The 72,089-nt window shown below is 44.7% G+C and overlaps 3 protein-coding genes across 3 annotated transcripts; all 3 read left to right on the forward strand.

The window, feature by feature from the left end:
* Positions 1 to 11,905: 11,905 nt before the first annotated feature.
* Positions 11,906 to 12,841, forward strand: LOC142251755 (olfactory receptor 5B12-like). The gene has a single exon (XM_075324805.1). The coding sequence runs from the start codon at positions 11,906 to 11,908 to the stop codon at positions 12,839 to 12,841; it is 936 nt and encodes a 311-aa protein (XP_075180920.1).
* A 19,416-nt stretch (positions 12,842 to 32,257) lies between these two features.
* Positions 32,258 to 33,193, forward strand: LOC142251756 (olfactory receptor 5B12-like). Its single transcript, XM_075324807.1, has one exon. It carries the CDS (start codon positions 32,258 to 32,260, stop codon positions 33,191 to 33,193), a length of 936 nt encoding a protein of 311 aa, XP_075180922.1.
* Positions 33,194 to 49,854: 16,661 nt separating this feature from the next.
* Positions 49,855 to 50,796, forward strand: LOC142251757 (olfactory receptor 6C74-like). The gene has a single exon (XM_075324808.1). It carries the CDS (start codon positions 49,855 to 49,857, stop codon positions 50,794 to 50,796), a length of 942 nt encoding a protein of 313 aa, XP_075180923.1.
* The last annotated feature ends 21,293 nt before the right edge of the window (positions 50,797 to 72,089 follow it).

Here is a 72,089-nt window from a genome sequence, read left to right on the forward strand (position 1 = left end):
TGGAGTCAAACCCCTTGTTGTAAGCCAACTACTGCCTCCAAAAATGATTTATTTTGTACACCTAAAAAAACATTGAGCAATGCCCCAGGGGAGCATGGTGGCTCTACTACCTAAACGAGTAAATGTATATTAAGGAAGAGATATCTCATTACATTTATTTGTTTGTTGTAAAGGGAAATATAGAATAAAGTAATACAGTAATATACAGACTTTCCAAAGCTCTGGTTTGATTGTGGTTTTTCAGAATTGTGAAACCACTGCATTTCCTCAATCACAAAACAACTACTGCTCAAAATAAAAGCATGAGGTCATCTAAAATCTGTTTCTTTTTTTTCTAGGCACCTTCAATATAAGGATATGAAAGGCCTAAAAAAGTACTAGATTAGGTGGTGTGGACCTCATAATTATGGAACTAAGGTGAGTACTTGGCTTAACGGTATGTGCACATGGCGCTTTCTTTACTTCGGCCAGCTCCAAAAAACACCTTGAAAAATCACTAAAAAAACCTCTTGAAAGACAATTAGAATTAATTTAGTTTGTAAGAAATGAATATGCTGTTCATATCTTGAGGGTTCCTTATAGCTTTCTTACATGTTTCTGGTTTGGAAAACGTCTGATGAGAAAAAAGAAAGTGCATCTCACGTCTTTGAAGAGGCTGCTGATTAGAGATGAGGGAATCTTTGGAAGTTCGGTCCGGTTATTTATTATTTAGTTTGGTTTTTGACCTTGACTTGATTCGAACCTCAATGGAAGTCAGAAATTGGTCAATTCATGGCTCCTCCCCACATGAACACTTCCGGGGGAGGGTGGGAAGGTTTTTTCAAAAAAGTTTTGTGTGCACATCTGATCACCCTGATTTTACCCCCAGTGTGAGTCGTTCAAACACTGCAAGCGGCTCGCACAGGGCTGAACATCACTCATACCCAAGCATAGCGCGGCACGCATCAGTGGTTTGCACCTGTAACTCACTTGAACGTCAAATCCAACCTTTGTTCTTTTGGAAGTCGGTTTCCAAACGCGAACTCTGAACATTGAGTTGGCTCATCTCTACTAATGAGAGAATCGTCAAAAACAAAAGTGTATGGGGGGGAGAGGTGAAAGATGATAACCCATAGACAATCCATACTTCTGGTACAGTTCAAGTGTATAGCACCAGCACAGCAGAAACTAAGCAATGTTTCTACATGTAAGGTTAGGTCATGAGTTGAACTTGATGGACTTAAGTCTACAGGGTGCTTTACACGCTGCGACATCGCTAACGATATATCGTCGGGGTCACGTCATTAGTGACACACATCCGGCACCGTTAGCGACATCGCAGCGTGTGACACCAAGGAGCGACGATCAACGAGCTAGAAAAAGTGAAAAATCATTTCTCGTTGACACGTCTCTCCTTTTCAAAATATCGTTGCTGCTGCAGGTATGATGTTGTTCGTCGTTCCTGCGGCAGCACACATCGCTATGTGTGACACCACAGGAATGACGAACATCTCCTTACCTGGGTCTACCGGCAATGAGGAAGTAAGGAGGTGGGTGGGATATTCCGCCTGCTCATCTCCGCCCCTCCTCTGCTATTGGACAGCTGCCATGTGACGTTGCTGTGACGCCGCACGAGCCGCCCCCTTAGAAAGGAGGCGGTTTGCCGGCCAGAGCGACGTTGCAGGGAAGGTAACTTAGGTAAGTCCGTGTGACAGGTGTTGGCGATGTTGTGCTCCACGGGCAGCGATTTGCCCGTGACGCACAACTGACGGGGGCGGGTACGCTCGCTAGCAATATCAATACCAATATTGCAGCGTGTAAAGTACCCTTACCTTCAGCCTTAAACACTATGAAACTATACACAGTGCCCGTTCCAAGCCATTCAATGTCTTTGTAATGCAGATCTGAACAGTTCCAGAGTGAGAAACCCTCATGATAGCTGCTTTCCACATTGGCCAAAATATGAAGATACCCCTCTAATAATTTAGAATCATGATGTATAAAATGTTTTTTCTAAACTGGCCAACCTATACTATTTAAGCTAAATAAAGGCATGGGACTGTAAAAGGATCTGGATAAGAATTCACCATATGGTCTGTCTTACAGGTTGCTGAATGTGCCCACACAACTGAACTCAACTCATACGACTGTCAAATATTTCATTATTAAAGGTATAACACATGCACCCGAGATGCAGGTGCCGATCTTCCTACTGGTATTTGCCATTTATCTTATCACTCTTGGTGGTAATCTGACCATTCTCCTCTTGATATGCCTGGACCGTCATCTCCACAATCCCATGTACTTCTTTCTGGGTAACTTATCGGTAGTGGATATCTCCTGCTCGACCATCACTCTACATAGAATTCTTCTAAGCTTCCTTACTGGAGATAAAACCATCTCTGTTACCGAGTGCATGATACAGACGTATATGTTTGGTTCCTTAGCAGGTCATGAATTATTCATATTAACAGTCATGAGCTATGACCGCTATATCGCAGTCTGTAAGCCATTGAACTACCACATGGTCATGAACCGAAGGACATGTGGTCTCTTGGCTTCTTTTTGCTGGGTGTTGGGTTTTGCTCAAACTATTTCACTAGTTGGGATATTCTCTACTTATGTATGTTACGCCTCCATTGAAATCGACCACTTCTTCTGTGACATCATCCCTATGATGAACATGACTTGTAGTGACACCACAGTTTTGGAAACATTATTCTTCTACCAAGGTCTCTTTCTTATAACCATTGCTCCATTTGTCCTTACCTTCATACCTTATGTCTTCATCATTGCTGCCATTGTGAAGATTCATACCAACTCTGGCCGACGTAAAGCCTTCTACACATGTTCCTCACATCTGACAGTGGTTGTGTTATTGTACACCACGCTAGGAAGTCAGTATCTTACTCCAAAATCCATTAGTAGCTCCAAAAAGCTTTTTGCCTTGTTCAACACAGCCATTGTCCCTATGCTCAATCCACTGATCTACAGCTTAAAGAACAAAGATGTCAAGGAGTCGATGAAAAGAAAGTTTTCCTGCTTCAATCTCAAAAACTACATCTCAAAGAAGCATTAAATCTCAGAGACTATGTCCACCTTCGCCATCAACTTTTTCTGTAACCCACTGAATTTACATTAGCATAATATTAAGAACAGTGGCTGTAGTACAGGCTGCTTCGATGGTCTCTACTAAATGGCAAGTGATGATGTCCCATTCGTCAGTAGCCTAATGACTAATGCAAGTAGTTGGCTGCAACAGTGATTGGAATGGGACATTATTCGATTTTCATTGGATAATGTCCTGATACAATCCTCTCCCTGTTGCAGCTAATCGCAGTCCTCATTGGTCAGGTGACTAAAGATCAGGACACCATCATTTTGTGTCCTGTAGAAACCACCAGTGAAACCTAAGTAGGTGCCACGGGGGTTAGAGCCAGTGGTTTTACCTTCTTTTATTATTTTGGAAATTTCTCTACCTTTTCCAAAAAATTGTTGGGGAAAATTGGACATCATCTTTAATTTTTTTGCTACAAACTATCGACATAGCTGAATTTGTGTTAAGTTTAAGTAAAGCCTGTATATTATTAATAATAAAAAAAAAATCTTTAAATGCGCCCTCAAAATATAAAGAGGACTCAAAAGTAGTAATGGGCACACCCGCAGATACTAGGGATCAGAAGTTCCAACTGGATTTAAACAAAAACTTGGTTAGGGCCTAGTATTGATCCCGGATATCTGCCTGGACCCTGGTCCCCATATAAGTCTATGGGAACCTGAATCAGGCGCTTAAAAATGGTGGTAGAAGGGATAGGGGAATTGCAGAAAGCGCTTTATACTTACCGATCTCCACGCGGCCATACACTGCTTCTGGGTGCCACTCACTCTACTCCCGGGGCCGCTCATTATCTTCATGCACATGCACTGCTTCCCCCACACACTGGCAGTCCCTGTGTCTCAGATTGGTTGCAGTCAGACAGCACCCCAGCCTGCGTGACAGGGTGCCTGACTGCTTTCAATCCCTGTCTATCTCTGTATTGGTGTAAAAATAAGTAAATAAATAAAAAGATTGGTGTAGGGTCCCCCCATATTATGATACCCAACACAGATAAATGTGCTTATTATGGCTGTGTATGAAAATTAGAGGAACCATATGTGGCTTTTTGTTATAATTATATTAAAAAATAATTTTAAAAACCAGCCTGCTGTCCCATACCAAATTTGATACCCAGTCATGATAAAGCTGACAGCTGGGAGCTGGTATTTTCCGGCTGCGAAGATCCATGCTTATTGGGTCCCCCAACCTAAAATCGCAGCCTGCAGCCACCCAGGATTGTCGCATCCATTAGGTTCAACAATCCCAGCACTTTACCTTGCTCATCCCACTTGTCCTGGTGCAATGGCAATCGGGGTAATATGGGGTTAATGACAGCTAACAGCCGTAACTAAGCCCTAGATTATTAATGATAGGCGTCTATTAGACCCCCACCCATTACAAATATGTAAGTGAAAAGAAATAAACAAAAACACAGAAAAAATCCTTTATTTGAAATAAAATACAAAAAAAAAAATCATCTTTCACCTCTTTATTAATCCCCAAAACACCCAGGTCTGATGTAATCCAGATGAGGGCCCACGATGATTCCAGCTCTGCTACATCTGCAGTGACAGCATGCAGGGATAGACTATGACCGCCTGTTTTGCCCCCTGTGATGACAGATAATCTGACCTCAGGTGACCCCATTGAACTGAGTGACCTCACCAGTGTGTTTGATGGTCCATAGATTCGGCTAGTAGAAAGCAGTCCTGCCGCAATGGCAAAGCAGTACAACCCAAATCCAAAAACAGAATATGAGGTATAAGCAAGGATTTTAGAATTAAAACATAGCTTTTAATATCATTAGTCTAAAACACAAACTAAATAGTATAGTAAAGTGCAGTGCAGTGCAAGAAAATATATAAATAGAAAGATCTCACCCGATTTTCTTGATGAGATAAGAAGCCACTGGAAAGTTCAAGGCAGAAGCAGGTCAATCCGGACCAAACAAGGGGGGGGGGAATGGGGAGCATCCAAAGGACAATATCCCTACCCCTGTCGTGCCCCTGCAATATAATGCTTCCGCCCTTACAAGGGCAGCACCCAAGTCAGGAATGCTCGCCCTACTGACAAATACACCCTCCCAACGCGTTTCCCTCTCTCAAAAGAAAGAGAGTTCATCAGGGGAGAACTCAAAGTAAAGCCTGCAATGGCAGGACGTTACTGCACACAACGTACGGTCGTGTTACAAATGTGTAAACACAGTGCCCTTTCTTGGTGCACATGTGTATGCTAATGGCCAGTGGGACTTTGAGTTCTCCCCTGATGAACTCTCTTTCTTTTGAGAGAGGGAAACGCGTTGGGAGGGTGTATTTGTCAGTAGGGCGAGCATTCCTGACTTGGGTGCTGCCCTTGTAAGGGCGGAAGCATTATATTGCAGGGGCACGACAGGGGTAGGGATATTGTCCTTTGGATGCTCCCCATTCCCCCCCCCCTTGTTTGGTCCGGATTGACCTGCTTCTGCCTTGAACTTTCCAGTGGCTTCTTATCTCATCAAGAAAATCGGGTGAGATCTTTCTATTTATATATTTTCTTGCACTGCACTGCACTTTACTATACTATTTAGTTTGTGTTTTAGACTAATGATATTAAAAGCTATGTTTTAATTCTAAAATCCTTGCTTATACCTCCATAGATTCGGCAGCATATCAAAGATGAACATTTTACTGTGACAATGTCAGAACTCCCAAAAAATGCTTGGTTATCATTCAAAGACCTTGTCAAGGACTTTCTTGGAAATACACGAGCAAACAATTCCACTGAAATTGTTAAGAAACTCTTGGAGAGATACAAAATGCTTGGTTACAACATGAGCATAAGGGTCGACTTTCTGCATAACCATCTTCCTAACTTTCAGAAAAGTTTGGCGCAGTCAGTGATGAGCAAGGTGAACGATTCCACCAAGATTTGAAGGTCCTTGAGAAATAGTATCAGGTTAAAAGGGGTATATGTGTCGCCCACCTCTGCAGCGGTCGCCTCCAGGACTCCACTCCACCTCCAGGGATGCCGCAGGGTGGCTTCTCTTTGGGACCTTCTCTGGAAACAGGTATGTCAGGTTCACTTGCATAGGAGTCGCGTGACGCCAATCTCGGTTTGCGGTCAGGTGAGGAATGACCGCCACTGCAGTTTAAGGAGCGTCTGGGGCTGATGGTATCTGCAGTAGGATGGTGTGACCTCCTGAGAGGGAGGCTGGTCCCAGGGGCTCGGGTGTATGTGTGTGGAACCACAGGTCGCAGAATAATTGAGACAGAGTCCAGAATGTCTTTCACGGCTTTTACTCACTTTCAGTTGTTTTCTGTGAGGTAACCCGGGCGTTACTGAGATACACCAGGTGGGAACCAGGTATCCGTCAGGCTGATGTAGGAGTGACTGTTGGCTCACCTTCCTAGCACTTCTTGTTTCGGACAACCCCTGACTTAAAGTACCGTGGGATTCATCCAGGGAAGTCGCAGCTGCCTTTTCTCCCCTTTCTGGCCCGTTTGCTGGCAGCGTGGACCAAGGTGGATAGCTTCAGGCTTGATCCTCCTTATGGGCCCCCTCGTTGCTGCTGATGCTCGGACTCTGTGTTGGTTGGTGTGGGACTTGCTGTCCACCCCACCGGCAGGTTTAGCAGACCAATAAATGGATGTCTGGCTCTACGGACCTGTTCCCCGTGTGTGCCTAGCTCTCCAGAAGTCTCCATACACGACCAGCTGATTCCCTCAATGTCCTCCAGACCAACTGACTTCCTCAGCGTCTTTCTGGCTAACCTCTGGTGACCGTTCTCTCCCACCAACAGTCACTACACTTGCAGGGTCTGACTAGCGTGTCTGCGTGCCCGCTCTCCGCTTCAGACTCAGCTCGACTCCTCTTGCTCCTTTCTCTCTGACTGCCACTGCAACACTCTAGCTTCCAGTCCCTCCCCTCACCACTAGCTGAGATGTGGAGGCCATGTCCCCTCCTGGGTCTGCCCAGGGGTCCCCTTTAGAGTGTGTCAGACCTGGTCACTATGTTTCTGTGCGTACACACCCTATTCAGCCTTCAGGATTACCTGTTTGCACTCACCCAGCATGGGTGCAGTACTCAGTGGTGCCTGACCAGGTCAGGGGCGCCACATATACATTTGATGGCTGACTATCGTTGGCGGGTCAAGCAAGATTGTACACAGACTGAACATTCCAGGAAAAGCTATGAGTGGATATTTTCACCTTAAAACTTGTTCTCCAAGAAATATAATAAAATAAATCAACTAAATAATACACATTTAAATATTGAACATTTTTAGAAATACCTTTATTTAGCAAAAGGTATTATTTATCTACTGCAATCTGTCAGGAATTTAAACATGAAAAAAGAAAGAAAGAGAGGGCGCTCCTGTGTGCAAAAGTTACAGTTCAAACAAAAAGAGTGGTTCTCTATACACTCACCTAAGGGTGTTGTACTCCAGGTACAACGCTGTCAAATAGTGCTAGTAGAGGATTCTGAAGCACCCCGTTATCACCGTCACGGATGCTGTTCCGACGTCCCCGCAGTAGCTCGTGTTTGTGCTGCCGCTCAGACTGGTAATGTCCGAGAATACGTGTATTCACCGCGCTCTCAGACCGGCATCATGCTGCAGTTCTTGCTCTAGGCCGGAGGATTCCCGTGATTACCGGTGCCGGTGTCAGACCAATGCAGAGGTGAAGCGTGAAAGGGATCAGTTACTCTTACTATGGCTGTAGCACCCCCGTGACCTCCCAAAGGGAAATACAACAAGGCATTCAGGGAAAAGAGAAAAAAAATCACGATACTGTGTAGGCGCTGCTCAAAGAGGAGAAAAATGATTTTTTGCTAAGGATCATTTATTGATAAGCCACAACGCGTTTCGGGGGCATATATCCTCCCCTTCTTCAGGTAGCATAACTATGTTTTATTATTTGTTTTTTTATTTATTTTAGGAAATTTCTCGGAGAACCCCTTTAACTGCTACCTCACTTTACCACTTGCACGCAGTTTGACTTACAGTAACAATATATCCTTTGTATGAATGAAATAGCTTTAAATAAACTCTAACTTTAGGTTCTTTTTTGCATTGTTTGTACGTTTTGTGGTTTTGGAGACAAAGGGAGATATCCTGTAGCTTAAAGACTTGTGATAGAGAAAGCTTAAGCTGATATTTACTTTCTTATTAGCAGGTTCCTGTCCGCCCATAAAATTGTAGGCTTTTTCAGCCCAGATAGAGGCATTTTAGGTAGTGACCCAGCATAAAGAGATACGCCTTGACGCTGGCTGCTGGGCTCACATAAAACTGGCTTATTTTATGCACTAAAGGCCGCTTTACACGCTAGCGATCGCACCCGCCCTCGTCATGCGTGCGTCACGGGCAAATCGCTGCCAGTGGCGAACAATATCGCTAGTACCCGTCACACGCACATACCTTCCTAGCGATGTCGCTGTGGCCAGCTAACAAAATCTTTCTTTAAGGGAGCAGTTCATGCGGTGTCACAGCGACATCACACAGCGGGCCACCAATAGAAGCGGAGGGGCGGAGAGCAGCCGCATTAACGTCACTCCCACCTCGTTGCCGGCGGACTAAGGAACGCTGTTTTTCGTCGTAGCCGGGGTGTCACACGTAGCGATGTGTGCTACCTCAGGATCGACAAACAACCTGCGTCCCAAATGAGCAACGATATTTGGGAAAGGAACGACGTGTCAACAATCAACGATTTGTGCCGTTTTTTGGATCATTAGCAGTCGCTCGTAAGTGTCACACGCAACTACGTCGCTAACGAGGCCGGATGTGCGTCACGAATTCCGTGACCCCAGCAATATCTCATTAGTGATGTCGTTGCGTGTAACGGGACCTTTAGTGTCTCAATTTTTCATTTTATTATTTTGTCAAAATTCCTGCATTCAATGTTTGCATGCCTTAGTGTATCAAAGTGCAGCTGTTTATTTAGAGTATGTTTTATGTTTCATGTTCAATATGCACCTGTTCACACTTGTCTGTTAGGAATTTGCTTTTGGGTAAAGCTTCTGGAAAAGCTGATAAACTGTGTTATGCATAGTGCAGATTCCGAGGGGGCGGAGCATGATAGATTCTCTCCGTGATCTTTGAACCCTTATGTTCCGCCCCCGCAGAGTCTGCACTAAGCAGAACACAATGTATCAATTTTGCATTATTATTGGAAATTCCCATTTCCAGCAAAAATAAATAAAATGACCAAGCTGATGGAATAAGCTTGAAATATAACTATATATTGCCCAATTCATTCATGTCCTTTGTGCTTATATTTTTCATGTAATCAACTTCACATAACTAATAATTACTTTTTTAATTAAACCATGAACAACAACATAACAAATCCATTATACGTCAACATCGTTAATTGCCTATCCATATGCACATGTAACAACATAAAGCTCAACAGATACACAAAAAAATCAATTAACAAAAATGTAGAAAGAATAATGAGTCTCAATGGAGCTGAGAAGAGCAAAGAGATCAATTAGTGGTGCGAGCAGGAGGTATAAAGTAGACTGGATCCCAGGTCTTATATGAAATTGCATGTAATTGCATGGTAAGTGTCTCAATTAATTTATCTGGCCCTATGTTAGGGAGGTATAAAGTAAAACACAAAACATCATGATAATTATAATATAATCGCCCATTAATAGCTCTTTGTGGCCCTAAACACCAATCAGAGATAGGATAGAATCATTCATCTATTAATTTTGCATTAAAAGGGAAAAATAATCACAAAGAAAATTAACAAAAAGGGAATTGGATCTGGATGGGAATATTTTTTTGAGAATATTTACTTAATATGTCGTAATGCAGTGATCTTCAACTCAGATCCTTTCGAACCTCAACCTAGATATCATTCCTTGGCCTCAGAGTTGCCACCGAAGGGGGCTGTATTTTGATGGCGCTTTAGAGCTTTGATTTATTAGGGGCCAGTTATTGTGTGAGAACCTTGGGGCCACCGTGTTGGATCAGATCGCGTATTGAACAGGTAAATGTTTATTTTATTCGTATTGAAAAAGGTTAATTTTGCTAGTTTACTTAGTCTACCAGTTCAGTTCCGACTCATTGCTGTATCACACATACACAAGAACCCTGGTAGAGGTGGACACTACACCATATTCGTAGCGAATGATATCACTTGCTGAAAGGTTTTACACTGCATACATTTAATGACTCCATGTCATGGTACATAACAGTTATGCATATTTTTACATTTTTAAAAATAATTGAAGTGGTAGAACCACGGGTTGAAAGTATTGGAAAGAGTTATGTTTCTCATTTGAATGGTTCCACCAATGGTTCAATTCTGAGACTCACTGCAGTTTAAAATATAAGAAACCTGTTACAGATGGAAAATAGAATGACTATTTTCTGACTAATTACATAATTTGGAACTGCAGGTACATTTGGATTTTTCTGTATTTTTCATCCACAGGAATGTATGAAGCTCCAGGAGTATAAATTTAGGGACTGACGTCAGGATGAAGTAGGAAGACTATCGACGCCAGTCACTCTGGACCCAGATATGAGGCTGAGTATAACATATATATTATTTTTGCCTTGAATGTTACTGTTTATGATATTTTTTTAGGTTGTGTATGTATTTATCATTATAAATGTATGTATATAATCAGTTTACATAGAGGTTCCCGACTAATGAGGAGTGGGCCATTACATGCTCGGGGGCTCAGTACTCGGAACTAGTGATGAGCGAGCACTACCATGCTTGGGTGCTCGGTACTTGTACCTAGTGATGAGCGAGCACTGGCATGCTCAGTACTAATAACTAGTGATGAGCGGGCACTACCATGCTCGGGTGCTGTGTACTCATAACTAGCGATGAGCGAGCACTACCATGCTTGGGAGCTCGACACTTGTAACGAGCAGGTCGGATGCTGGAATGGGCTTGAGTCATGTACCGAATATAATGGAAGTCAATGGGGAACTCAAGTATTTTTCCAGAAGATTTTCCAGAAAAATGTTCACGTTCCCCATTGACTTCCATTATATTTGGTAAACGAGTCGAGCCCATCTGATCTTATGACTGCTTGTTCCAAATACCGAGCCCCCGAGCATGGTAGTGCTCACTTATCACTAGTTACAAGTACCGAGCATGATGGTGCTTGGTCATCACTAGTTTTGAGTACCGAGCACCCAAGCATGGTAGTGCCCGCTCATCACTAGTTACGAGTACCGAGCACCCGAGCATGGTAGTGCCCGGTCATCACTAGTTACGAGTACTGAGCACCCGAGCATGGTAGTGCTCACTCATTTCTAGTTACGATTACCGAGCACCCAAGCATGGTAGTGCCCGCTCATCACTAGTTACGAGTACTGAGCACCCGAGCATGGTAGTGCCCGCTCATCACTAGTTACGAGTACAGAGCACCCGAGCATGGTAGTGCCCGCTCATCACTAGTTACGAGTACCGAGCACCTGAGCATGGTAGTGCTCACTCATTTCTAGTTATGAGTACTGAGCACCCGAGCATGGTAGTGCCCACTCATCACTAGTTATGAGTACAGAGCACCTGAGCATGGTAGCGCTCGCTCATCACTAGTTACGAGTACAGAGCACCCGAACATGGTAATGCTCGCTCATCACTAGTTATGAGTACAGAGCACCCGAGCATGGTAGTGCCCGCTCATCACTAGTTACAAGTATTTAGTAACTGAGCATGGTAATGCTCACTCATCACTAGTTACAAGTACCGAGCATGGTAGTGTCCGCTCATCCCTATTCCTGACATAAGTCTGTCTCAGGTGACTGAATATATCTATTTTACTCAGTGTAAACCATAACAAAATCTCAATGTGTTTCAGGTACTATAAACACATGCAAAAATGAAGCAGAATCAAACAATCATCACCTATTTTATCATAAAGGGAATATCCGATGTTCCTCAGCTCCAGGCTCCGATATTTGTTCTGGTTTTATTCATTTATCTCACTGTTCTTGTCGGGAATATGAGTCTTCTTCTCCTGGTCTGCCTGGACTCCCATCTTCACACTCCCATGTATTTCTTTTTGGCCAACCTGTCCGTAGCTGATATGACGTCTTCCACTGCCACGGTATACAAGATCCTTCTAACATTCATCACCGGAGGCAACACGGTGGTCTACCTGGCCTGTCTAGTACAATTTTATTTCTATGCATCCTTATCGGGAAATGGACTTTTCATACTGACGGCCATGAGCTACGACCGGTATGTGGCCATTTGTAGGCCATTAAATTATAACATTATTATGAACTTTAGGATTTGTCTTCTGTTGGCCTCGTTTTGTTGGATATTTTGTTTCATACAAACCGTTCCTTATATCTGGATAATATCCCTGATCTCTTGTTATTCCTCCAATGTCATTGACCACTTTTTCTGTGATCTTGTCCCCTTCTTAGAAATCGCATGCAATTACAATTCCATTCTGGAGACACTTTCCAAGATACAAGGACTAATCATTTATGCACTTTTTCCATTTTTTCTCATTTCAACTTCTTATCTCTTTATCGTTAGGACCATAATGAAGATACATTCCAGTATCGGTAGAAGAAAAGTCTTCACCACGTGCTCCTCACACCTTGCATTAATCGTCTTGCTCTACGTGACCCTTATGTCTCAATATTTAGTACCAAGTAATAGTCCGGGCTCCAAAAAAATATTCTCCTTGTTTAGTACAGCAATTATCCCGGTGCTTAAACCACTGATTTATAGTCTGAAGAATAAAGACGTGAAGACCGCATTCAGACGTAGACTGGGGAAGTGTAAAGCTGAGATTTTGTGAAATGTACTCCTATTTCCAAAATTTTGGAATTCGTACATTATTTTGTTTATTATGTTTACATTTTTAGTAAAATTCTATTCAAAGGTTTCCGTTTATTTGCAGCAAAATAAACTGAACTGGTAAAGATCATTACTGCTAATAACACCGGGTTTATCTAAGGTCTATGAGGCTGAGTAGATCATCCCTAGTTATATTTTAGTTGGCCAGGATTATTTTTTTTTTCTATCCAATTTTCTTATGTACAGATAAGTGGCACCAGATACAGTCATGAAAAAAAAAATAAGTACACCTCTTTGAATGGTTTTATGTATCAGGAACTAATTAAAAAAAATATATCTGGTCCTCACAAAGTCTTAAAATTAGCTAAATACAACCTCAGATGAACAACAAAACATCATATATTACCCAATTTATTTACCAAAAACTAGGCCAAAAAGCACAAGTTGTGTGTGACAAAATTAAGTACACCCAATAGATCAATTACTTGTAAAACCACTTTTAGCCACAACAACATGAAGTACTGTATTTTTCGAATTATAAGATGTACTTTTCCTCCCAAAAATTTGGGAGGAAAATGAGGGGTGCAACTTATAATCCCAAGGTAGCTTACCAGGAGGTGGTGGAGAGGGGTAGCAGCAGGAAGGGGCAATGCTTTAGGCTGCGGGTGCTCTGTTGTGGTGACTGTGTTGGAGCTCTGGATGCTGTGGCTGTGGGCTGCCGTGCTGCTGTCTTCAAAAAATGGCACCCGGAGTCGACTCTTGCGCAGAGGGAGCTCAAGATCTCACATCCAACCCATTGATCTCCCAGCAGCAGACTTAAGGAAAATGGAGCCCGGAGGTGGCGCGTGCGCAAATGAGATCTCGGCTTGTCATTGACCCAATAGCTCAATCTGCGCATGTGCCATTTCTTTGAAGCCCACACCGCCAACAGTTTCTGGATGTTGCTTTCCTCGGAGCAACCACAGCAAGCACCTGGGACACCCGCTGCACCGCCCACAGCATCACCCTGCTCCACCAATGCCCCTACCTCCTTTAACCCTGCTCCACCACTTTTGTGGCCCCTCCTCCCCGGTAAGACATTACCAGGTTATAAGATGAACCCCATTTTTTTCTTACCTTTTTTTCCTCTAAATTTGGGATGTGTCTTATAAACCAAAAAATATGGTTTAAATTTTACGTTTTTACAGTTTTAAAAGAAATTGTGTTCTGAATGACTTTATCAGACTCTCCCATCGTTCTGGAGGAATTTCGTCCCTCTCTTCTTTTCAACATTGAATCACAGGCAGTAACAATTGTTTCTCTAAGGTCTTTCCTTCTTGACATGTAAACACACAAAAAACAAAAAAATGAGCCGGAGCTTAAGTTGGTTTATGTGCAATGGTATGAGTGCATAAAAATTGTGGCCATTTCACAGACAACACCCAAGAGAAAAACACAAAATAAGCGTATAAAATATAATAAGTAAATAACTAAATAGTAGCACATATAACTATCATAGGATACTTAGTTAACACGGTTTGATCAAAAATCGTAAAAGCCCTCCCACTGCAAATTTTAACAGTAGAGTAGGACACTTATTGATCAAACAGTATTAACTAAGTCCCCTATGTTATTTACATATATTACCACTATTTACTTACTATCGGGTATAGGCTCATTTTGTGTTTTTCTCTCGGGTTTTCCTTGTGTTAACAAAAATCTGAATGCTCCAGACCAGCAAAATACCAAAACTTCTGCTTTTATAGACGTGGTCACATTTGCTGATGAATAATTAATCAAGAACATTTTATTAGTAAAATCTGATTGCTGCTACGAATTCTCTTTATTCCTATGGAAGTAGTAAAGGTTAAGGGGTGCTTCACACACAGCGAGCTCACTGCCGAGATCGCTGCTGAGTCACGCTTTTTGTGACGCAGCAGTGACCTCATTAGCGATCTCGCTGTGTGTGACACTGAGCAGCGATCTGGCCCCTGCTGCGAGATCGCTGCTCGTTACACACAGCCCTGGTTCGTTTTCTTCAAAGGCGCTCTCCCACTGTGACACACAGATCGCTGTGTGTGACAGCGAGAGAGCGACAAATGAAGCGAGCAGGGAGCAGGAGCCGGCGTCTGACAGCTGAGGTAAGCTTGTAACCAAGATAAACATCGGGTAACCAAGGTGGTTATCCGATATTTACCTTAGTTACCAGCCTCTGCAGCTCTCACGCTGCCTGTGCTGCCGGCTCCGGCTCTCTGCACATGTAGCTGCTGTACACATCGGGTTAATTAACCCGATGTGTACTGTAGCTAGGAGAGCAAGGAGCCAGCGCTCAGTGTGCGCGGCTCCCTGCTCCCTGCACACACAGCTAAGCGGTGTGCGCTGGTAACTAATGTAAACATCGGGTAACCATACCCGATGTTTACCTTAGTTACCAGTCTCCGCAGCTTCCAGACGCCGGCTCCGTGCAAGCGCAGCGTCGCTTGCACGTCGCTGCTGGCTGGGGGCTGTTCACTGGTCGCTGGTGAGATCTGCCTGTTTCACAGCTCACCAGCGACCATGTAGCGATGCAGGAGCGATCCTGACCAGGTCAGATCGCTGGTCGGATCGCTGCTGCATCGCTAAGTGTGAAGGTACCCTAACTTATTTTTCACTCACTGCTTCTGCATTTTGGCCTTAATTTTGGAAAATAAATAGTCACACAGTGTTATATGTTGGATATTGTTCATCTGAGGTTTTATTTACATCATTTTAAGACCTGCTAAGGACCAGACGTTTATTATGTCTTGATGTGTAAATCCATGGAATTCAAAGTGGGTGTACGTCATCATACTCACAGGTCAAGCTCCCACCAGATACTCTTTACGAATACAAAACAATTGCATGCCCATTTGGACAAGCAGGCTTTTTACTGAATCACAACTATTGCCAAAACATATGTTACACTGAAGTTTAGTTATAAAGTTAGAGGTCAACTACTTTGTCACTCTACCTTAGGCTTCTTTTACACTTCCGTGAAAATCACGCACGTTTTTCACGGACGTGTCAAAGGTGCGTATTGCCCTCGGTGTGCCGTGTGCACGGCCTACATGTGTTCTCCGTGTGTTATCCGTGATAACACACGGAGAACGGGAACTTTCTGCTCACCTGTCCCTGGCGTCGCTGTCTGTATTGTTGATCTTCGGTCTCCGGTCCTGCCGACTTCCCGCTGCTGCTGCTTCCGGCCGCAGTGAAGTGAATATTCAATGAGCATAATGAGCAGGGGTCGGAAGCAAGTGACAGCAGCGGCAGAGACAGCAGGGCAGGAGAAGGTGAGTAAAGGTTTGTTTCTTTTTCTCGCAGATACATGTGTTTTCTCCGGTGCGTGTCACATGTTTGTGTTACGTGTGACCCGTTTGCGTTCCGTGTGACACCCTTGATGCCGGAGAAAATGTGGACATGTCTACATGTGGAGCACACGGTCCATGGCGGAATACGCACGTGAGCGCAGACCCATTGATTTTAATGGGTCTACGTGTGCACGTGTCTCCGGTACGTGAGAAAACTGACCATACACGTACCTGAGGCACAGACGTGTGAAAGAGGCCTTACTGATGGGCTCTCTTGATATAACTTCCAGTGGTCACAGTTTTAGCCAAGTTTTATGGAAATGTTCTCTCTGAATTTGGCCTAATAGAGATTTAGGGAATTTTATACTGTGAATAAAAGTAAATAAATTGTATGATTATAGAATTAGAGATAATAACTATAATAAATAACTAAAAAATATACTACAGTATTGCAGTACACAGTGAGCATGAAGGTCTCGTATGTTTCAAAGAAGCTCCAGGATAGTGGTGACCCATTGACAACCCAATGACACACCGTGAAAGCATCATATAAGGGGGTGGTGGCTAACTGAAATAGCGTGCCACTTGGATGGCATAAATTACATACTGCTATAAAAAATGGACAATTGAACATTGGGGGGTACCAGAGGTTGGGTCTCCAACAATCACACCCCAAAGAACTGGACATCTAAGTCATAGTTCCGGAGAACAACAAATAAATTATATAATATCTGAAGTAAACGACAGAAATACAGTGGCTACTAAACGGTATATGCATTTATGTGATTAGACGTCTGGTAAGGTTTTAAATATTAGTTGATAGGCCCATCCTGATATGGGTCACCTTGACGTGGTGGGATGGCTGTTATTTTTTTTAATCAAAAAAAATGTTAACTAAATACCTTATCTTATTTACCAGCACTATTGCTATTTATTTACTTATTTTAAGGTATTTGCTCATTTTTAGCTTTTTTTTCTTGGGGGTTAAACCATGTATAACGCTGCTCCATTCCTTGATTATACCTGGCCAGTGAGAGCAGATATCAACTAGTTGTTGAGGGCACCAGGTGTGAGATCCCCTCAGATTTTATCAATATTAAACCCACTTTAGGTGCTGAGTAAAGCGGGCTTTACACACTACAATATATCTTACGATGTGTCGGCGGGGTCACGTCGTAAGTGACGCATATCCGGCATCGTAAGTTATATTGTAGCGTGTGACAGCTACGTGCGATTGGGATTGAACATTAAAACATTCATCGCATGCACATCGTTCAATTCCTAAAAATTGAACGTGAGGTGGTTCAATGTTCCCGAGGTAGCACACATCGCAGTGAGTGACACCCTGGGAACGATGAACAGATCTTACCTGCGTCCCGCGGCTCCCGCCGGCAATGCGGAAGGAAGAAGGTGGGCGGGATGTTTACGTACTGCTCATCTCCGCCCCTCCGCTTCTATTGGCCGGCAGCCGCGTGACATTGATGGGTCGCCGAACGTCCCTCCCACTCCAGGAAGTGGATGTTCGTCGCGCACATCGAGGTCGTATGGAAGGGTAAGTACGTGTGATGGCAAATAATCGTTTGTGCAACACGTTCAACAAATTGAACTTGCCGCACATACGATGGGGCGGTTACGATCGCATACGATATCATATGCTTAATCGTAACGTGTAAAGCAGGCTTTAGATGTGTCCGACTTGGTTTACTTGGGCCCACCAGAGTATATTTGTAGGAGATGCCCCATTTTTGTATACCGGCCGTGAAATCATCCATTTTTAATTGTGTAATAATCTGTGCTGACATGTTATTAATAAGATCTATTAGGTTTGTTGTACAGGGTGGGCCATAAGTATGGATACATCCTGGGTGGGCCATAAGTATGGATACATCCTGGGTGGGCCATAAGTATGGATACATCCTGGGTGGGCCATAAGTATGGATACACCCTGATAAAATGGAAGTGGTTGCTGATATCACCTTATCGTTTGTGGTATATTAGTGCATGGGAGGGGCAAAACATTTGAGGCCATGTGACGCACATGGCGGCAATCTGCAAAGCCGCCATTTTGAATTCAACTTCACTCTTTTTTATCAGGGTGTATCCATACTTATGGCCCACCCAGGGTGTATCTATACTTATGGCCCACCCAGTATATAAACCCATAAGAAACTGACTCTAGGGACAAGGAACTGGCTGCAAAGTCACCTCCAAATGAGATGAGCAGGAGTTGTTGACCCATTTTTGAGTAATATAGCTAGAAAACAGAAGCGCTAATAGGGTCTTACCAGATAAACAATGAGGTAATATATAATATAATGCACTCACCAAATGTGGTTGTGAAGGCTCACAACCACCATAGATAGCGTGAGATAATGGCGGCTGCCGCGGCCCCGTGTGGATATGTCTTCAAAGTAGGAGGAGAAAAAGGGTTAATCCCAAACGCGTAGACCTATGGAATAAAATAGTTATTAATCTATCAACATTTCCACATCTTATTCTGGTGGATTGCATGGGATTAACCCTTTTTCTCCTCCTACTTCGAAGACAGACCCATTTTTGACCTTGGCCCCACCAGAGGATCCTCACATCGGTACCTGGACAATTGGACCTTGTGTAATATATTCATCATCAACAGAGGTCAGATACTAAAGAGAACAAGGGGGTTTATCATAAGAGTTTAGGCCAATTATTTTAGGTCGATTTATACATCTATATATATGTAGATATAAAAAAATCTATATCTATACATCTACATCACATGAGAGCTACTGGTTCCATATGATTTATCCTGTGAGCCTCCCTAATTATAGAGAGTTATCATATTAAAAATGTTTTTGAGTTTATAACTTGTATCCCAAGTGTTCAGATAGATATACAGTACTTACCAAAAGTTTGGACACACCTTCTCATCTCTAGAACAACTATTAAGAGGAGACTTTGTGCAGCAGCCTTCATGGTAAAATAGCTGCTAGAAAACCACTGCTAAGGACAGGCAACAAGCAGAAGAGACTTGTTTGGACTAAAGAACACAAGGAATGGACATTAGACCAGTGGAAATCTGTGCTTTGGTCTGATGAGTCCAAATTTGGGATCTTTGGATCTTTTGGATCTTTGAATCCAACCACCGTGTCTTTGTAGAAAAGGTGAACGAATGGACTCTGCATGCCTGGTTCCCACCGTGAAGCATGAAGGAGGAGGTGTGATGGTGTGGGGGGGCTTTGCTGGTGACACTGTTGGGGATTTATTCAAAATTGAAGGCATACAGAACCAGCATGGCTACCACAGAATCTTGCAGCGGCTTGCTATTCCATCCAGTTTGCGTTTAGTTGGACCATCATTTACTTTTCAACAGGACAATGACCCCAAACACACCTCCAGGCTGTGTAAGGGCTATTTGACTAAGAAGGAGAGTGATGGGGTGCTACGCTAGATGACCTGGCCTCCACAGTCACCAGACCTGAACCCAATCAAGATGGTTTGGGGTGAGCTTGACCGCAGAGTGAAGGCAAAGGGGCCAACAAGTGCTAAACTTCTCTGGGAACGCCTTCAAGACTGTTGGAAGATCACTTCCGGTGACTACTTCTTGAAGCTTCTTGAAGCTCATCAAGAGAATGCCAAGAGTGTGCAAAGCAGTAATGAAAGCAAAAGGTGGCTACTTTGAAGAACTTAGAATATAAGACATATTTTCAGTTGTTTCACACTTTTTTTTAAGTATTTCATTCCACATGTGTTAATTCACAGTTTTGATGCCTTCAATGTGAATCTACAATTTTTAGAGTCATGGAAATGAAGAAAACTCTTTGAATGAGAAGGTGTGTCCAAACGTTTGGTCTGTACTGTAATATATATATATATCTCAAGTGTCCAGATAGATATATATCCATAGATATATGGATATCCATATGTGTATATGGATCCATAGATCTATATCAGGTCATATAGATGATAGAGCGAAAGATGTAAGTTAAACTAGGCCGCCTTTCTCAGATTAGTTCTTGACGTTCTATCGTTAAAGGCCCTAACAATTGCCTTCTATGCTACCACATAAAATCAGTTTGCCACCCACTTTTTCTGTTGATGTGTAGTTGTTAAGGCAAACAGTTTTGGTTCCCTGTAATGTGGGGAAGCAACAATACAAGCAGTTTTTTCTCTGGTTGGAAACAACCGCACATCTCACATGCTTTAAATAGTCACGAAGCTTTCACGGCTTTGAACTCTTGGTCCAGATAATACTTCCTCTTTCTGTTTCAGTTTTGGTAAGCTTTAGTTAAAAGAATAATCAATTGGGGATCCTTTTTCCTTTTAGTTAAAAGAAAAGAGATAAAAAGTCTTTATATTGCATACAGTACGTACATTAGACAAATAGGTCAACTCACCTCATGAGCTGAACTTAGTGTCAAGCTTCTCCCATCATTCCAATTGTATCTTCTCTTAAATCTGAGCTGCATGGTTATTAAGGAATATTGCGACTAAGATGATATAGCTACATAGTAGTTATCAATATCTATGTATATTGGGTAAAAAGATAGCACTCCCGGCTGCTATAGGCCCCTATTGCTATGACAATCCATTGAGATACCAAAATCAAGTTGAGGAAAGGCTGATGGTGTGACAGAGGGAGCTCCTTTCTTCTGTCTGACTACTTAGATGCTGCGGTTGCTATTTGTTTTTTACCCTATACCAAAAATGGAGCCATATAGATCACCACCAGAATTGAAAAACTTCATATAAATTTTATTAAACATGAATATACACTAGACAAATCAATACATTACAGCAAAGTGCATGGTGCAGGACTACAAGCAGAACAAAGTGCCTAGTGCCAACTACCAAAAGTTGATAGAGAGGGAGTAATGTCTACAATGGGATATAAATGCACACACGGAGATCAGAAAAATCTGATCGCCTAGCAGCAAAGTAAACACAGATAATTATATATTGCACTCACCCATGATACTCTCCTTAGGTATATGGCACTGCTATGATCCCTACGCGCATTTCGCGTGCCCTTTCTCGGGGGGGTCTCAAAAAGGCTGTGTCTTTTAGATTTGTTATACCCTCACTACATAAATGTTCCAAGCTGGCTCTTTAATTAATCATGCATGCGCAGTTCTATCAAGTCGGTTACTATTTGTTGCAGCATTATATGGATTAAATATACAATATAGTATGGAAAAGATGGCACATATGGCTGTTATAGGATCCTGGTTTCTATTACAATTAGTGATGGGCAGACGCGAACTATAAAAGTCAAGATCGGCGCAGTTTCAAATATATACGAATCCGGCAACTCGGGAAATAAAAAAAAAATTAAGGAAAAACAAAGAAAATAAGAACAAGGCAAGCTCTTCACACTTACCGAGTCTCCAGCGCGGCTGTAACTGCTCCAGTGGTCGCTCATTCCCTTCCGGGGTCACTTATTACGATCATTGTATATGCACTTCTTTCCCGGCCCATCAGTGTGTGTGATTTGTTGCAGTCAGACGTGCCCCAACGCTGAGTGACAGCATGTCTGATGCTTCCAATCAAAAGCACTGTGTGTGTCTATCGTCCAGTAAAAAAAAAAAAAAAAAAATTGGCCTGGAGCCCCCCCCTAATTATGATACCTAGCACAGATAAAGCATACAGCTACAGGCAGCAGCCCCCGTCCATGTGCTTATCTTGGCTGTGTATCAATATAAGACAAAACCACATGCAGCTTTTTTTTTTTTTTAATTATTTAAATAAATAATTTTAAAAATCGGCATGTGATCCCCCCCAATTTTGATACCCAGCCATGATAAAGCTGACAGCTGGGGGCTGGTATTCTCTGGCCGGTAAAACCAATGGTTGTTGAGCGCCCCACTCTAAAACTAGCAGCATGCAGCCGCCCAAGATTGCTGCAAGCATTAGATGAAACAATCCCGGCACTTTACCCTGCTCCTCCCGATTGCCCTGGTGCGGTGGCAATCGGGGTACTATGGGGTGAATGTCAGCTCACAGCTACCACTAAGCCCTAGATTAGTGATGGGGAGGCTCTATGAGACCCCCCTACTACTAATCTGTAAGTGAAAGTAAATGTCCCTTCCCTAATTTTTTTTAAAAGCCTGTGTTCGGTACAAACCCAAAACGTTACAGTTCGGGTTCGCTCATCTCTGCTCCTGACGACAACTGTTGGCAGCTCCTGCTATGGCCAGATGTACATGGAATGTAGACCTGGGATGGCATAGCTCCATACACTATCTAGTGGCCATTCTTGATTACTGCACTTAAGCGCCTATTGACTTCCCTAGGAATTAACCTGCAATACCTGAGAATGGCCACTACATAATAGACGGAGTTGTGCTTTTCAGGCTCTGCACATTGTGTACAACCATCCAAAGCTGCAAAACCCATTTGATATAAAATTATATGGCCCAATGCATTAATCACCAGATGGAAAAATTACAATCACATTATTAGTGTTTTTTCTTTTACTAAAACAAGAACGTAAAAAAAACCCAACAAATCCCTTACATGTGAATATCATTAATTACCAACCATATAAACATGTATCGCAACGCCTAAGTAATATAATGGAAATCACTTCACAAAAATGTACCAAGAATTAACGAGTCTCAGAGGAGCCGAGAAGAACAAAGGGATTAATCAGTGTGAGAGGGAAAGGTATAAAGTATCCGTGATCCCAGGTCTGACTGTAATAGATATACTGGACTGAGCCACACAATGATGGCACGGTAATTAGCGCATTCAGTGATGTCTCGTATATATATATGGACCTATAACTGGCACATATAGAGTAAAACATACAATAAATTTGCAATATCTGTGGACAAGAATCAAAATGACCCTTAAATTATTCTCAGTCCAAGCGAAATTCTCCAAATACTTCCAGCTGATTTTATCAGTTAAGTATCCACATATTTCATTTTTTGGTCTATTTTAATGTATATAACAATGAAGGAATTTCCAGGAGACCTGGCAAATATAATTGATTGAATAATTTAGGACTTTGATATCCTGTTGACTTTCTATAAGGGAATGTTTTTGTAGACCCAAAAATAAGGAAAAAAATTACAAGTTCGTCCAGGTTCACATTCATTCTGCGCTCTACGTAGAGCACTACAATAGGATTCCTGAAAAACAGGTCTTAGAAGGAACCCCCCGACAAAGCCCCGGATGGTCCACTAATATAGAAGAGTCAATTTGTACTCTATCTGTCGCTATTCTGGCAATGGCCATCATTCTTAAGTAGACACAGAAGCATGGTAGAGCACAGTTTTGTTTTTAACAAACCCCTTAGAAAAGAGGCCTGATGGAGCCCAAAGTGAGGCAGTGTACCTCATTATAATGAATGGCTATATCGGGGATCTGTTCGGGAGATTCCTTCCAAATCCTCGGTTTCAGGACACGGTGCTCAGCATAAAGCGCAGAATGAATGTGAACCAAGATGTGTACAAGGGGGGTGTTCACATAGGCAGCGTTGCTTTAAAAATGAAAAACAAGCACAGTACAAGTAAGAAAAATGTAACTAATTGAGTATATAAATTGAAAAATGTGCTCAAAACTTCATGTGTTCTAGTGACAATATCAGTCTTCATGTACCCCAACAGGATCCCCTTGGATTTGAACTGTAGCTATAAGTATTGCTTACAAGGAACTTGCATAGAAATTCCTCAGCTTATGAAATGTTGGGGGGATTTGATGACCAGATCTCAGAAATAGTGGTCTGATTCCATATTTTCCATCCAACTTCCATGGGGTTCTTTGTACCCAATCTCCGATATGTGACCTCTGCAGCCAATCATTGTCCTCAGCTGTTATACATTGGACCCCTCTTTAGTGTATTGGGATCTTATGTATAACGGGGAACTCACCCAGATATGGAGGTTGAGTATATTATGTTTCTTGTTATTGTCTTGCATGAGGCTGCAGATGTTTTGATATCTTGTATGTAATTATCATTATAGTAAACTGTATTATTTACTCCTGCCAATGTATGTGAATCTATTATTTTTGCATATTTGACTCTATTATTAGGCTATGTGCACACTTTGTGTTGTTTTTTTTTCTTTTTTTTAAATGCATTTTTCCTTGCAGATTTTAATCAATAAAAGCAAGCAAAAAGCGTCCCAGCAAAGTCTATGAAAATAATAATTATTATTATTATTATTATCATATTATATTATTATTATCATATTATCACATTATCACTGCATTGGCTGAATATGTGTTCTGGTATATAACTCTGCTTCCTGTGATGTATGCTATGTCATTTTCATAATCGATGTGAGACTCACTGATGTATGACTGTATATTCCTCTTTGTAAATGTTATCTGATGGTGGATGGTGTAAATCTGTGTAGACTGGAAGTCCGGGTGGGTGTCAAATGTCCTGTTCCCTTTGATTCCTTAATCATCCCCTGGTGTGATCAGCATTTGTTGATTTCCCTTAACAAGCTGAGCTCCCATAATCCCACTCACCTACCCCTCTAGTCAGCCCTATATATTTGTGTATTTCTTAAGGGGTGCATGCATGCCATCTCTTGCTAAGTGCCATCATTGCGAAGTGCTGGGCAGTTACCTCAATGGCAGTTAGTCAGGGCAGGAGTCTGCAGGTAAATTACTCTATGACACCATCTGTTTTAACCTTGACTATTATTTTACTCTCTATCATCCTATGTGCTTTTTCTGTTCACTTTCACCGCCCTGTCCCCCCTCCATCACCACTCATCCACATCAGCCCCTCTCTCCTCCCCTCTCCTATGTACAGCTCAAAGGCTCTTTTCACGTATCTTAATAATCTGATTCAATCAAGCTCCAGGGACTTCCAAAAAAAGCCATGCCACAAGTCCAAAAACCATCTGACCTTTCTCCTTCTACTCCTACTTCTTTCAGGTGATATCTCTCCTAATCCCGGCCCACCCCAGGCTAACTTTACCCCCTCCCCCACCTCCCATAGAAACCCTGATAATATTATTAACATTCCCTGTACACCCTCACTTCCCTCTTTTAATTGTGCTCTCTGGAATCCACGGTCTGTATGTAACAAGCTTTCTTACATCCACAACCTCTTTCTCAATAACTCTCTTAACTTACTAGGCCTAACTGAAACCTGGATTCAGGATTCTGATACTACTTCCCCGGCAGCCATCTCTCATGGTGGTTTACACTTTTCCCATTCACCAAGACCTGGAAACAGACATGGTGGTGGAGTCGGCTTACTCCTGTCCCCACAATGCACTTTCCAGGTCATCCCCCCAGCTCCATCACTCTCATTCCCATCCTTTGAGGTCCACACCATCAGGCTCTTCCATCCCCTCTCCCTCAGAGTAGCTGTCATATACCGTCCACCAGGCTCACCCACCCAGTTCCTTGACCACTTTTCAGCCTGGCTGCCACACTTCATGTCCTCAGAGTTACCAACCCTCATCCTAGGAGACTTTAACATCCCCATGAACAGCCCCTCCTCCCCTTCTGCATCCCAGCTTCTATCCCTCACAACCTCCCTTGGTCTCTCACAACTCTCATCCTCAGAGACACATGAAGATGGTAACACCCTTGACCTGGTCTTTATCCGCCTCTGCTCAATCTCTGACTTTGACAACTCACCTCTTCCCCTCTCTGACCACAACATCCTCTCCTTCAAACTCACAAACCCTCGTCCACCCCAGTACACTCCCACCTATCACACATTCAGAAACCTACAGGCCATCGATTCTCAGACACTTTCAGACTCTTTACACGCATCACTGTCCCCTATATCCTCACTTTCCTGTCCTGATCTGGCTGTAAAGCACTACAATGACATGCTCAGGACTACGCTAGACCAATTAGCGCCCCTCACCCTCAGAAAGACCAAACACAGAGTAAAACAGCCTTGGCTCACATCCCAAACTCTACTTCTTCAGCGATGCTCCAGGAGCGCCGAACGCCTATGGAGGAAAACCCGCACACCAGAAAACTTCATCCACTACAAGTTCATGCTAAGGACCTACAACTATTCCCTTCACCTCGCCAAACAGACCTACTTCACCACCCTTATTTCCTCACTTGCCAACAATCCAAAAAAACTCTTTGACACCTTTCACTCCCTCCTCAGTCCCAAAGTACAGACCCCTGTCACAGCCCTTCATGCTGATGACCTGGCCTCGCATTTCACAGAGAAAATTAAAAACATCCGCCAAGAGATCAGCTCCCAGCCACCAAGCCCTGTGAATCCCATCCCTCCCCATATCCCATCCATCTCACTTTCCACATTTGACCCAGTCACAGAGGAGGAAGTCTCCAGGCTCCTATCCTCCTCTCGTCCTACCACTTGCCCTACTGATCCCTTCCCCACACCTCTACTCCAGTCCCTCTCTCCAGTTGTCGCCACTCACCTAACTAAAATCTTCAATCTCTCTCTCTCTTCGGGTATCTTCCCCTCCTCCCTCAAACACTCTATCATTACTCCATTATTAAAAAAACCTTCTCTCGATCCGTCCTGCACAAGCAACTACAGACCAGTCTCTAATCTCCCCTTCATCGCCAAACTCTTGGAGCGCCTGGTCTACTCTCGTCTCACCCGCTACCTTTCCACTCACTCTCTTCTAGATCCTTTACAGTCTGGATTTCGCCCTTTACACTCAACAGAAACTGCCCTTGTCAAAGTGACCAATGACCTATTGACAGCAAAACGTAACGGTGACCACTCTCTGCTTATCCTTCTTGACCTTTCTGCTGCCTTTGACACTGTTGACCACCATCTCCTTCTCTCTATGCTCCATTCTATCGGCCTAAAGGACACTGTGCTCTCCTGGTTCTCTTCCTATCTTTCTGGCCGCTCATTCAGTGTATCATTTGCTGGCTCCACATCTTCTCCTCTTCCTCTCACTGTTGGGGTCCCTCAAGGTTCAGTCCTTGGCCCTCTTCTTTTCTCCCTCTACACTGCCCCAATTGGTCAGACCATCAGCAGATTTGGCTTTCAGTACCATCTTTATGCTGATGACACACAGCTATACACCTCCTCCCCTGAGCTCACCCCCGCTGTACTACAGAACACAAGTGACTGCCTGACTGCAGTGTGTAACATCATGTCTGCTCTCTATCTCAAACTTAACCTTTCCAAAACTGAACTTCTTCTTTTCCCTCCATCTTCCAACTTTCCTCAACCTGACATCTCCCTCTCTGTGTGTGGCACAACGATAAGTCCTAGGCCGCAAGCCCGCTGCCTGGGGGTTATACTTGACACTGATCTCTCCTTCACCTCCCACATACAATCTCTTGCCCGCACCTGCCGCTTGCACCTCAAGAACATCTCTAGAATCCGCCCCTTTCTCACTGTGGAAACGACAAAAACCCTCACCGTGGCCCTGATCCACTCTCGCTTGGACTACTGTAACTCTCTATTAATTGGTCTCCCCCTATCTAGACTCTCTCCTCTACAGTCCATCCTTAATGCAGCAGCCAGGGTCACCTATCTGGCCAACCGCTACTCGGATGCCTCTGCTCTGTGCCAGTCATTGCACTGGCTGCCCATATATCATAGGATCCAATTCAAACTGCTTGTTCTCACCCACAAAGCTCTCCACAGTGCAGCACCCCCCTACATCTCCAACCTCCTCTCTGTCTATCAGTCCACCCGTTCTCTACGCTCTGCAAGCGACTTTCGACTAACATCCACACTAATTCGAACCTCCCACTCCCGGATCCAAGACTTCTTCCGAGCTGCACCAACCCTCTGGAACGCTCTACCCCAAGAAGTGAGGACAAATCACAACTTACTCAGCTTCAGACGCACCCTAAAGACGCATCTTTTTAGGGCGGCCTATCACACTCCCTAATCAGATTCGATTCACATAGTCCCTCTACAACCTCTCACAACATAACTCCACATCAAACTCCATGGCACCCAAAGGCATCTCAAGGCTCGGGCCCACTGGTCCAGGAAACCATTATCCAGCCCCATTTCCGTGAGATGGTTGGATTGTCATTGTAAATAAGCATTTGAACCTTGCCTCTCCCCCATCTCATTGTAGATTGTAAGCTCTCACGAGCAGGCTTGTATTTTTTTTCCCTCTAAATATTGTATTTCTATAACTGTTACTTGTTTGTATATGATCCTCCTGAATTGTAAAGCGCTACGGAATATGTTGGCGCTATAGAAATAAAGATTATTATTATTATTATTCATAGACTTTGCTGGGATGCTTTTTGCTTGCTTTTATTGATTAAAATCTGCAAGGAAAAATGCATTAAAAAAACAAAAAAACAAAACACAAAGTGTGCACATAGCCTAATAATGGTCAGCGTTGTGCACAGCAAGTAACAATTATTATTATTATAATAATAATAATAATAATTGTTACTTGCTGTGCACAACGCTGACCATTATTAGGCTATGTGCACACTTTGTGTTTTTTGTTTTTTTTCTTTTGTTTTCTAATGCATTTTTCCTTGCAGATTTTAATCAATAAAAGCAAGCAAAAAGTGTCCCAGCAAAGTCTATGATAATAATAATAATAATAATAATAATAATAATTGTTACTTGCTGTGCACACGCTGCTTTTTTGCTTGCAGATTTTGTTGCTGAAAAAAAAAGCAGCATGTCAATTGTTTCTGTGTTTCTTTCCTGCGTCTCTATAATCCCCTGCAATGCTTTACCACTACAGTGGATTATAGAGCAGCACTTCGCCTCACATACCCTGCATACAACATGGTGTGTGAGGCTCTCCGTAGCACAATAACCCGGGCTCATCATGGTGACGGCCCAGGGTTACTATGGCAGCGATTGGGTCTTTGTGATCACATTACAGGGCCCCGATCGCCAGGGAGAGGTAAGCGATTCCTCTTCCTGCCTTCTGAATGCTGCGATCCCACTGATTGCAGTATTCAGGGGGTTTAACCGCTGGTAGCGGCGCGGGCACTTCTTCGGGCAGTGAAAGCCGTCTGTAACATCAGCTGGAGACCCGGCCGCAATCATGGGGGTACAGCACCTGAACCCTCGCGATCACCATGACTAAAAAAACGCAAGTGAAAAAACACGCAAACTCAATAAAAAGTGCACATTTTTTTCAGCTGCTTTTGAACTGCCGAAATATGCTTTTTTGTATGCAAAAAAGAAGTGCACAAAAAAGCAACGTGAGCACATAGCCTAAAACATGATTTTATGGCAATAACTGCTGTTGGGCAACTTTTTGAAAACCACCGACTAATCCCAGCATTCTAATAATAATCATACATATAATCAATATATTTGAACTATATGTCGCCCATTACATTTTTGTAAAGAACTAGAGGTTTGCTTTAATAACCATACACTTCAAGTAATACAAGTATCCTTACTGATAAAACCTGATAACACTGGGGAACAAGGCTTGATTCTAGGTATATTCAGTCCTCAGAATCAGAATATGTCAATAATTTTGAGATAATATGTATGGTTTCTCACACATAAATTTGGAATTTTTCCCTTGAGATGGGTATTAATTACAGAATCGAAGATAGTCTGTAAGGTATCTGACAATCGAATACTTATAAAATGCAATGGCCATTTAAATGAGTATTAAGGTATTAGTCAAATACATAACTGACCATCTGTGATTCTATACAGACCCTGTTGGTGCTGTGCGGCAATGCAGTAGAGCATTTAGCTTGGACTACATTTGCAGAAAATTTCCAACGCTGACCATGGTGAAGCTAAAGGCACATATTTTTGACCATCCTCAAATCAGATGAATAATGAAAGATCCACACTTCAAAGATTCATTGAAAGATGCTGAGACAGATGCATGGTCTCCTTTCACTCTGGTTTTACAGAATTTTATTGAGAAATATAAAACAATTAATTACACTGAACTAATAGAAAGAATGCTACATTTTCGTATCATCTTGGCTGTTCAATGAATATCAAGGTGTCTTATCTCCACAGTCAGTTGGATCATTTCCCAGAAAACCTTGGTGACCTAAGGGTGGTTTCACACATAGCGGCGCAGCAGCGATCACGGCCAGCAATCTGACCTTATGAGGATCGCTGCTGCGTCGTTACATGGTCACTGGTGAGCTATCAAACAGGTAGATCTCACCAGCGACCAGTGACCAGCCTCCAGCTAGCAGCGACGCGTGGAAGCGTAACTAAGGTAAATATCGGGTAACCAAGGAAAGTACTTCTCTTGGTTACCCGATATTTACCTTAGTTACTAGCGTCCGCCGCTCTCACGCTGCCAGTGCCGGCTCCCTGTTCCCTGCACTCCTAGCCAGAGTACACATAGGGTTAATTACCCGATGTGTACTCCAGCTACGTATGCAGGGAACAGGGAGCCGGCACTGGCAGCGTGAGAGTGGCGAACGCTAGTAACTAAGGTAAATATCGGGTAACCAAGGAAAAGACTTCTTGGTTACCCGATGTTTACCGTGGTTACAGCTTACCGCAGGCTGCCAGACGCCGGCTCCCTGCTCCCTGCTCGCTTCAGTTCGTCGCTCTCTCGCTGTCACACACAGCGATGTGTGCTTCTCAGTGGTAGAGCAATGTCCAAAAAATGAAACAGGACATTCAGCAACGACCGGCGACCTCACAGCAGGGGTGAGGTCATTGCTGGATGTCACACACAGCGACAGCGACGGGACGTCGCTGCTACGTCACAGAAAATGGTGACTTAGCAGCGACGTCGTTGTCGTCGTCGCTATGTGTGACACCACCTTAAGTGAAGAGCAGAGTGAATGATTCCACCAAGATTTAAGAACTATAAAAGAAAGATACTGAGGACAATGGGATATCCACATGTTGGCGAATTACTGCTGGTCTATTCAAAGTGATTGCCCTGACGTAACTGAAAGAGGGGGTGTAACTATAGTGGGTACAGGTGTTACAGCTGCACCCAGGCCCTGAAGCATAGTGGGCGTAAAAGCTCCCTTTGCCAACATGAGAAGACCAACACTATTAAGGACCCATGACAGTTGGGGTTTGGGATGCTGTTAGAGATTATGTCCATTAATTTGAAGTTAAACCACTGACATCCACCTACGATAAGCCATTTATAATACTGGTAACATCTTATGTTGCAGAGAAGCCTTCGGGCCTCTCAGATACCATGACCCAGATGCAACTTTCATAACTAAACTTCTTAAGAAATAAATATGGTATCCCACAAAGTGTCGAAAACTCCCAGTCAGCGATAGATCCAGAATTTATAATGTTCGTGAGAAATTCTGTACCTACCGCGGACCAGCAGTGACCTATAGAGCCTTGTTCTCAGAACAAAGCTCCATAGAAATCAATGTGAGTCATGGGATATTACTCCATTAGATTGCATTGGAACTTTGAGGATTTCTTTTTAATTAGTAAATTGGTGAACGAAGGAGTGTTAGGGATTCTTTTCAAATAATCTATGTTTTCCTTTGTATTGTTTTATAATTCTACATTTGTCGGGTTAGTAATTGGGGTGTCTGATAGACACCTCTCCATTACTAACCTCTGGGCTTGATGCCAGCTGTCAGTTCACAACCACAAAACTATTAAGAGCAAAGCACCACTTCTGGGGTGGCTGCAGGCTGCTATCTTTAGGTGGGAGGGGCCAAATACTATTAAATTTTCCCAACCTGATAATACCAGCCTCCACTTGTCTGCTTTACCTTGACTCCTTATCAACAGTAGGGGAACCCCGCACCAATTTTTTTTTAATTGTTTAAATAAATAATTTTTAAAAATGGCTTGGGGTTCCATATAGTTTTAATAACCAGCCAAAGTAAAGCAGACAGCTGAGAGCTGCAGCCCTCAGCTTTCTGCTTTACCTGCAATGGTTATCACAAATATCACAAATCAGTGGGAGCCGACATTTTTTTCTTGATTGTTCACTGCAGTGTAGAGGCTACTTGCCCATGGAGTAAAGTTTGTTGATTGACTGCGCTGTAGCATTTCAACAAACTTGAGTAGCATATGAACAGCACCTGAACGCCAAACTCAGACACACAAAGACTTTTTTTTTAAAGTCCGTTATCGAGTCCTAGACACCCAGTGGTATGAACAACAAACCTTACCATTCAGATTCGCTCATCCTTATTCCTGATGTAAGTCTGGTGCCAGTGGCTTAATGTATGTAAATAAACTATAGCAAATTCTCAATGTTTTTCAGGCACTATAAGCGGATTCAAAAATGAAGCAGAATGAAACAATCATCACATATTTCATCTTAAAGGGAATATCTGATGTTCCTCAGCTCCAGGCTCCAATATTTGTTCTGGTTTTATTCATTTATCTCACTGTTCTTGTTGGGAATATGAGTCTTCTTCTCCTGGTTTGCCTGGACACTCATCTTCACACTCCCATGTATTTCTTCCTGGCCAATCTGTCCGTAGTGGACATGACGTCTTCCACTGTCACCCTACATAAGATCCTTCTAACATTCATCACCGGAGATAATACGGTGGTCTACCTGGCCTGTCTCGTACAGTTTTATATGTTTGCATCCTTATCGGGACATGGACTTTTCATACTGACGGCCATGAGCTACGACCGGTATGTGGCCATTTGTAGGCCCTTAAATTATAACATTATTATGAACTTTAGGATTTGTCTTCTGTTGGCCTCGTTTTGCTGGATATTTGGTTTCATACAAGTCATTTCTTATATGTTAATAATATCCATGATTTCTTGTTATTCGTCCAATGTGATTAACCACTTCTGCTGTGACCTTATTCCCATCCTAGAAATAGCATGCAATTACAAGTCCATACTGGAAAGAGTTGTCAACATACAAGGACTGATGATTTTTATAATTTGTCCATTTTCTCTCATTTCAACTTCTTATCTCTTTATCATTAGGGCCATAATGAAGATACGATCCAGTATCGGTAGAAGAAAAGTCTTCACCACGTGCTCCTCACACCTTACATTAATCGTGTTGCTCTACACAACTCTCGTTTTTCAATACTTTGTACCTAGTAATAGTCCGGGCTCCAAAAAACTGTTTTCCTTGTTTAATACAGCGATCGTCCCTGTGCTGAATCCACTGATTTATAGTCTGAAGAATAAAGACGTAAAGGCTGCATTTAGACGTAGACTGGGGAAGAGTAAAGCTGAGATTTTGTGAACTGTACCTTAATCTATTTCCTAAACTTGGAAATTGTTGGTTATTATGTTTATCATGTTTATGTTCTTAAATAAAACTGCATTCAAAAGTTTCCTTTTATTTGCAGCAAAAAAAACTGAACTGATAAAGATCGTCAGCGCTATTCACACCGGGTGCATCTAAGGTCTTTGCGGTTGAGTAGATCGTCTCTAGCCAAGTTCACGAGAAACTTAATGTTTGTGCGTTGCAATGCATTAGTCCATTGATCAGACTAAGAAAATGTAAAGTCTTATAAAGGGACTAAAAAAAAATGTAAAAAAGTTTAAAAAAATTGAAAAATGATTAAAAAAATGTTTGTCCTAAATTTTTGCACCAATTTGCATCTCCCGGAAGAAAACTGCACCGAAAGAAATTCTTTTGTATTTTTTGTACGATTTTTTACCAGGAGATGCAGATTTGATATTGTAATTTATATACCATCTCCTGGTGAAAACCGCATTAATATCGTATCAATACTGCATTGTGTTTAGATGCGTTTTATTGCAGGAAGATGCAGATTTGGTGCAGGAATTTGAGGTATAGGTGGCAATACCAAATCTGCATCTCTTGGCAAAAAAATGCAGTTTCCTGCCAAGTGATGCAGGTCTCATTACCTGTGGTCATAGGTGGTGGACTGTGGGAACTTCCACCTGTGACCGCAGGTAAACTCAATAACATCACCGCTCACAGCTGCAGCTCAGTTAGTTAGAGCCTGAAGCCACAGCAGGTGGTAACATTTTCTAATGTGCCTGCATGCTGTAGCAGATTCAAGATTGTTGTGTGACTTTGTATGGATTACTTCGGATCTTCAAGGGTGTTTTAGTGGTTAATAATGGGGTGAAAGAGGGTGTATTTTATTTCAAATAAAGGATTTTTAGGGGTTTTTGTGTTTTATTTCTTTTCAATTACAGGTTTAGTAATGGGAGGTTTCATAGATGCCTCCCACTACTAATCTAGGGCTTGATGGCAGCTGTCATTTTTTGACAAGTCACAGCTGTCATTAAAGGGAACCTGTCAGGTAATTTATGTGTTCTAACCTAGTAGCAGTGTGATGTGTGGCCTAGTAACCCCTTCCTACCCATCCATGTGTTGTAATATTGTAATGTGCATGTATAAAAATATGTTTTATTACTTATGTGTACAATATGTAAATGAGAAGGGGCTCAAGCCCCATGTGTGTCACATTGCCTTGTGGGTGTTTTTCATGTTTTCCGTGGTATCACGCCCCTGTGGGTGTGATAACATGGATTTAAATAAGCGCGTCCTGTCGCTCCTTGAGACCCCGCGCGTGCGCACTTACCATTCCCGCAGCCTTGTTATCCGGGTGCTTGCTTCTCGTCTTCAGACGCGCACTGCGCATGAGCGGAAACGCAGGAGTCTTCTGAGCATGCGCAGTGCGCGTCTGAAGATAAGAAGCAAGCACCCAGATAACAAGGTTGTGGGAATGTGGGTAAGTGCGCATGTGCGGGTTCTCAAGGAGCGACATGATGGCGCTCATGTAAATCCATGGTATCACACCCACAGGGGCGTGATACCATGGAAAACATGCAAATGCCCACAGGGTGATACGACGCCCATGGGGCTAGAGCCCCTGCTCATTTACATAGGGTACACATAAGTAATAAAACATATTTTTATATATGCACATTACTCAATATTACAACACAGGGATGGGTAGGAAGGGGTTACTAGGCCACACATCACACTGCTACTAGGTTACAACACATAAATTACCTGACAGGTTACCTTTGACCCCTTATATTACCGCTATTGCCACTGCACCAGGGCAATCGGGATAGGCCTGGAACAGCACCGGCATTGTCGCATCTGTGGCGCTCCAGGATCTGTTCGCCACAACAGTATTGCCCCTCCAAAGGGTTACTGCTGAGCCTGGAGGTAATTGGGTAAGTTCCTCTCTCAGGCCAGCAGAGGGAGCTCTAAACCTGGAGTTCCAGGGATCACTTCCTTAAGCCTGACCTGGGGGAGGAGTTAGTAAGTCTGTTAGGGAAGTTCAAGGAGAGAGGAGCTGAGTAGTGCGGTCTTGTGAGCTGGGGTTTGGAGTTAGGCTAGCTCAACCCAGAAAAACAGGAGCCGTAGCGAGGCACAGAGAGAAGATTCCAGGGGAGAACTGGTCAGAACCGGTTCGCGCCAGAAGAGCACGCAACAACACATCAGACGTCGGAGTCTGTGGTTGCCAGGGTGTAAAACCCTTTCCTGGTAGCCGAATCCGAAGGGCAGGAGGACTGTAGGTCTCCTGGCCCCCAAAACCATCCGAAGGTACAGCTGCATCACCAGGGCCCGGTGTGGACCCCAGCAGGGAAGCATCAGAGAGGGCCTGCGCAGCCTATCCTAGGAGAAAGGGATGAACCACCGGTTCCAGCAGCAAGAGGGCCATTGCTAAACCCAGAGTGCAGGGTCCTGTAGAAGCAAAGGAAGAACAGGGAGTAGGCCTCAATACTCAACTGGCCAAGGAGGTCACCCCAGTTACTTCCAGGCCGGCCGGATCCCCTTCACCACCTGTGACGGTCTCCCAGGACTGAACTGTTCCAAAGTAAAAAGAAAAGAAGGTAAAGAGACTGCTGTTTGTGTCAGTTCCTTTCACTGCCCTGTCGGCCCTGCACTGCATCTTTCACAACACCACCATAGACTTTAATAAGCACCAACGGTTGCCCCGGGGTCCCGCTCCACCTGTGGGGAGCAGAACCATCCCAGCTGCTAATCCATCAGCCCCGAGGTCCCGTCAAGCTGCGGCGGCTCCATAGCCGCAATACACAGGTGGCGTCACGAATAACCTACAAACTTCATTATTGATTAACATCCCCACCACTGCCATATTAGTTGACCCCGCCAGGGTCACGGAGTCGGGCCCCGCTACCACTGACTACCCCCGGACTAGTCCAGCCCGACACCAGGTGTCCCAAAGCCCTGGGGTGGGCGAGTCACATCCACTGCACGTAATGAACTCAGCAAACCTCATTATGTTGACGCTTGTTATGCCCTGCAGTGACCTGGCCTGACCTAATAATGTTGGCTCAGGTCACTGCACTGCTCTCCCAGCCAATGGGGAACATTCTGTCCTTCATTGACTGAGACAGTTAAGTATGGTATAGATCGTTGTGGGACCCCCTTATTGTATTACGCTGGAACTGGATTTGTTTTTACTTTTCAATAAATTGGTGAAAGAAGGAATGTTTTGGTGAGTGTTTAACAAATATTTTTTTTTTGTTGTCTATTTTTTTTTTTATTACTGACTGGGTTAGTGATGTCGGGTATCTGATAGATGCCGTGACATCACAATGCCAGGGCTTGATGCCAGATGACATTCCACAGCTGGTATCAACCCCATATATTACCCTATTTGCCACCCTAACAGGGCAATGGGATGAGCTGGGGCAAAGTGCCAGGATTGGCGCATCTATTGCATGTGCCATATCTGAGGCAGCTGCGGCCTGCTATTTTTAGGCTGGGGAGTGTCCAATAAGCATGTACCTCCACAGTCTGAGAATACCAGACCCCAGCTGTCTACTTTACTTTGGCTGGTGATCCAATTTGGGGGGATCCCACATTTTTTGTTTTAAATTATTTAATTTAAAATAACAGCGTGGGGTGCCCTCTGTTTTGGATTACCAGCCAAGGTGAAGCTTCCAGCTGTGGTCTCCAGGCTGCAGCCATCTCCTTTAGCCTAGCTGGCTACAAAAAATAGGGGATGGGGGGGTGTTACGGGGGGACTGGCAGATTAGGACCAGGGAATATATATCCCAATCGCCAGTCGGGGCCCACCGTGTTCCAGATGGTAATGGAGCTGCTGGCACCCTGTGGGTTAGGCAGAGACTATAGAGCTGGATGGCTCTGAGATAACCCAGGGAACCGGTCACGTGTGTAGTGACACGTCAGACCGGACGACAACCCAGTTAGCGTTTCGGTGGAATTGGCGCAACTCCCACCACATGTGCAGGGAACACGTCAGGCCGAATGGTGACCAGGTAGCGTTGACCGAGAAGACCGCTGCGACAGCGCCCTGTCGGCCACGTGTGTCAGACACGACAGGCCGAGCGGTCCTTCGATTAGCGTTTCTGGTCACTACATGAATGGCCACGTCTGTAGAGGACACGTCAGGCCAAGGAATCACACCAGTAGCATTGACTGGGAAGCAAAGGAGGATAATAGGTTCACACACCCAATCCTGGAACACCCTGTTAACTCCACAGGGGTCCTGGGGTATGCTGTCCGTGCGCGTAGGAGGCACAACCAGACAGGTGACGCAACAGGTGCGTTGTCCGTGTGCGTAGAGGGCACTCTCGGACAGGTGACGCAACAGGTATTCTGTCCGTGTGCGTACGAGGCACAACTGAACAGGTGACGCAGCAGCCGCAGCCCAGTTAACGCCACTGGACTGCTCTAGCACAACAGGAACGGTAGCAAGGAAGCACGGCGCCTGACCCTCATGTGCTGAGCCACGAATCTTGGCGTGACAGCCACCATTCACCTAGCCCTACCTACCGCTTCCAACAAGGCTTATGCCACTATGAATTCTAAGTGAAGACTGCGCACCTCTATGTTGTCTCCAGCCCCTTTTATAACCTGGGTCCGCCTCAAACACAGGGTGGAACCACCAAGGTCCAATTACAGAGTGCCATGTCATCAGCGACGTCACCAGCGGCCTATCCGGAACCGCCACATCATTGATGACCTCATGGCAGCCATGCCCCAAACACTTCACCAGTCATCGTCTGACGACCAATGGTGAGGTGCCAGATCATAGGGGCGGGCCTCTGCGAGCCAGTCCGGAGTTGCCACGTCATCAGGACACCTGACACCCTCTGCCTTATCAGGGCCTGCCACCTCACGGACATGCTCAGTGAGGTCCTTACCGGACCTAGCTTCTGATGCACTAAGTGCCTGAGCATGCTCAGTAGCCTGAACAACAGACTCAGAAATCAAACTGCCTGAGCATGCTCAGTAGGCACATCCCAGAACTTAGACACAGCATGAAGTCCAAGTACCTGTGCAAAGAGGCTGTTAGGATTAATTGTGGGAGCATACTCAGTAGCCTGAACTGAGGACTTAGGCGGGCTTTGCACACTGCGACATCGCAGGCCGATGCTGCGATGCTGAGTGCGATAGTGCCCGCCCCCGTCGCAGCAGCGATATGTGGTGATAGCTGGCGTAGCGAAAATTATCGCTACGCCAGCTTCACACACACACTCACCTGCCGTGCGACGTTCCTGTGGCCGGCGACCCGCCTCCTTGTTAAGGGGGCGGGTCGTGCGGCGTCACTGCGACGTCACACGGCAGGCGGCCAATCGGAGCGGAGGGGCGGAGATGAGCAGGATGTAAACATCCTGCCCATCTCCTTCCTTCCGCATATTCTACGGAAGCCGCAGTGACGCCGGTAGGAGATGTTCCTCGCTCCTGCGGCTTCACACACAGCGATGTGTGCTGCCGCAGGAGCGAGGAACAACATCGGACCATCACGTCGGCGTAATTATGAATTACGCCGACGCTGCACCGATGATACGATTACGACGCTTTTGCGCTCGTTAATCGTATCATCTAGGCTTTACACACTGCGATGTCGCATGCGATGCCGGATGTGCGTCACTTTCAATTTGACCCCACCGACATCGCACCTGCGATGTCGCAGTGTGCAAAGCCCGCCTTAGTCTCAGAAATGACACAATCAGGCTGAGCATGCTCACTAGGCAAAACACCGAGCTTAGACTCTGGCTGGGGTAATTCGGCGCATGCAAGCGCACTAGCCGCCTCTCCACACTTAGACGTGATGGAAGGAGCAGCCAACTGGACGACCCGAGGCACGGCCAAGAACGGCAGCCGGCGCCTGGGCGCAACAGGAACCGCAGCAGGCTGCTTGCGGCTATGGCGGCGCCGGTTCGTAACAGGGGGCATTCATTTTTTGTGGTAAATACAACGCTAAGCACCCTTTAGTGCCACATGACAGGCACTAAAGGTTGCAATATTACAAAATGCAGGGGAGTGGGACATTATATATGTCTATCTATGGGTTTATCTAGCACACGGATGTAAACCAGATCGTATACAGAATGGAAAGGATGCGGTGGTTACACGGATGTGCATTGTTTAAAAAAATTAACCCTATGGCCTGAGACTAGGTTGATGCAGGAAATCCCCATCACAAGGGCCTCTTATGACAAATAGTAGTTAGGCTGGAGTAGGAGTACCATATTGGTTTGTCCGCCACTGCACAATGTGCCTTGTGTTTACAAAAACTAGCCCTATGGCTGAGTCATAGTTGAAAGAAATGGCTTTATGTGGCAGGGGATGGATGTTGATAGCAGTAGTCAAAATTAACATTTTGGGGGAATTTAGTTTGGCTTACTCTCATCTGGAGGGATTGCAAACTGTGGAGAAATCCAGTCCTTGTTGAATTTAATCAGAGTAAGTCTGTTTGCATTTTCTGTCAAGAGGCGTGAGCGCATATTATTGATGAGCAGAACTGAAAACAAGCTCTGACATCGCACTTGCAGCCAGGCAGGCCAGCACCTCCAAAGCATATAAAGAGAGGTCGGGCCAAGTATTCAGCTTGGACACCCAATAATTATAGGGAACTGAACCATCTGAGAGGACGCAGGTATGGTCACTTAAGTACCCCTTGACCATGTTGTGAAACTTCTCCCTCCTTGGCATTGTTACAGGCACAGATAGTCCTTGCTGATGTCCTGGTTTATTGAAAATAGCCCAGTTTGCCCTCATTTTCCCCCCACATCTATCGGACGTAGTGTTGGTGTCTGGTGTTGTAAGCCGGTAAATCTGCCGCCAGCGTTGTCTGAGAGTGATGTTTTCATCAACTGATCTACAATGACCCTCTTGGTGAAGGATTCCATTGTGCCACCCTTTGGTGACTTCAAAAGTAGAAAAGGAAATTTCTCCTTGTACCATGGGTCCAGAAAGGTGGCCAGTATAGGTTGTTGGATAAAATGTGTATGACACAAGGGTCTTGCTACAGACAATTACAAATAAACTGTGCCATGTGGGCAAAGCTGTAAACAGGCAAAGGTTCTGTATCCCCACCAGGAGGAGCAACAACCATCCTCTCCTCACGCTGACTCGCCTCCTCCTCCTGCACCTCCTCCTCTCCAACCCATCCATGCTGGACAGACATGAAGCTGGGTTTGAGAGTCCCCTGGGTAGCATTGGGAGTCCCCTGGGTAGCACTGACTCTTCATCCTCCACATAATTACCCAATGTTGCCTGACAATATTGGCTGGGCTGGGTAGTATCACCCATTAGGAAATCTAGGTCCATAGCCACATGCTGGGCACTTAAAGCTTCCTCTTTGTGATTATGCAGTAATTGTTTCAACAGACACAGCAGCAGGATGGTTAAGCTGATAATAGCCTGATCACCGCTCACGAGCTTGGTGATCAGAACTCAAAGTTCTCAAGAACCTCACAAATGCCAGCAATCCACTCCCAGTCGACAGTTCTTATGTGTGGTGGCTAACTCTCAGTCTGACGGGCATGTTGAAGCTGGTATTCAGCTACTGCCCTCTGCTGCTCAGCTATACTGGCCAACATATGATATGTAGAGTTCCACCACGTGGGCAGGTCGCACATGAGTCGGTGAATTATTGGCAAATTAAAGCGCTTTTGCAGTGCTGTCAGACCAGCAAAAGCGATAGAGGAATGGCGGAATTGGGCACTAATATGGCACACCTTCTCAAGTAGGTACGGCAAGTCAGGGTATGTTTTCATAAATTTCTGAACAACTAGGTTCAATGCGTGAGCCATGCATGGCACGTGTACTAGCTTGTCGACCTTTAAAGCCGCCACCAGGTTACGCCCATTGTCGCAAATGACCAGGCCAGGTTGCAGGTGTAGCGGGGAAAGCCATTGATCGATCTTCTCCTTTATACCTGGCCACAGCTCTGCTACAGTGTGTGGTTTGTTACCTAACGAGATCAGCTTCAGCAGAGTGTGTTGCCACTTTGCCGATGCGCTGCTGCACAGCTCCCAGCTTGGCAGTGATGGGGAGGGTAATTCAGCAGAGGATGAGGAGCAGGAGGAGGAGGGGAGACAGGAAGTGGCATATGATGAGGCCGAAACGCTGATAGAAGTGGGCCCACTATTCTTGGCGTGGGTAGGATGTATGATGTTACAGTTTGTAACTTTGTACCAACCTGCACAAAGGTTCACCCAGTGTACCGTGTCCACAACAACTTGTCCTTGTGTCTGTTGTTAAGTGGACCTTCTCGGTTACGGCATTGGTCAGAGCATGGTTGAGATTATTTAACACGTGCTTGTGTAACGCGAGTATGGCACAATGGGCAAAATAGTGGTGGCTAGGAACACTGTATCATGGGGCAGCCACAGCCAAGAGATCACGGAAACATTGAGTTCCCACAAGCCTAAATGGCAACATCTCCATGGCTAGCAATATGGCAATGCGTGAGTTTAGGTTTTGTGCCTGTGGGTGCATGGCTTGGTATTTACGCTTCTTTTCCAATGTCTAAGGCATGGACAACTGGACGCTTCCCTGGGACAAGGATGTGGATGTGGTTGATGTTTACTGTGTTTGTGCAATTGCATCTTGTGGGAAGGATGTATGAACGCCTTCTTCCTGGATAGCAGATTGTGGAGGATGTAGCACAGGCGTCATGGCAGTGGTTTGACCCACAGATACAAATTTGGCACCCTGGGGTTCTGCCCTCATACTCGGGTGCTTAGCTGCCATCTGGTTCCACATACTGGTGGTGCTCAGGTCGCCTTTGCCCTGGCCTCTGCTCAACTTGGCATGGCAGATGCTACAGAATACAATGTTTTTCTTTTAAGGACTTTCAGAAAAAAAATTCTAGACAGTGGCTGAACGCCCCCTTGCCCTGACTTGGACCACAGTGTGGGCGGTTTTGGGAACTACCCCTTGGTGCCTGTGTTGGTGTTACATATCCATCTTCCTCTGTGTTGCTGTGCTGGCTATGCACATCAATGGTCAATGTCAGATCAGTGGATTCATCATCAACCACCTCATCTTCCATCACCTCCTCCTTCCCACTTGAGATTGTAGGCTGACCTGATGACAACTGAGTCTCAACATCATCAGCCTCCACCTCTCAAGACAGTAAAGTATGTTCCTCAAAGTGTCTTTCTTCTGGCTGTAGTACCTCAAATACTTGCGCATTAACGCATGCCACCTCCTCACATCCCTCTTCAATGCTGCACGGCGAGAGGCCAGAACCAACCAAAGGCTATGTACAAAACAGATCCTCAGAGGGGCCAAGCTTGGGGTCATATGTCTTTTGTGACTGATAATGGAGGGAGGAAGGAGGACCAGATTGAGGACTGGATGGGCCAGCTTTCTCTGTATCCACAGTAGACTGTGTGGTAGTGAAAGATTGATTGCTGCTTGACAAATGCGAAGAGGCCTTGTCTGCCATCCAAGACAGAATCTGCCCTTGCTCTTCTGTCTTCAACACATGTTTACATTCCAGACTGGGAAATTTGGCAAGGAACATAGTGCATCCAGCTTCCTCTGACCTGACACAGACTCAGTGCCTTGTCGCCCACCAGTGACAACACCACACCCACGTCCACGTCCCTGTCCATAACAACTGCCTTGTTTGTCATTTTGGGTTTTGCTGACATATTTGCAGCCCAAGCCAAGCAAACTTTGACCCCTAAAATATTGTGTAGAAAGTACAAATTAGTACTTTGTACCAGGCAGCAGAAAATGGTAGCATCCTGCTGTGTATTTGCAAAAGCCACTAGTAATGTATGAATGTGGCTGATATGGACGGAAGGCCCAAGTCAGGCTGTGAAACCCTAACTATTGTGGAAACAATAATGGTGCTTTACTGAATCAGGCAGCACAGATTGCTAGAGTCCTGCTTTGTAACTATTTGCAAAAGCCACTTGCAACATATGAATGTGGCAGATGTGGACAGACGACACAAGTCAAGCTGTGAAACCCTAACTATTGTGATAACAGGAACGGTGCTTCATGCAGCACTGATTTCTAGAGTACGGCTTTGTAATTATTTGCAAAAGCCACTAGCAAGGTATTAACGTGACTGAACTGGATGCCACAAGTGAGGCTATGAAGCCCTAAATATTGTGGAAACAGGTCCCGATTCCCTACCTAATCCATAATCTCTCTCTCCCTGCTGTGACTTTGTTCAGTACTATCAGCTCTTAACCCTGCTGTTCTGTTCGCATTTGCTATACACTTGTACTGTTCCCGGGTCAATATGACCCGACCTATTAATTCTTGATTTTTAGCTACTCTAATTGTTTTATTTGAATAATTTTTTCATTGAAATACTGTATGTGAACATGGTTGATCATAAACAAATGAAAAATTTAAATTCAAACTTAATTATTTTTTTTTTTTTCATAAAAAGGTTACACGGGCTTTTTGCAATTATCTTCGATTGTTGACATTCTGCACACAAATAATAAAGAAGCTTTACATTACTATTACTAAAACAGGAAATTTAACTTTTTGAAAACAAATTTTATAAATCAACAAATGAAAAATCATAAAAACTTCAACCATTTTAGAAAGAAAAAACTGAACATGTTCATGCGTTTTTACACTGAACACAATAATAAGACACATGTCATTTACACAGATATTTTGAACATCCAGCACATGTCAGATTAGTCCTATTGTCACAGGAAGATGGACAGAAGCTACATCTCTTCCTGTTTTTGCTGGTAGCTGTGCTGGTGGAGGCCGTGGATGTGGAGTCTCTTTCTTGAGCATGCTGGACACTTTTTACAATGGCTGTTGCTCCATCACTTCTGGGGGTCACTTTTCTGCTCTCAATATATGGCCTCACCAGGGATTTTCCCAATTCCTCAAGAAATAATCTTCTTTTATGCAGCTTATACCGGTTCCAATCGGGGTCGATTTCTCTCCATAAGACAAATGCATTGTATGCAGAAACATCCAGTATGTTATAAAATAAAATCATTGGCCACCGATTGGTTTTGCGTTTGCATGTATATGTTGATATTGCTTGGTCTAAAGTATCAACTGCTCCCTTTGTGGCATTATAATCCAAAATAATGTCAGGCTTTCTGTCTTCTCTATCACGGCATTGTCATGGTGCATTGTGCTCTTTAGAATTACCTCTTTGGTTTTTTTTGGAACATAAGAAACAACAGTTGTATTTCCAGAAAAATAAAAAGTAGAACTGTACACCTCTCTCTTGCTAAGGATATCTTGCGGTAGTTCAGGTTTGTTTTTTCTTCAACATCTGGCCTAGTTGATAGCATGTAAAAAAGTTGTCACATGTGACATTTTGTCCTTTTAGTCCATTAGTCAAATCTAGAACAACACGCATACCCTGATTTTTTTCAGGTCTTTCATCAGGGGTTTTTCCTGTATACACTTGAACATTTATAGCATATGAACTTTTGCTGTCGCAAAGTGTCCAGATCTTGATGCCATAATTTGCTGGCTTACTTGGAATATATTGTCTGAATGGGCACCTACCTCGGAATGCCACCAGTTGCTCATCAACAGTTACATTTTCACCACTGTTATACAATTTTGGTAGAATCTCTACCCATTGATTCCAAACATTTCTAATAGGGGCTAGTATATCTTTAGCTCTTATTTCCATTCTATCTGTTTTAGAATCAAACCACAGTACTCTAGAAATAATCAGAGACCTGTAGAACAGTATAAAATGCTATCGGGTCATATTGACCCGAACAGTACAAGTGTAACAATCAGCGTGTAGTAAAAAGTAAACAAAAAAAAAAAAACAAAAACAAAAAAAAAATGTAGAGCTCCACAAATAAGGAGAAGTCAAGGAACCACTAGTTTCAAATCCTCATTAAAAAAAATCTGCAGGGTCTCAAAAATCATTTCGGGTCATATTGACCCGAACAGTACAGCAGGGTTAAAATAGCTAATGTATTCTGGTTTCTGGACGGTACTATGGAGGTAGTGACACACGGTGCTTTAAACACTGACCCTGCTCGGAAATCTGTCCCTCCCTACAGTACACTGACCTACGCTGCAAGCAGCCCTGAAAAGGGATTTTTGTGTTATTAATAGGCCTAAACTCTCCCTAGTAGCTGCTCGCTCTATCCCTAAGCTGATACAACACTGCATCCATATGCAATGTGTGCAAAATGGCGACGGAAGGTCTTTTATAGACCCTATGACGCTGAGCGGCCAGCAAATCCCAGTAATGCCACAACCAAGATGGCTGCAGCATTACTGTGATTGATTAAAAAGACCAGCATGTTTAGTGGCTGAAAATCAGGCGCCAAAAAGGCTGGGCGGGACAGCCTCAATATAGCGATGCGAATACACACACCATTACTCACTATATAACGAATAGCCCGAATACTGTTCTATTCTGCGAATAGCGAATAGTAACAAATACATTCACTCATCACTACTTATATGGCATTCAGGGGCAAGTTCAGCTCCCGAACCAAATTTTTGTTTATTCCGTGCTAGTCCAGCGAACCCGAATATCCACGCATTTGCTCATCACTAATGAAGGGGTTAAACAAACTGCTCTTGGGTACAGAAGGGTCTCTGAAGCTGGAAAACCTGTTTCAAAAAAACTCTTTTTCACACATAGGCATTTCTAAACATTGCCTTAAGGTCTCAAAGAAGTCTTTCGATCAAGGCATAATCAATAATCATTTAGTTCAGCATAAAGTAACTAAACTAAGACGTTATGCACACGGCCATTCAATCTCCTATTTCTTTGTTCCCCTACTATGGTGTTCAACCATGGAAAGAAATGTGTAGTTGTTTGCAGATGAGCTGAATTTTCGATTTCCTGTATTCAAGTGATCCAAACCGTAAGGTTGTTTATGAGAATTATTTTGTTCCTTTCAACCTGATAAGTTTGGTGTACTTACTTTGTAAATCCATATCAGAATGGTTGAATTATCCTTTTTGAAAGTGTAATCTCTGCTCAGTTCTCACCTCCCCCGCTGCTGCCATAACACTGCTCATTATGAACTCCAGCTGTCAGTCAGGCTGGGTGGGCGGACACTGAATAGTTTTCTATCAGGCTGGGTGGGCAGAGATTGAATAGTTGCCAACCAGGCTTGAGGGGTGGAGACTGAATAGCTTTCAGTCAGTCTTGGCGGGGGGGAGATTAAATAGTTGCCAGTCAGCCCTAGTGGGGGGAGACTGAATAGCTTTCAGTCAGTCTTGGTGGGCAGAGACTGAATAGCTTTCAGTCAGGCTGGGTCGGCAGAGACTGAATAGTTGTCAGTCAGGCTGGGTGGGCGGAGATTGAATAGTTGCCAATCAGGCCTGGGGGGCGGAGACTGAATAGCTTTCAGTCAGTCTTGGTGGGAGGAGATTGAATAGTTGCCAATCAGACCTGGTGGGGGGAGACTGAATTGCTTTCAGTCAGTCTTGGTGGGCAGAGACTGAATATTTCTCTATCAGGCTGGGTGGGCAGAGATTGAATAGTTGCCAGTAAGGCTTGGTGGGTGGAGACTTAATAGTTGTCAGTTAGGCTGGGTGGGCAGAGATTGAATAGTTGCCAGTAAGGCTTGGTGGGCGGAGAATGAATAGCTTTCAGTCAGGCTTGGTGGGTGGTGCTTGATCTTGATATTAAAGTGAGACTTTATGACTCTAGCTTTATAGCTGGACTCAAAAAGGGTTCATTTTAATATCAGGATTATGCAGCATACTCTTACATGGATTTTCACAGTAAGCACACCCACTTCATTAGGTCTATGAAATCTATTTAATATTGTATACAGTTTAATTGTAAAATCTGGTGACAGGTCTCCTTTGAGGTAAAGCTGCTGGCAAAGCTGATAAACTGTGTTATGCCTAATGCAGGTTCCAAGGGGGTGGAGCATGATAGATGCTCTCTGTGATTCTTGAACCACTGTGTTCCACCCCCGCAGAGCTGGAACTAGGCAAAACACAGTTTATCAAGTTTGTATTATTATGGGGAGTTCCCATTTCCAGTAGAAAAAAAAATAAAAAAATGACCATATTGATTTATAGAATAAGCTTGACTTATATAACTACAGTATGTCGCCCAATGCATTAATGTCCATTGACCTAATTTTATTCATGTATCCAACTTCACAAATAAAATTTTTAAATTAAACCAAGAACAACAACATAACAAATCCATTGCATGTGGATATCATTAATTGCCTATCTGTCACAACACAAAAGCTCATCTAATACATAAAAATAGCAACTCACAAAGATGAAGAAGGAATAATGTGTCTCAATGGCACCGAGAAGAGCAAAGGGATTCATTAGTGGAACCGGCAGCAGGTATAAAGCAGAACGGATCCCAGGTCTTATAAGACATTGCATGTAATTGCATGGTAAGTGATTCAATTAATGTATTTGGCTTTATGTTAAGGAGGTTTACCATAAACCAGCTCGTGATACTTGTAATATAATATCTCATTAATAGTCCTAAACACCATTCAGCGATAGGAAGGAATGATTCCACTAGGAATTTTGCATTAAAAGGGAAAAATAATCACAATGAAAATAACAAAAAGGTCATTGGAATCCGGATGAAAGTATTTTATTGAGAAATGTTTCCATCAATATGCTGTAATACAGTGTTTCTCAACTCTGGTCTTCTCGTACCTCCACCTTTCTGGTCTTCTTGTACCACCACAACTCTGGTCTTCTCGTACCTCCCCAACTCTGGTCTTCTCGTACCTCCACCTTTCTGGTCTTCTTGTACCACCACAACTCTGGTCTTCTCGTACCTCTACAATTCTGGTCTTCTCGTACCTCTACAACTCTGGTCTTCTCGTACCTCTACAACTCTGGTCTTCTCGTACCTCCACAACTCTGGTCTTCTCGTACCTCTAAAACTCTGGTCTTCTCGTACCTCCCCAACTCTGGTCTTCTCGTACCTCCCCAACTCTGGTCTTCTCGTACCTCCCTAACTCTGGTCTTCTCGTGCCTCCAGCTAGAGTTCCTTCATTGAGCTCAAAGTTACCACCAAACAGGCTTGCATTTAGCTGGACCTTTAAGCCATGTACACACATTATTTGGTGATATTTTTTTTACCTCAGTATTTTTAAGGTAAAACCAGGAGTGGATCAATCAGAAGAAAAGTATAATAGAAACACAGGCACAACTTCTGTATTTGTTGCCCTCTCCTGATTTTGGCCTACAAATATTGAGGTAAAAGATTCGCCGAATACTCAACTTGTGCACGTGGCCTTACACGTTGAGTGTTTAGTGAGTTTTTTTTACCTCAGTATTTGTGAGCCAAAAGCAAGGGTGGACAGTAATAGTCAAAGGAAAAGAGTAAGGCCACATGCCTATTTGGTGAGTTTTTACCTCAGTATTTGTAGCCAAAACCAGGAATGGAATAATCAGAAGAAAAGTATAATAGAAGCATGGGCACCACTTCTGTATTTACCACCCACACCTGGATTTGTCTTCAAATACTGAGGTAAAAAACTCACCGAATACGCAATGTGTGAATGTGGCCTAATTATGTGTGAGGGTGGTTTGGGCCAGCATGCTGGAGCCGAGATGGTTTGAACAGGTAAGTCATGTTTATGCTATATGTATTAGTGTGACGCTCATTTCTGTCTGTTTTTTACCTCAGTATTTGTTCCCTAAACCAGGATTGGGTGATAAATACTGAAGTGGTGCCTGTGTCTCTATTATACTTTTCCTCTGATTGTTCCACTCTTGGTTTTGGCTACAAATACTGAGGTCAGAAACTCATAAAATACTCAACGTGTGCACATGGCCTAATGGTCCCACCAGGTCACTTCTGACACTTTGCAGTTTTGCACATAAGACACCTGTTACAGATGGAAAATAGACTAATTCTGACTACATAATTTGGAGTCACTGGTCTATTTGGCATCTTTTTGTATTTTTTATCCACAGGAATGTATGGCGCTCCAGAAATATAAAAGTTAGGGTTAGACTTCAGGATGGATGAAGTAGGAAGACTATCCTCGTTACTCTTGACCTGATTTATGAAATCATAGAATGGTAGAGTTGGAAGGGACCGCAAGGGCCATCAGGTCCAAACCCCTGTGAGTGTAGGTTTTCTTAAATCATCCCAGCTATATGTTTATCCAGCTTCTGCTTGAAGATTTCCATTGATGGAGAACTCACCACCTCCCGTGGTTGCCTGTTCCACTCTCTGACCGCCCTCACTGTCAGAATTTTTTTCCTAATATCCAATCTAAATCTCCTTCCTTTTAGTTTCATCCCATTGCTTCTTGTACTTCCTTGTGCTAATGAGGATAGGGTGGTTCCCTCTGCGCAATGACTTCCTTTCAGATATTTGTAGACTGCTATTAAGTCTCCTCTCAGCCTTCTCTTTTGAAAACTAAACACTCCTAGTTTTTTTAGCCGTTCTTCATATAACGTGGTATGTAGACCTTCTACCTTCTTGGTTGCTCTCTTCTGGACTTATAGCAGGAAACTTGCCCCAATTTGATGCTGAATGTCATTTATAATCATTGTTCTTGTCTTGCATGTGCCTGTTGATCATTTCTTTTGGTATCTTTTATGTATTTATTATTATAAATGTATGTATATAACCAGTTCCATATGGTGGTACGTAGAGGTAAGTCTGGTGCCAGTGACTGAATTTATCTATGGAAATAACCTATCAAATTCTCAATGTTTTTCACGTACTATAAACAGATGCAAAAATGAAGCAGAATGAAACAATCTTCACCTTTTTCATCTTAAAGGGAGTATCCGATGTTCCTCAGCTCCAGGCTGTGATATTTGTTTTAGTTTTATTAATGTATCTCATTGCTCTTGTTGGGAATATAAGTCTTCTTCTCCTGGTCTGCCTGGACTCCCATCTTCACACTCCTATGTATTTCTTCCTTGCTAACTTGTCCGTAGTAGACATGATGTCTTCCACTGCCACACTACATAAGATCCTTCTAATGTTCATCACCGGAGACAACACGATGGTCTACATAGCCTGTCTGGCACAGTTTTATGCACATGCATCCTTATCGGGACATGGACTTTTCATACTGACGGCCATGAGCTACGACCGGTATGTGGCTATTTGTAGGCCCTTAAATTATAACATTATTATGAACTTTAGAATATGTCTTCTGTTGGCCTCATTTTGTTGGATATTAGGTTTCATACAAGTTCTTCCTTTTATCGTGATGATAACCCTGATCTCTTGTTATACCTCCAATGTGATTGACCACTTCTTTTGTGACCTTGGCCCCTTCCTAGAACACGCATGTAGTGACACGTCCATACTGGAGAATATTTCTAACATACAAGGACCAATCATTTATATCATTTTTCCATTTGTTCTCATTTCAACTTCTTATCTCTTCATATTTAGGACCATAATGAAGATAACTTCTAATATTGGTAGACGAAAAGTCTTCACCACGTGCTCCTCACACCTTGCATTAATCGTGTTGCTCTACATGACCCTCATCTTTCAATACTTAGTACCTAGTAATAATCCAGGCTCCAAAAAACTGGTTTCCTTGTTTAATACAGCGATCGTCCCTGTGCTCAATCCACTGATTTATAGTCTGAAGAATAAAGATGTCAAGACCGCGTTTAGACGTAGACTGGGGAATGTAAAGCTGATATTTTGTCAAATGTAGATTAATCTTTGGTCCAAATTTAGAAAGTTTAGGTTATTCTGTTTATTCTGTTTAAGCTTTAAGGCAAAAATCCATTGAAAAGTTTCCTATTATTTGCAGCAAAATACACAATATTGATAAAGACTATTACCGCTAATAACACCGGATGCTTCTAAGGTCTATAGGGTTGAGTAGATCGTCTGTAGTTAAGTTCACGAGAAACATAATTTGGCCGGAATTCATTTTTTTCTACCCAATCTTCTTATTTCCAAATAAGTGGACCGGATACAGTCATGAGAAAAAAATAAGTACACCTCTTTAAATATTATGGTATTATTAGTAATAATAATAATAATAATAATAATAATAATAATAATAATAATAAAAATTATGGTCCTAATAATTCTTAAAATTACGCATATACCAACACGGATGAACAACAAAGCATGACAAATTACCCTGTGTCATTATTTATTTACCAAAATCTAGGACACAATGCAGAGGCCATGTGTAAAAATTTAAGTACACCCCAAGGATAAATTGCTTGTAAAACCAATTTTAGCAGCAACAACTTAATTCCTTCACCCCCAGGCGATTTTCATTTTCGTTTTTTCCTCCCCTACTTCCAAGAGCCATAACGTTTTTATTTTTTCTGTCTATATAGCTATATTAAGGATTGTTTTTTGAAGGACGAGTTGTACTTTTGAACAACACCCTTCATTCTGCCACACATTGTGCTGGAAGCGGAGGAAAAAATACCACTGCAGTGAAATTGCAAAAATAGAGCAATTTCATGCTTGTTTTGGGTGTTTTTATTTACCGTGTTCACTATATGGTAAATCTGACCTAGGAATACTATTCCCTAGGGCTGTACGAGTTTGTAGATACCAAAGATGTAAAGATGTATAGTATGTATATTTTCATCTAAGTGCTTTTGGCACCATTTTCCGAGACCCGTAGCATTCTCATTTTTCGGGATCTAGGGCTGTGTAATGACTTATTTTTGCTTCTTGAGCTGCCATTTTTAATTATATTATTTTTGTGTAGATGTGATGTTTTGATCGCCTGTTATTGCATTTTTTTCTTGCTACAGCCTTTGCCTATTAGGTTAGCTGTTTTATTATTTTGATAGTTCGGACTTTTCTGAATACGGCGATACCAAATATGTGTATTGTTTTTCATTTTTATTGCTTTATTTACAATGAGTCAAAAGAGGGGTGATTTGAACTTTTTTGTTTTTTTTCATATTTTTTAAACCTTTTTTTACATTTCTTATTGATTTTATTAGTCCCTCTAGGGGACTTTATGACTGCACTGTTTGATCAATTCTGCTGATCAGAGCGATGCTTAACCAGCAGAAATGCTAATCTCCTGTGAGTGCCAATGAGTCGCTCTGCCGGCATTCACAGGAAGTGAGTCATCACAGCGACAGGGGTCATCATCTGACCGCACGCTGTCATGACAACCCATTGGCACCCCGTGATCATGTCATGATGGTGGGGAACAGCATGATCACCACCAGCACGTGTTAGATAGTGCTGTCAGAGTTTGATAGCGTGATCTAAGGGGTTAATAGACGTGGTGATTCTCCAATCCACCTGCACCTGTTAGCTGCACATGTCTGATGATCAGATCAGCAGACATGTGCAAGAATTAATGCGGGCTTACCGCACAAGCCCACATTAAAGGGACAGACACTGACAAGGATGTATATATACATCTTTGGTCGTGATCGTGAAGCGGTTAAAGTTATTGTTTTCTGCATCCCTATATTATAAATCTCTTCCATAATTCTGGAGGAATTTTGTCCGATTCTTTCCATCTTTTTTTTTCTACTTTTGACTTTATTTTATAGTCTCCTTAGGGGACTTTAAGCTGCGATTGTCTAATTTCTTGTACTAGACACAGCAGTGCATGAGCACTGCTATGTATAGCAAAAAACATGATCTCCTATGAATGCCAGCTAAACACTGACTTTCACAGTGTATCATAATGATAGGTGCGAGGGTCTTCAGCAGACCCTTGGCTGTCATGACAACCTATCGGCGCCCCAACACTAGCATGCCGATGGATGGGGAGAATGGCAAAAAAACAACTGAAGCCACAGCTAGTGTGAACGATGGAACCAATTTGAGAAAACCATGAAGAAACTTCCCATAAAAATTAACCTATAATTCAAAATTTAAAAGGTATAGAATTTACCAACACAAACCACTCTGTCTAGTGACGAGGGAGGCAATGGCCCTCTTATGTCCCTACTGCATCCCTACCTGTCAATGGAGGGTATGACGCCCTAGGGTTATGGCGCCCCCATTCACCGACGGGAGACCCTAATACCTCCCTGATGTGCCCTACGCTACACAAATATGTGCACCAAAGGTAAAACCAAAATATTAAAAACTGGACAAGTGATGACACAAATTCATATTCATATTAAAGTAGTCACTTATCTGGCATAGAGGTCCACCAGTAAAGGTCCCCATGATCCAACATCGTCCCGACGCGTTTCCCCCTGTTTAATCCACAGGGTTCATCAGGGGACAGCTTGAAATAACGTCCAGGACCAGGGATGTTAAGTCCCAGCAGCAACCGAGGTTTAACCCTGTTTTTAATATTTTAGTTTCACCTTTGGTGCACATATTTATGTAGTGTAGAGCACATCATGGAGTCTTAAGGCTACTTTACACACTGCGATATCGGTCCCGATATCGCTAGTGTGGGTACCTGCCCCCATCTGTTGCACGACACGGGCAAATCGCTGCCCGTGCCGCACAACAGCCGTCACACATACTTACCTGTCCGGCGACGTCGCTGTGACGGGCGAACCGCCTCCTTTCTAAGGGGGCGGTCCGTGCGGCGTCACAGCGACGTCACTGAAGCGTCACTGAACCGCCGCCCAATAGCAGCGGAGGGGCGGAGATGAGCGGGACGTAACATCCCGCCCACCTCCTTCCTTCCACATAGCGGCCGGGAGGCAGGTAAGCAGAGCTTCCTCGCTCCTGCGGCGTCACACGCAGCGATGTGTGCTGCCCCAGGAACGAGGAACAACTTCGTTACTGCTGCAGTAACGATAATTGAGAATGGACCCCCGTGTCGCCGATTAGCGATTTTGCACGGTTTTGCAACGATGCAAAATCGCTTATCGGTGTCACACGCAACAGCATCGCTAATGCGGCCGGATGTGCGTCACAAAATCCGTGACCCCAACGACTCCGCATTAGCGATGTCGCAGCGTGTAAAGCCCGCTTTAGTGTCTCCCGTCGGTGAATAGGGGTGCCATAACCCTAGGGCGTCATACCCTCCATTGACAGGTAGGGATACAGTAGGATCATACTAAGGCCAGTGTCCCCCTCTCCCTCCTCATCATCTGTATCTTACCTTATTTTTTGCCCTTTCACTACTAGAGAGAGTGGTTTATGTTGGTAAATTCTATACCTTTAAAATTTTGAATTAAAGGTTAATTTTTATGGGAATTTTCTTATGGGTAGAATGGCGAATGATAAATGCCACTGTCAGATATTGCCAGCGGCATTTAACAAGTGAACAGCGCTGTTAATGGCACATGATGGCTGATTAAATCAGCTATTAGGCTATGTGCGCACAGTGCGTTTTTCGCTGCATTTTTGCTCGTTTTTCAGGTGCGTTTTTGGGCTCAACACTGCATGACTTTACTTTCCCAGCAAAACCTATGAGTTTTCATTTTTGCTGTCCGCACGCAATTTTTTTTTAGCTCTGTTTTTGAGCTGGAAAAAAAATGGTCATGTCAATTCTTTTCTGCGTTTTATTGAGTTTTCCACCCATGCAATGCATTGGAAAAACGAAGCAAAACGCAGAGATCAAAAACGCAGCAAAACGCAACCAAAAACGCAGTAGTAACGCCGCAGCCATCTTTGTTGTGGTATTACTGCGATTTGCTTAGCCGCACAGCGTCATAGGGGCTATATACGCCAGTGGCCATTTTGTAAACACGCAGTTATTGGGGAGCTGGCGGGAGTGTAGATTGACTGTCTGTCGGTCTCTCTCTGTCTGTCAGTCTCCCTCTCCACCCCTCTCTCATACTCACAGATCACTGACCGATCACGGGTGTGGTGCTGCACCGCTGTCACACTGCGGCGGTCTCTCCTGCTGGATCCGGGGACTCAAGCGGTGCTCCTCGCCCGTGAGTGAAAGGGGTGGTTTGGTTTGGGGATTTGGTCCGTGACGCCACCCACGGGTTGTGGTGAGGTTGGACACCACCGCTGCTGTTGACGGGGATCTCGGGAGCGTTGTTAGGGAGCAGCTGGGGTGTTTTCCCCCCTCCGTGGGTAGGGGGTTGGTGGTCCCGGGGCCCGGTTGAGGTGACGGGGAAGCAGGGCTGGGAGAGGTGCAGGGGGAGGGGGGGGCACTGGAATTGCACAGCGCGGTGCCGGACGGCACGGTAGTACTCACTGAACCACAAACGGATGCAAGTCTCTGGTAAAACAAACGGCTGGATGGACGGGTCCCGCAGCCGGCTGCTGTGGTTTCTCCCGGACGGTTGGTGGTGGCTGCCTTTCCCTGCACCTTTTGTGTAACTTCGGTCCCGATGGCTTCCCACCGGTAACCCGCTGTGTATGTGCCGGAGGAGCCCTTTTGCCCGCAGGCTCTGGCCCTGGGGATTCTAGCTGTGGCGGTAGCTGTATTTCCCTGTTACTGTTTGGATGGTTGCCTTCAGTCGGGTCTTGGCTGTTTGGAAACCCCTGGGGTTCCGGTCACTAACGGATTTGACCTGTTTAACGGCGACTCCAAGCCTTGTCGGGGTCCGCAGGCCCTGCCGGTTTGTGCTGGCTTCACTTTGCTCCCGGTTCGGTACCGGCGGGCCACTGCCAGTCCCCGGTCCTATGGTTCTGCGTCGATCTGCCTCTCCTGCAGACGGCCACCACCGTCTGCTAACCTTGCTCTTGGTGCCCGGGCCATGTACCCGGACACGGTCAGTCTGCTCCTCTACTACCACTTCACTCCTCTCCTGACTCCTACTCAGATCTGAACTGACTTCCTTTCCCGCCTCCAGGACAGTGTACTCCTCAGTGGGTGGGGCCAACCGCCTGGCTCCACCCCACCTGGTGTGGACATCAGCCCCTGGAGGGAGGCAACAAGGATTTGTGTCTGACTGATGTGCCTATCTCGGGGTGTGGGGTGTTGTGTTGTAGTACCTGTGACGACCTGGCTAGTCCAGGGCGCCACAATTCCATCTCGTGTTCACTACTTCCCCCGCCCACCGGCGCCTATGATTGGTTGCATTCAGACCCGCCCTCCACACTGAGTGACTGCTGTCTCACTGCAACCAATCACAGCCGCCGGTGGGGAGGGTCTATGTAGTGCAGTAAAATAAATAAATAATTTTAAAAAAATGGCATGCGGACCCCCATTTTGATACTAGCCAAGATAAAGCCACACGGCTGAAGGCTGGTATTCTCAGGATGGGGTGCCCCACATTAATATCAGCCAGCAGCCGCCTGGAATTACCGCATCCATTAGATGCGACAGTCCCGGGACTCTAACCGACTCATCCCTAATTGCCCTGGTGCGGTGGCAATCGGGGTAGTAAGGAGTTAATGGCAGCGCATAGCTGCCACTAAGTCCTAGGTTGATCATGGCAGGCATCTGAGACACCCCCCATGATTAACCTGTAAGTTATAGAAAATAAGCACATACACATGAAAAAATCCTTTATTTGGAATAAAAGACGAAAAAAAACCCCACCCTCTTTTACCGCTTTATTAATCCCAAAAAATCCCTCCAGGTCCGGCGTAATCCACACGAGGTCCCACGAAGCATCCAGCTCTGCTACATTGGAAGCTGACAGGAGCAGCCGTAGAACACCGCCGCTCTCTGTCAGCTCCACACAGAAACTGAAGTGAGCCGCGTGATCAGTGATGACGCCACTCAGGTTACCTGCGGCCACCGCTCTTAGGAGGAGGACTCTAGCTGGCCACGGGCAACCTGAGTGATGGCACCGCTGATCGAGCGGCTCACTTCAGTCACTCAGGGGATTTGCAGTCACCGGTGAGTCCTTCACCTGTGATCACAAATCAGGCTGCAGCACAGACAGAGCCGCACGATGACAATGAAGTTGAGTAATGCTCATCCGAGTTCATTCTGATCGCACGGCTCTGTCTGGCAGCCAGCCATGCTCTATGGGGATGTAGCAGAGCTGAGTGGGCCCGCACTGTCAAAAATGCATCCAAAATTTATTCAAAATACATCCAAAACACATCGTTTTGGATGCTTTTTGAAACGTACATGCAGTGTAAAGTATGAGGAAGGAAATATGAATGAGCAGAGCTGCAGTGTAAAGCATGGGAAAGGAAACGTGACTGAGCAGAGCTACAGTGTAAAGCATGGGAAAGGAAACGTGAATGAGCAGAGCTGCAGTGTAAAGCACGGGAAAGGAAACGTGAATGAGCAGAGCTGCAGTGTAAAGCATGATAAAAGGGAACGTGAATGAGCAGAGCTGCAGTGTAAAGCATGACAAAAGGGAACGTGAATGAGGAGAGAGAGAGAGAGAGAGAGAGAGAGAGAGACCAGGCATAATTCCAAAAGATTTCCAACCTTCTACAGGCTGTGGCCATACTGTTTCTTCTCAATTTCCTCTCTTTTATTTTGGTTTGAGAGCTGTTCTGGCGACTACGTAAAAGACCACATCATTTTTATTTCATGAAATTTATGAAATAATTAAAAAAAGAGCTTCCCTATATTTTAGGGTTCCCAGCCGCGTACAAATAGGCAGCTAGGGGTTGGGGGCAGCCGGTACCTGCCTGCTGTACCTGGCTAGCTTACAATAATATGGCGAAGCCCATGTCATTTTTTTCGTTTAGTTTTTTTTGGAAAAAAAACTTAAAAAAAGGGCTTCCCTGGATTTAACATTGCCAGTGAAGGTAACACTGAGTAGTAGGGGTTAGCAGCCAGTAGCTGCTTGGGTTACCCCTAACAATAGAAAATTCTGCGGGAGCCCACGCTTTTTTTTTTTACCCCTAACCCTTGGGTTAGGTTTTTTTTTATTTTTTAATAATTAAAAAAAAATCGACATAAACTTCATCATATTTTTGTATGCTGGCCAGGTATAGCAGGCAGGTACGGGCTGCCGCAAACCCTCAGCTGCCTATTTGTACCTGGCTGCGAACCAAAAATATAGGGAAGCCCTTTTTTAATTATTTCATGAATTTCATAAAATAATTAAAAAAAAAACGACATGGGCTTCACCCAATTTTTTTGTCCAGCCAGCTACAACTAGGCAGCTGGGGACTGGAATCCGCAGTACAGGGTGGCCCAAGCTTTCTGGGCCCCCCCCACTGCGAATTGCAGTCCGCAGCCGCCCCAGAAAATGGCACGCTCATAGACGCGCCATATTCTGGCGCTGTATCCAACTCTACCAGTGGCCCTGGTGCCGGGTGGCTCGCTGGGTAATAATGGGGTTAGGGCCAGTTGGGTATTATCAGCTGGCTCTAAGCCCGAAATTCATGGTGTGATGCCAGTATTAGACATGGCCACCATGAATTTCTAGTAAAGATAAAAAAAAGAAAACACAAGACAGAGAAAAATATTTTTATTTGAAATAAAACACAACACAATTAGTGAATCCATCTTTATTGAAATAAAGAACCCCCTCCGCCGCAGTCCTGGGTTGAGGGTCTCGCGATGTCCAGTCCAGATCCAATATCATCTGATCGGTTTGCTGGAAGGCAAACCGATCAGATGATGTGTGAGGTTCAAGGACGTGAATCACATGACAGAGCAGATGATTGTTTAAAAGCCGTTTATACAATCAGCTGATGCATCAGTAGAAAAAAAAAACTACACACTTCTGTGCAGACTCCCGTCCCATCACTCCAGTAGCCGCTGATAATCAGGTGATGCGATCACCTGGTGATCAGGTGATGCCATCAGGTGACCGCATCAGCTGATCACTGACAGGTCCTGCAGCGATCGGACGTCTCCTGGGAGTCTGCACAGAAGTGAGTATGCTATTTTTTTTGTTTTGTTCACTTTTGATTTCGCTTTGCAATGAATGTCCAGGCAGAGAGAAGCTGCATATACGCTGCACAGCAAAAGTGCATGACTCCCATCCCATCGCTCCAGGAGCCGCCGGTAATCAGCTGATGCGGTCACCTTGTGATCAGGTGATGCAGTCAGGTGACTGCATCAGCTGATCAGCGTCAGGTTCTGGAGTATTTTGATGTTTCCCGTGAGTCTGCACAAAAATGAGGATGCATATATTTTTTTTCTCTCTCGCTCGCTTGCCCCCGCTCTTGCTCCCGCTCTCTCCCCTGCTCCCTCCCCTGCTCTCGTTCTCTGTCTCGCTCCCGCTCCCGTCCTGCGCCCGCTTGGTCCAATGTGAAATTACTTGGGTTTCCTATAGACTTACATTGGGCATTGAATATTCGCGAATAGTTGAATAGCGGCGACCGATTTGTCGGATATTCGTCGAAGCGGATATTTTGGTATTCGATCATCCCTAATTTTTACCGATGCGTTTTTCTGCGTTTTTAGCGGCCAAAAATGCTGCATCTTTGTAGTCACAAAAAATGGCAAGGTGCGCACATAGCCTTATCTGCCAGGAAAGATGTGGGCTCGGCATGCAAGCCTGAATCAAAGTAACTGAGTCAACATATTACGTAAATTTATGCCACATGTCATGAAAGGATTAAACATTGTTTTATTGTTTATTTCATAAATCAGTAGTGCACATGAAAGTAAGCAGCTTTGTAATCAGAGACTTTCTTATCAGGGATATCTGCTTCTTTTTCCTCCTGTCTAAAGGGTGCTTTACACGCTGCGACATCACTAGCGATGTGAAGCCCCGCAAGTATTGTGTCGGTGCATTACCTTCAGGGACTCCACGTAGCTGGATCTTGTCACAGGTAGGAGATCTTCTTTTAGGATTGTCGTGACGCCACTCTCAGAATTGCGGTCAGTGGGGACCGCCACTGCAGGTTAAGGGATGCCTGGGGCTGATGGTGGGTGCAGCCAGTTGTAATAGCCTCCTGAGAGTGAGGCAAGCCCCAGGGCCCTGTGTAGGTGTGTAGAACCACAAGGCGCAGAATAACTCCACACAAGCAGAATGTCTTTCAGGGGTTTTACTCACAGAAGGTGGCAGAGTGAGTAACCCGGGCGTAGCTGGGATGAACCAGGCTGGAACCAGGTGTCCTTCAGGCTGACTGATGAGGGTGGCTACCGACTCGCCTTCCTTAGCCCTTCTGTGGTTTGTGGTAACCCCGACTTTTAGTCCCTATGGGGGTCACCCAGGGAAGTAACTGCTCCCCTCGTTTGTTTGCCGTTTGCTTGTCGCCTGGACCAGATCACTCCAGCTGCTTGCCTCCTGTGAACTATGGGCCCTAACTGTGGCTACGTGGCTGCGGCTTTTGTGGTGTTGTGGCGTGGGCTTTAAGGGCCCCACACCGGCAGGTTTAGCAAGGAAAGGTGGATCTATCCCCGCATCGGGATCTGCCGCCCGTTTGGGCCTGGTACTCCCTGACAGTCTCCGTACTTTCCACTACGCTGCTCTCTCTAGCTGTGTGTGGTGTTCGGGCAGCACTACCAGGTGACCGTTCTCCCCCGTCGGTAGTCACTGCGCGGACGCTGTTAGACTGCAACAGCTCCAGGGTCTGCTTCTGCTCTTCCTGAGCTGCACACTAAACCGGCTCACTCGTGGGACCTGCTCTGCTGCTCCTGTCTGAGCTCCACTTCCATGCTCCTCACTCCTCCACACTCTGCTTCAGACTGTTTACTCCTCCTTCTCTTTTCCCTTTTGTGCCTGCCTACGCCACCTAGCAACCAGGCTCTCTACCACACCCCTTGAGTGGAGATGGAGGCTTCGCCCCCTCCACTCCTCAAGTGGAGGTGAAGGCTTTGCCCCCTCCTGGGATCCCCAGGGGTCCTCCCAAAGGTACATGTGTGAGACCTGATCACTATGCGCCTGTGTAGTCAGCCTTCTGGATTACCTGTATTGTACTGTCCCCAGCATGGGTGCAGTACTCAGTGGTGCCTGACCAGGTCAGGGGCGCCACAGCGATAGCTAGCGATGTCGTGCGCGACAGCACCCGCCCATGTCGCTGTTTCGTCATGAGGGTGATCGCTGCCGTAGCGAACAATATCGCTACGGCAGTGTCACACGCACATACTTGCTTAGCGACGTCGCTGGAGACACCGAACAATCCCTACTTTAAGGGGGAGGTTCGTGCGGTGTCACAGCGGCGTCACTAAGCGGCTGCCCAATAGCAGAGGAGAGGCGGAGATAAGCGGCCAGAATATCCCACCCACCTCCTTCCTTCCTCATTGCCGGCGGCCGCAGGGAAGGAGATGTTCGTCGTTCCTGCGGTGTCACACACAGCGATGTGTGATGTGCAGGAATGACGAACAACCAGCGGCATGCACCACCAACGATATTATGATAAGGAGCGACGATCAACGATCGCAAAAACGTCAAAAATCGTTGATCGTTGACACTTTTAGTCACACACAACGATATCGCTAATGTGCGTAATGAACACCGTGACCCCGACGATATATCGTTAGCGATATCGTTGTGTGTAAAGTACCCTTAACTCTCAATTTAGGAGTAAATTCTGTAAAATCTGTATCCAGTGAAGAGAGATTTTCCCATTGCTGCAATTGGAGATGACAGTTGGTACTTTTTAAACTCTGTGGAGAGTACATTCTACTGCTAGATCCATAGAACTCTAAAAGCACCAACTGTCATCTCCAATTTCAGCAATGGGATAGTCTCTCATTTTATCCATTAATTGAATATTTTGAGGCTGAAGAAGAAGCAGATTTCACTAAATATATATGATACAACATTTCTTATTTCACATGTCCTATTGATTTCTGAATTTTTTTTTTAAACTGTTGGTTACTTGGTTTGTGAGCATTTGTTTATCCACAGCTCTCTTAATGGGAACCTGTCACACGGTTTTCCTCATATACCGTATGGACACCATCTGTATTCCCTTATATACAACATTATAGGATGTTGTCCTTAAAGCCTGCTTTACACCTTACGATCCAGCATACGATATCGTATGCGATCGTAACCGCCCCCATCGTATGTGTAGCACGTTCAATTTGTTGAATGTGCCGCACATACGAGTAACCCCCCGTCACACGTACTTACCCGTCCATATGACCTCGATGTGGGCGGCGAACGTCAACTTCCTGGAGTGGGAGGGACGTTCGGCGTCACAGTGACGTCACGCGGCAGCCAGGCAATAGAAGTGGAGGGGCGGAGCTGAGTGGGACGTAAACATCCCGCCCACCTCCTTCCTTCCGCATTACCGGCCGGGAGCCGCAGGACGCAGGTAAGATCTGTGTGCTACCCCGGGTACGATGAACAATCTGACGTTCAATTCATGAGGAATGAACGACATGCGTGTGATGAATGTTTTACCGTTCAATCGCAATCACACCTAGCTGTTACACACTGCAATGTACCTTACGATGCCGGATGTGCGTCACTTACGACGTGACCCCGCCGACACATCGTAAGATATATTGTGGTGTGTAAAGCGGGCTTAAGTCCCCAAGCCGATCTGTATAACAAAAAAAAGACCTTTTATAATATTCAGCTAGGGGTTGGTCCGGTCCGATGGGCGATGGAGGTTTTGATCCGGTGTCTCCTCTCTTCTTGCATTCGCAGTTTCCTTCCCTGCTACATGTAGATGACGCATCCTACATCATCCACCCAGTGTTTCCATTGCACTCCTGTGCAGCCGCACTTCTCTCTGCATTGCTGAGGGCAGAGCAAAGTATTGTAGTGCGCATGTGCATGCGCTGGTGCTCTTTGTCGTTTCCCCACACATGCACATTACAGTACTTTTGTATGGAAGAGAGAAGTACATCTGCTCAGGAGCGCGATGGAGGAGACTTGATACATCATCCACATGAAGCAGGTGAACGCAACAAGAGAGGAGGTGCTGGATTAAGACCAGCGATGCCCATCAGATAGGACCGACCCTCAAGTGAGTATAATAAAAAGTATTTTTTATGTTATAAAGATTGACTTGAGGACAGCTGGGGGCTGGTATTATCAGGATGGGAAGGCCCATGATTATTTGGCCCTTCCGAGCATAAAAATATCAGCCCGCGTCCACCCCAAAAGTGGTGCATCCATTAGTTGTACAAATTTTGAAGCTTTGCCTGCCTCCTCATGATTGCCCTGGTGCGGTGGCAATCAGTATAATTCTTGTGGGGTTGATGTCAGCTGTGAATTAACAGCTGGCATCAAGTCCAGGGGTTAGTAATGGAGAGGCGTCTATCAGAGTCCCCCATTACAAACGTGGTTAGTATAAAGTTAAAACACACACACACACACACACACACACACACGGAAAAATAGGTTATATGAATAAACACTCCCCCATACTCCCTTGTTCACCAATGTATTAAATAAAAAAAATCATTGAAGTTCCAATGTAATCCACTCAGTGAACGAACACTCCCCACACTCCCTCGTTCACCTATTTATTCATTAAAAAGAAATCATGGAAGTTTCAATATAATTCAAATGAATAATGTCCCACGACTCATTGATTCAAATAGAGCTTTGTTCTGAAAACGTTCTCAGAATGAGGCTACATACGTCACTCCCAGTCAGTGGAGAAATAGAAACATTTGGGGCCTGCCATTGCCTGGCAGTGACCTATGGAGCCTCATTCTGAGAATGTTTGTTATGCTCGCCGGGTGAGCAGAGGTTTTAGCGAACCCACTGGGCCACAGCACACAGAAAACCCAGAGAGGCTTGACTGAAGAACCACACCTGGTTTTCTCCAGGGGCCCTAATGGTGAGGGTGTTACGCTACAGGTGAGAGACCGGGTGCCACTTGGAAAGACTGTTGCTGCGACGGCTAGCCCAAGGAGAATGGGAGCGATAGTCTCTGGGATAGACAACAGCAGCCGCAGGTGTAGAGGTTCTATCTGGGATAGATGGTTGGATATGGCAGCAGCAGCTGGTGATGATACTTTGTAGCAGCAGGTATCGTGGTTGGTGGCCAGTGTGGCGGCTTGCAGCAGCAGGTTTGGCATAGCAGCAGCAGTACACTGAAATATAAACATATGTCAACAGCGGAACTAGCACAATACAACAGCAGCAGCACAGTGCTAGGGGACCTGAGAACAAGCAACGTATTAGGCTTGGTGCCAAGGCACTTTCTGAAGTGAGAAAGTACCATAGCTACAGGCTCTCAGGTGATTGTAGAGGCACTTCCAGGTTAAGGGTACGCTGTCCCTTTAAGAAAGGGGGCATGGCCACACGTGAGTCTCTAATGCAGAATCAGGAAACCTGCTGTGAGTACACAGCCTTGGAGAGACAACAGCAAGGGAATGGAGTGACCATTGCTTGAGAACCAGATGGGTGAGGGGCCTGACGTCCCCGCTTAGGGAGGGGGGCAGAACAATGCGGGGACATTTGTGTGGGTGTTACAACTTTCATATTCAATGTGCATTGTTATAAAATTCTGTGAAGCACCTATGGATTCAAGGTGCTCACCACCCTAGATAAATTCCTTGAGGCGTGTAGTTTCCAAGATGGGGGTCATTTGTGGGTAATTTACACTGTTTAGGCACATCAGGTGCTCGGCAAGCACAACAAATCATCCGTTATCTATTCCAGACAATTTATAGTGCTTCTTCCCTTCCGAGCCCTGCCGTGCACCCAAACAGTAGTTTTTCACCATATTTAGGGTAAAGGTGTACACAGGAGAAATTGCACAATACATTTTATGTTCCATTTTCTCCTGTTACACTTGTGAAAATAAAATAAATAATAAAATTGGGGCTAAAGCAACATATTTGTGGGAAAAATTCATTTTTTAATTTTCACGGCTCAACGTTATCAAAATCTGTCAAGCATGTAAGGGTTCAAGATGCTCACCATACCGCTAAATAAATCTCTTGAGAGGTTTACATTCCAAAGGTAAGTTACCTTTGTGGAGTTTCCACTATTTAGGTAAAGCAGCTGCTCTGCAAATGCAACATGGCGTATCTATTCCAGCCAGTTTTGCACTTCATAATTCAAATAGCGCTCCTTCCCTTCCAAGCCCCGCCGTACGCCTAAATAGAAGTTTTCCTTTTACTCTTTTGGAAATGAAAAATGTGGGGCTAAAGCAACATTTTTGTCTGAAAAATTAAAATTTTAATTTTTTCCTTCCACATTGCTTTAAAGGGAACCTGTCAGCAGAAATTTCCCCTAAAACCTAACAGATTCCCCCTCTGCAGCTCCTGGGCTGCATTCTAGAAAGGTCCCTGTTAGTATTGTGCCCCCTTTCTGACCAAAAAAAAGAGTTTATAAAGTGGTACCTTTTTGGCTTCGGATTCTATAAATGTGACACGGGGGCGGGCTGCCTGATGGCCGTTATTCTGCCCCCTGGTCCTGTATGCCGCCCCCATCGCTGATTTCCATACTTGTGGACGCCACCCACTGCTCCAGCCATCCCCGCGCATGCCCAGTGCCCATCTCTCGTGGATGAGCATTGTGCCCAGTGTCACCGCTGGTGACGTGCGCGCAGGGTTTAGATTATGGGCGGTGCTGTGATGTTTATTACCAAGCAACCGCCCATAATCGCGGGACCGCGCTTTCCCCCTCGGCGTCCTTCATTCTGCGCAAGCGCGGTGCTGCTGAGCCCACGTCACCTCCTTCCCATCTATTTCCTGCCTCAGGGCAAGATGGGAAGGAGGTGACGTGAGGTCAGCAGCAGCACGCTTGCGCAGAACGAAGCAGGCCGAGGGGGAAAGCGCGGTCCCGCGATTATGGGCGGTTGCTTGGTAATAAACATCACAGCACCGCCCATAATCTAAACCCTGCGCGCACGTCACCAGCGGTGACACTGGGCACAGTGCTCATCCACGAGAGATGGGCACTGGGCATGCGCGGGGATGGCTGGAGCAGTGGGCGGCGTCCACAAGTATGGAAATCAGCGATGGGGGCGGCATACAGGACCAGGGGGCAGAATAATGGCCATCAGGCAGCCCGCCCCCGTGTCACATTTATAGAATCCGAAGCCAAAAAGGTACCACTTTATAAACTCTTTTTTTTGGTCAAATAGGGGGCACAATAATAACAGGGACCTTTCTAGAATGCAGCCCAGGAGCTGCAGAGGGGGAATCTGTTAGGTTTTAGGGGAAATATCTACTGACAGGTTCCCTTTAATTCCTATGAAGCACCTAAAGGGTTAATTAACATCTTGAATATGGTTTTGAGCTTTTTGAGGGGGGCAGTTTTTAAAATAGTGTCAATTTGGGTATTTTCTGTCCCTCAAAGTCATTTCAAATATGGTGCTATCTTTAAAAAAATTGTTTTGATCATTTTATTGGAAAAGTGAAAAATTGCTGATAACCTTTAATCTTTGTTTCTGACCGATGCTACAATAAAGCTTCATTGATCTGTTCCTTTGGCTGGTGATCATTGGCGCGGCTTTGAAGAACCCGGTTTCTACCTCTCTCTGTTATAGAGTCATTACACACAGAGGGATCTATTCCTATATATTATATAGTCATTACACACAGAGGGATCTATTCCTATATATTATATAGTCATTACACACAGAGGGATCTATTCCTATATATTATATAGTCATTACACACAGAGGGATCTATTCCTATATATTATATAGAGTCATTACACACAGAGGGATCTATTTCTATACATTATATATAGTCATTACACACAGAGGGATCTATTCCTATATATTATATAGAGTCATTACACACAGAGGGATCTATTCCTATATATTATATAGTCATTACACACAGAGGGATCTATTCCTATATATTATATAGTGATTACACACAGAGGGATCTATTCCTATATATTATATAGTCATTACACACAGAGGGATCTATTCCTATATATTATATAGTCATTACACACAGAGGGATCTATTCCTATATATTATATAGTCATTACACACAGAGGGATCTATTCCTATATATTATCTGGAGTCATTACACACGGAGGGATCTATGCCTATATATTATATAGTCATTACACACAAAGTGATCTATTCCTATATATTATCTGGAGTCATTACACACGGAGGGATCTATTCCTATATATTATATAGAGTCATTACACACGGAGGGATCTATTCCTATATATTATATAGAGTTATTACACACAGAGGGATCTATTCCTATATATTATATAGAGTCATTACACACAGAGGGATCTATTCCTACATATTATATAGTCATTACACAAAGAGTGATCTATTCCTATATATTATATAGAGTCATTACACACAGAGGGATCTATTCCTATATATTATATAGCGTTATTACAGAAAGAGTGATCTATTCCTATAAATTATATAGATCATTACACTCAGAGGGATCTATTTCACGTGTTTATTCTGTTAATTTTGATGATTATGGCTTACAGCCAATAAAAACCCAAAAGCCATTATCTCAGAAAATTAGAATATTATATAAGACCAACTGAAAAAATAATTTTAAACTCAGAAATGTTGGCGCCTGCTGAAACGTCTGTACAGTAAAAACCTCAATACTTGGTTGCGGCTCCTTTGCATGAATTACTGCATCACTGCGGCGTCGCATGGAGGTGATCAGCCTGTGGCACTGCTGAGGGGTTATGGAAGCCCAGGTTGCTTTGATAGCAGCCTTCAGCTTCTCTGCATTGTTGGCTCTGGTGTCTCTCATAGATTCTCTACGGGGTTTAGGTCAGGTTAGTTTGCTGCCAACCAAGCACAGTGATACTGTGGTTAGTAAACCAGGTATTGGTACTTTTGGCAGTGTGGGCAGGGACCAAGTCCTGCTGGAAAATGAAATTTCCATCTCCAAAAAGCTTGTCGGCAGAGGGAAGCATGAAGTACTGTAAAAAGTTCCTGGTAGACGGCTGCGCTGACTTTGGTCTTGATAAAACACTGTGGAGCTACACCAGCAGATGACATGGCCCTCCAAACCATCACTAATTGTGGAGACTTCACACTAGACCTCAGCAGCTTGGATTGTGGCCTCTTCCTCCAGACTCTGGGACCGCGATTTCCAAATTAAATGCAAAATTTACTTTCATCTGAAAACAAAACCTTGGACACTGAGCAACAGTCCAGATCTTTTTCTCCTTGGCTCTGGTAAGACGCTTCTGGCGTTGTCTATTAGTCAAGAGTGGTTTGACACAAGGAATGCGTCAGTTGTATTCCATGTTCTGGATACGTCTGTGTGTGGATTCTCTTGAAGCACTGACTCCAGCAGCGTCCACTCCTTGTGAATCTCCCCCAAATTTTTGATTGTCCTTTTCTTAAGGATCCTATTAAGGCTGCGGTTATCCCGGTTACGTGTGCACCTTTTCTACGACACATTTTCCTTCCACTCAACTTTCCATTAATATACTTGGATACAGCACTTTGCGAACAGCCAGCTTCTTTAGCAATGACCTTTTGTGGCTTAAGCGGGTTTTACACGCTACGATATCGCTAGCAATTGCTAGCGATGTCGAGCGCAATAACACCCGCCCCCGTCGTGTGTGCGATATTGTGTGATCGCTGCCGTAGCGAACATTATCGCTACGGCAGCGTCACTTGCACATACCTGCGCTGCGACGTCGCTGGGACCGCCGAACAATCTCTCCTTCAAGGGCGAGGCGCGTTCAGCATCATAGCGACGTCACTGCGGCGTCACTAAGCGGCCGGCCAATAGAAGCGGAGGTGCGGAGATGAGCAGGACGTAACATCCCGGCCACCTACTTCCTTCCGCATTGCCGGTGGAGGCAGGTAAGGAGATGTTCCTCGCTCCTGCGGTGTCACACATAGCGATGTGATGCCGCAGGAACGACGAACAACATCGCTAATAAGCAGAGAACAATTTTTGGTTTCAGGAAGACCTCTCCGCGGCAAACGATTTTGACCGCTTTTGCGATCGTTTAAGGTCGCTCGTACTTGTCACACACTGCGATATCGTTAGTGACGCCGGATGTGCGTCACAAACACTGTGACCCCGATGATAATTCACTAACGATATCGCAGCGTGTAATGCCCGCTTTACTCTTCTTGTGGAGTGTGTCAATGACTGCCTTCTGGACATCTGCCAAGTCAGCAGTCTTCCCCATGATTGTGTAGCCTACTGAACAAGACTAAGGGACCATTTTAAATGATTAGGAAGACTTTGCAGGTGTTTTGTGGTAATTATTCTAATTTTTTGAGATAATGACTTTTGGGTTTTCATTGGCTGTAAGCCATAATCATGAACATTAACAGAAATAAACACTTCAAATAGATCCCTCGTAATGACTATATAATAAATGTGTTTCCCTTTTTGTATTGAATTACAAAAATAAATTAACTCTATAGCGGACTGAGGGTTACGGCAGGTTGTAGACTTGTTGGAAAAGGTGGATCTTCAGGTTCTGATTGAAGCCTGTCAAGGTAGTCGAGAGTCTAATATATTGTGGCAGAGCATTCCAGAGTATGGGGGAGGCACGGGAGAAATCTTGAATGCGATGGTGGGAAGAAGAGATGAGAGGGGAGTAGAGAAGGAGATATTATGAGGATCGATGGTTACGTGTGGGTAAGTACCAGGAGACTAGGTCACAGATATAGGGAGGAGACAGGTTGTGGATGTCTTTGTAGGTCATGGTTAAGGTTTTAAACTGGAGTTGTTGGGCAATGGGAAGCCAGTGAAGGAATTAGCAGAGAGGAGAGGTCAGGGAGTAGTGGGCGGACAGGTGGATTAATCGGGCAGCATAATTTAGAATAGATTGTAGGGGTGCGAGACTGTTAGAAGTGAGGCCACAGAGCAGGAGGTTGCAATAGTCCAGGCGGGAGATAATAAGGGCATGCACTGGGGTTTTTGCAGCTTCTTGGGAAAGGAATGTACGAATCTGGGAAATATCTTTTAGTTGGAGATGGCAGGAGGTGAAGAGGGCTTGGATGTGTGGATTGAAAGAGAGATCAGAGCCTAGAGTTACTCCCAGACGGCAAGCACGTGGGACTGGGGAGAGTGAGCAGACATTGACTTTGATGGATATGTCAGGTGGGGCATTGAGTGAGGAAGAGGAAAGATAATGAATCCTGTTTTGTCCTTGTTCAGTTTTCAAAATCGAGCAGAGAAAAAGGATGAAAACGCGGACAGATATTGTGGGATTCTGGTTAGTAAGGATGTGATGTCCGGTCCAGAGAGGTAGATCTGCGTATCATCAGCGTAAAGATGATACTGAAATCCATGAGATTCTATAAGCTGTCCCAGACCGAAGGTGTAGAAGGAGAACAACAAGGGTCCTAAAACTGAACATTGGGGAACACTGACAGATAGGGGGTGAGATGAGGAAGTGGTGTGAGAGTGGGAGATGCTGAAAGTTCGGTCAGTTAGATATGAGGAGATCTAAGATAGTGCCAAGTCTGTGATGCCCAGTGACGAGAGAATCTGTAGTAGAAGAAAATGGTCTACTGTGTCTAAGGCAGAGGACAGGTCCAAGAGGAGGAGGACAGAGTAGTGTCGCTTGGCTTTGGCGGTTAGTAGGTCATTGGTAACTTTAGTTAGGGCAGTTTCAGTGGAGTGATGTGGTCAGAAACCAGATTGTAACCAAAGAGGGAGCAGTAAGAGAGGTGTGAGGACAGTTGAAGATGGACATGCTGTTCCAGTAGTTTTGAGGCATAGGGGAGAAGTGATATGGGGAGATAGGTTGACACAGAGGAAGGGTCAAGGGAAGGCTTTTTGAGGATGGGTGTGATGGAGGCATGTTTAAAACATGAAGGGAATACATCATTTGTTAGTGATAGGTTGAAGAGATGGGTTAGGGCTGGGATGAAGACTGTGGTGAGATTGGGGGTGAGGTGAAATGGGAGTGGGTCAAGCGGACAGGTGGTTAGATGTGATCTTGAGAGTAGAGTGGAAAGATGATCTACTGTCATGGTGGAGAAGCTGTATTTGGAGGTAGAAGGCTGAGTAGTTGTGAGGAGGGGCTGTGGTGATTGTGGGCCAAAGCTGTGCTGCAGCATGAAGTCATGTAACATCCTCTTGTACAGAAATTACTTCCGGGCCTGGCACTCCAGCATCACATGACTGTAATCACTCACGTGATGATGGGAGAGAGGTCATGTGTAAGGGGTGGGCAGACCCCTTACAAAGGAGTACAGTTAATCCGGAAACATTGTTATTAATAAAAATGTTTTATTGTTGTTATATTGTGTTAGTGGGTCCCCCTAGTGGCCGGGTGGGACGGCTGTCACCACAGTGGAGAGGAGGAGCCGGCAGAAGCAAGGGGAGGGAGGAGAAGTGTTGTTGAGGAAAGTGTGAGATTAGAAGGCAGTTGTTGTGTCCGGGACGGGAGAGAAGAAGCAGCGCAGGGGCAGAGTGTGGGAGCTGAAAGAACAGGGAAGCCGGAGAGAAAAGGAGCGGGCGGAACCTCATAGTGCGAAGCAGCCCCGGTGTGGGTCCGGGCTGTGGGTAGCCATAAGTGGGAGCCAGGTGAAGCAGAGTAGCCGGGCACATCCCCACTGGAGGAGACGTCAGGGCAGGCTTTCCCCAGCTAAAGAAGTGTAACATCATCTTTTACTGCCGTGTGTGTGAAGAAGTTGTGAACAATAAAATGCCTTCTGGTTTCACGGAATCATGCCTGAAGAGTGTTTGTACGTCGGACAACATGTGCACCACCACACTCTGCCCCACCAAGACATCTCCTGTCCCGATAGTGACGGCTGAGCCAGGGGTAAGCCTGCCAGAAGGGGCCACGACTACAATCCCCGAGGCACCCCTGGCACCCCGTTACATGTGGCGTAGTCGGCAGGATCCGAATTGTATGCAAGGGGTCCCGACCCAAGAAGACGGAGATCAAGTGGTACCGAGGACACTGGATCCAGATTATTGGAGAAGAGTCCCGATCCCTTGGTGGGAAGAAGAAGAAGTGCCTAAGGCGCTGGACCGGGCACAAGATGGCGGCAAGATGGCCGTTGTCTGTGAAGACACAGAAAGCGCGCGCAGAATTGGCACCAAAAGAAGAGCCTGGGGCTGGCCGGTGCCGAAAAAGAAGTTCGGAGTACTCCGCCCAAAGAAGGGAGGTGCCGGTCCCAGGGCATAGATGAAGATATGTGAAATGGGCGGTGTTCCAAGGAAAAAGAAGTACCGCCGCGGAGGGGTCGACCTGATGTGTCAGACTGGGGGTGGAGTATGCTCAAGAGCGGGAAAAGTAAGCCCGCCTCCACTTCCTCCAGCTTCTCCACCGACCCTGACGCCTTTACCTGAGACACGTTCCACAGGCACGATGGAGAACACCGAGGAACTGCAAACTGCGTTGATCGCGCCTGGTCTGGAGAGAAGCCACCAGAAGCAGATTGCGGCTGCGTCTGCGGAGG

This window comes from Anomaloglossus baeobatrachus, chromosome 9 (genome assembly GCF_048569485.1).
Source record: "Anomaloglossus baeobatrachus isolate aAnoBae1 chromosome 9, aAnoBae1.hap1, whole genome shotgun sequence".
Lineage (NCBI taxonomy): Eukaryota > Metazoa > Chordata > Amphibia > Anura > Aromobatidae > Anomaloglossus > Anomaloglossus baeobatrachus.

Coding starts and splice junctions, on each gene's coding strand:
- LOC142251755 (XM_075324805.1), top strand. CDS start 11,906: ATGAAGCAGAATCAAACAATCATCACCTATTTTATCATAAAGGGAATA.
- LOC142251757 (XM_075324808.1), top strand. CDS start 49,855: ATGAAGCAGAATGAAACAATCTTCACCTTTTTCATCTTAAAGGGAGTA.
- LOC142251756 (XM_075324807.1), top strand. CDS start 32,258: ATGAAGCAGAATGAAACAATCATCACATATTTCATCTTAAAGGGAATA.